Genomic DNA, 60,382 nt, shown 5'->3' on the forward strand with positions numbered 1-60,382 from the left:
TGTATATGGTGCAATTTATTTAATAGTTCTATTTGTTAATGATTTATAGCTTGCCTATTTTTAAAAAAAGATTTGATGTGGTTTATGATGCTGAATCCTATATAAAGCAAGACAAAAAAAATTATAAGGTTGAAAAACCATCAAGAGGAGAGATGCGCATGAGGACAGTTTAGCTTTGGGTTTCTTGGGTAACAAAAGGAAACAAAATGGGCCATTGCTCCTGGAGCCTCACCAGGCCAGAAGGATTTGCAGGTGAGCAAGATAAATGGATGTCAATTCTTCACAAATTAATTTATAGATCAATGACAAAAATCCAACAGGACTGTTTTTAGGGGGAGAAGACAAAAATATTTTCAAGTTCATGTGAAGCAATAGATAAAGGTGAATATAAAATATAAAATAACTTCCAAAAAGCAGTAGTAATGTTGGTGGCATAGAGTGAAGAGTCCTACAAAGTAGAAGATTCTAAAGCAATATTTGAAATAGTGTGGTACTCTTTCAAGATCAGACACATCATTGGACTGGAATAAAGTTAAAAGATGTAGACCCTATTGCATAGAAGAATTTAATATGTGATTTTTCACAAAGTATCACCAAATAATGCAGAAGAGAACAATAATTCAATTAATGGTATTGAAATAGCAATTTGGCAGAAAAATTATTTAGACCTTTATCTCACACATGCATCCCAATACATTTCAAATGGATTCAGTCTTTGTATATAAAACTCAGACCATTTTTTTAAAAGCAGAAGAAAATAAAACAAATATTTATCAAACTTCTGGGGGGCAGTCCAAACTTGGGAGCGATTGAAAGAATCACAAGAGTGAGAGATTTCACTGCGTACAATTTAAAACTTCTTCACATAAAAAAAAAAATATAAGACAAAAGACAAATAGACTGGAAAAACTATATATACAACAAGCAAAAAGGCAGGGGTTAATATTTTTCACCTTTATGTAATAAAATTTAAACAAATTAGCAAGAAGACCACTAAGATTGCTAAGGATAAAAATGAGCAGAGGACATTAATAGGAGAAATTCGTGGGGCGCCTGGGTGGCTCAGTCTGTTAAGCATCTGACTCTTGATTTCAACTCAGATTATGATCTCAAGGTGGTGAGATCAAGCCCCACGTCAGGCTCCCTGTTCCGGGGGACTCTGCTTGGGAATCTCCCTCTCTCTCTCCCACTCCTTCTGCACCTCCCCCGGCTCATGAGCACTCATGATCTCTCTCTCTCAAAATAAATTTTAAAAATCTTTTAAAAAAATAGGAGAAATCACTCAGCCTCAAAAGAAATGAGAATGAAAAGAACAATAAACTTTGTTTTTTTCACTTATTAAGTGAGTAAAACTTTAAGGAAAAAAAGATTACTACCTAGACTTGGGGAAGGGAGAGAGTGCCGTGAAAGGTATGTTCTTATCCCTCTAATGGCGTTAGAAACCAAGAAAACTTGTTTCAAAAACAGTTGGTGATATGTATCAAGAAGCATAAGATCATTTTTTTAATATTGATCCGTAATCCTAAAAAAACTAAGGTGTTTCTGACAAGTAAAAACCTTTTTAGATTAGTTGCACTAAAGAATTCCTCATTTGTCTGCAGCCACGAGTATATACTTTAAAGTGATGTGCAAACTTTTTAGATATCTAGGAAAAAATTCCTGCTGCCAGTACTTCTGTTGCCCACGGCAAGACATCTTTATTCTCCATATGAATGCATTCTCAGAAGTACTGTAAGCCTGATGGGAAGTTAAAGTAACAAGTAAATCTCAGGGTGGCTTAGAGTTCTTTGTTCTCTTATAATGTGACCGGTCTTTCATCTAGCAAATATTTATTGAGCACAATCTGTACACACACCACTAGGAGGGCTACATAAATTAATATGACCCAATCCTTGTCCCCAGGAAGTTTAGAGCCTAGTAGAAGAGTGTATAAGTCATGTTTAGGAGCATCCAAGCAAAATTCCGAAGTAGAAAAGAAGAAATCACTATTAGAAGTACTAAATGTGGGGCACCTGGGTGGCTCAGTCGTTAAGCATCTGCCTTCGGCTCAGGTCATGATCCCAGGGTCCTGGGATCGAGCCCCGCATCAGGCTCCCTGCTCTGCGGGAGGCCTGCTTCTCCCTCTCCCACTCCCCCTGCTGTGTTCCCTCTCTCACTGTGTCTCTCTCTGTCAAATAAATAAAATCTTTATTTGTAAATAAGCATCCTGAGGTGAACATTCTCAGAGGCTCAGATATAGTGAGCAAAGGATGAGCCATTGACAAAACACTCTTGACGGTTCCAACAGAGAAGCAAGAGAGGTGGAAAGATCCAGAGACACACCAAGCTGCTCCTTCCTGGATTTGCTATGGGGTATCTATTCTGGCCTGAACAGAAATGTGCTGCTAACATTTGAATCTACAAGAACCAGGGTCTGCAAATATACATTCAAGGTCTCACCAGCCCTGGTCCAAAGTACAGTGTCTTCTTTCTCTTGTAAATTCTTCTTCATTCCCAATTGAGAAATTTGCTAAACTTCTTCCTTCCGTACAGAACCACATTCTGCCTTTACCTATGTATTTGTGTACACTTTTATGTGTCAGGAGGTATCTAGCATATAGTAAGCACTAAAAAAACAGTTGTGTATGGTTATTCTGGGCAAGCTGCACTGAAGAAGTGGAACTTAAGTTGATTTTTAAGTAAAGAAGGTCATATATAAGCCTATTTTATACAAATTGGTTTTTCCCAATAAGCCTAATACTTCACCTTAGTTTTCATTTCTGATGCTCTTTCTTAGAACCACTGCATACTTGGTACATATTGATTTTATTTTTGCTCCCAGAGACTTAAGCAGTGAATAGAGGTTAATTTGTTATCTGGTCCATTGATTTTTGTCCTAAGAGAATGGGTTTCATTTTCAGCATTTCCATCTATTAATTGCTACTTGTACCATTAGTGGATTCTCCAAGCTGACTTCTGTTGATATCTAATGTATTTTCTGAGTCACGCAATATTCCTGTGGTTATTGTAGTGCTTGGTCATGATGATTTCATTCTTATTTCCAGACTCTCTAGAATGTTGCAGATATGTAGAAGGTCCCCAATAAATAGTAACCTTATTCTTTGTTCAGGCTCTGAGCAAGTTGGGAAATAAAACAATGAGTAAAGATAGAAACCAAAATATTGACCTTATTCATAATAGAAACTCGATGGGAAGGTAACATTTATGGTATCTAGTGGGCCCGCGGCCTGGATTAAATGATTTCAAGCACCAAATTCCAGGCAGAAATGAACCAGAAAAAACCTCCACTTTCACCCACCCCCTGCCTACCCCATAGCTCCTGCACTGCAGTACAGAGTGGAACTTTGCTCTGGGAGGCAAACTCCCTCCCAAGAGGAATGAGGGGGGAATTCTTCCTAAGTTTACCAATCAGGTAAGTTGCTACCTCCCCAGTGTGGAGTGGGGAAAGGGAGAGAGGCTGGGTGTTAAGTGACTGAGTGCCTTTCATGGGAAAGAAACATCAGGAGATGAGAAAAAAGAGGTCCCCACTAAAAAGATGCATATTGAGAAGCAGTAAGAGGGACTAGAAATAAAAATATTTGGCATGAGTCCATATTTTGCCTGTTTTCCAGCCATGGAGACCTGAGTAAATGGCATCTCCCTGAGCCTGTTTTTTCACCTGGAAAATGGAGATAACATCTGTTCTTCTTATCCTTCCAAGTGTTTGTAAGCTGACATAAAGTAATGCAACATAAGAGACTCTCAGCATGACAGTATGATATTAGCAGAGAAAAACGTATACAAACTCCTAACTGAAAAATCACAGGATCAAGAGTTTGATCTCATAGCGGATGGTTTCCTTCTCTCAACTTTTAGGCAACATGCCACTATTTGTAGACTTGTTTCTTAAAATGCTCCCAAATTCCTTCCTCTCCCTCCTTTGTGTTTCTCGTTGTAATTTTAAGGTGACAAGAGATTCCCCCAGGGGCCTCGGGGACGTTTCTAACTTCGGCCCCCCAGCTCACTCCCTGAGCTGTGTTAGGACCCTGCTTTCCCACAGGGTACAGGAGAAAGCTCTGCCCTGGTTCTCTAAATGAAGCAAATGGCTCACTCCTCGGAGGCCTGGTATACCTGATGCTTCACAATAGCTTGACTCTTCGCCATTGATGGTCAGGGACTCCAAGGTGAATCTGCTCCTTCCCCAACGTCACAGGCTCCGGAAGCCTCAGCAGCAACTCTTCAGTTGCCAAGCCAGAAAAATCTGGGCTTCATTCCTGGCTCCTCCAGCACCCTACACTTCCCATGTGAAAATAATCGTTATCCTGTCTTGATAGTCTCTATAAATTAGGTGCCCTTTTAAATGCTTTATGTGTCTTATCTCTTTTAATGCTCAGTATGGTCTCGTGAGGTAGGCCCCAGCTTTTCTCCCCATTTCACAGGTGAGGAAGTTAAGGCCCAGAGGGGTAAAACAACTTATGTAGGTCCCACAGCTAGTAAGTGGTCTTCCTGGCATTAGAACTTCCAAATCCTATTAGTCACCATGTCCTGTATATGCGTTCTCCTGTTTTTCAAAATCTGTTGCCATCTTTTCTATCCTATCACCTTTGTTAAATTGGGGTCTTCATCATCTATTTTCCAGATTGTTGCAGCTTGTAACTGAGATGCCCTTCCCTCTCTCGTTGGCCCCTGCCCACCTCTTCAAATGTATTTCCTCCAACTCTGCTTATCTGTGTCCTCCTCTTGTCCCGAGTGTTTTCAGTTCCCAGAATATAATGTGTTGTTTCAAGTTTGCATGGTTTGCCACTTTTTCCAGTATTTCTACTTGGCAAACACCTGCTCAATCTTCAAGACCCAGTTCATGTGTCTTCTCTTCAAAGGCTTCTCAGCCATCCCAAGCACATTTGACCCATCCCTTCTTTACATTTTATAAGTCTTTGTGTATTTAAATATTTCTTTCCCTTTTTGTCCTCCCAAATCAACATGATCTCCGTGATGACGGTGTCAATTGAGGATAATAGTAATACGGGAAGCTCCAATTTATTAGATGTTTACCATGTTACCAGAGGCACTTTATAATCTTCAACTCTACTCTTTACAACTGCTTTGCATGGTATATACTATGATCCCCATTTTACAGATGCAAAACTAAGACTTACTGGTCTCTGTATAACTACACTTAGTACACTTCTGGGTAGAGGAATTCAATAATTGTTGACTTCAAAATATAAATAAACGACTTCATAATCCTCAATTATTTATCTTTGGAAAAATATTGCACTTAAATACACATAACTCCAACACAGACAGATCTTCAGATTTATATAGAAATGTCCTATAGCTATAATCTGTTCATAAATTTTTTCATTGTGTCCTATTTAACTCTATCCAAACACATTTCATATATTTTTCAGCCTTATCTTTTCTTATACTTTTTGATTTTTAAAAATCAAATTAATTTATTTCCAGTCATAATGGAGAAGTAAGAGCACATGGAATCTCCTTTCCAGCCCAGATACATCAAAATGATATCTTATATATTTTTACATAAAAATACAGTCACGATTAAAAATAAAGTTTCTGTGGAACAGGAACAGAGTCATCCGCAGTAATGAGTGAGAACCGAGGCTACAAACTTACAAATGAATCAGGGATCCAAACCCATGAAAGATAGCCAACAAACCAAATAAATAAGAAAGTGTATACTCAAAGAAATAGATATACAGCAACCCTCAAGGGACTTTTAATTATATTTAAAATCTTGAAAGAGATAAAGGATGGGGGTTATAATCAAGAGCAAAGAACTATGAAAAACCACCAATTAAAAAAATTCTGGAAAATATAAAGGTAGTCATTGACACAAGAAGTAAAATAGTTTACTGGATTCAGTTAAAAAAATCAGTGATTAAAAGTGAGGACATCATTCAAAATACAGCACAGAGAGATGAAGTGACAGGAAATTAAAAGTAAAATAAAGAGACCTGATGCACAAACTGTAAGGCTCTGACATAAGTCTGCTGAATAAAAAGGCCTATCAAAGGTAAATAAAAATGTATATCAAGGCATATCAAGCAGGACAACTTTTTTAAAAACTTCCACTCTTAAATACCATGTAGAAGCATAATTGCAGAACACCAAAAAAGAAAATTCTTAAAAACCACTGTAGAAAAACTACAAAGAATGATAATTGGACCAATATAAAACTTCTAATCAGCAGAAACACGCAAGAATAAATGGAGCTCCGTCTCCAGAGTGCCAAGGAAAAGCAATACTCAATCTAGAATTCTATACCCAACTAAAAAAACATTTAGCTCACTTGAAGTTTGTATCATGTGAAAGTATTCCTCATTCCCAAAAGTAAGTATAATAAAAAAATTTTTAAGAGAAAATGAAATAGATATTTTCAGGCAAAGACTAGTTTATTATTCAAAGATCTTCCTTGACAAAATTTAAAAAAAGAAGAAAAAAATCAACAACAATAAAAAAAAGAAGAAAAATCCCAAGTAATAAATCCACAAGTAAGGTGAGGAATACAACTATTGCCTATAAAATAGAAATAGTTATTGGCAGCAAAAATAGAAGTAATAATTATTTTTTCTTATTTAGAGACAAGATGGAACCTAAAATTCTAGATAATAATGTGAAAAATAACAATGGGTGGGGCTAGGAGGGAAAATAAACATAGCTAATTCCTTGTTTTCTTTGAAAGTTATATTTTGCCCTTGTGTTCAAATGTTTAATGTAACCAGTAAAAGAATAAAACCAGAATGTTCACAAACTGGTATAAACCAGGAGGGGAAAAGAGAGCTGAAGGCAGGAAAGGAGAAAAAGGAAATAGGAGAGAAAGTATGAAAATAGAAACTCAGAGTAAAATAGCAGATATAGTCCAAATATATCAGCAATCACACTAATGTAGATGGATGAAATTCACATCATAAAGAAACTCCTAGATCGACTGGAACAAGAAAAATAGGTTATCTGTGTATGACACAGTTGAGTGGAAACTTTTCATTTCCTCTGAGCTGAGTGTGTGTGTTGTGGGGGGGAGAGAGGATGCTAATTCAGTCTATGGGCTCTTTGTAAAAGATTTTGGTGGCACTTCAAAGTTCTGTGGGCCCAGTAGCACAATTTTAACTTTTGCCTATATTCTTTTACAAGGTGTAATTCAGTTAAATACATGTTTTCATTGAAAGTTCACCTGAAAAGTGCAGAATACCGAACGTGAAGCAGATCAAAGTGAATTTTCAAAAAGGTGATGTCTATGAGAATGATTAAGAGACACCCCCAAATATCAGCTGGTTTATTCACCGTATGAGAAATAGGTCAACAGTTCCACATTATTCTAAATACAGCCATTAAAATTCCAAGGAGGGAAAATTTCACATATTACGTTATTCATTGGATAATTGTAGCCAGACGATCATTCTTCCCTGGAGCCTGTATAAATCAATTGTAACAAACTGTGCAATTACCACCCTTGCAACTGACGGCTTTGTGGCAGATTTAAATTCCATTTTGCAAGTCTGCCAAAAACTCTCCTTTGCCTCCTGAGCTCAAAAGCCAGAAAGCAGCTGAAAAATGGTCACTGCTTTGTTCTTGAATGGAGCTAATTACAGAGATGTCTGCAGAGGGATGGGCGCTCTGCAGTCAGTGTGTAAATAGAGACAATTAGAGCTCATTTCAAGCAGACATCACTTCTAAAAAAAGAAACAGAACTTCAGATTTTAATTACTCTCATAGGAATTGTTACATTACACAGAAACTGACCATTTTTTCCCCCTCACAATTTAGTTCAACTATCATGACAATTCTCTGTCATAAGAATGCTCTAATTTTAACATTTCTACAGATGGGTTGGTAAGAATGTGAGGTTTATTCCTCCCTTCTTTCCTCACTAGATTTATTTTAATCCTACATCACAGTCAGTTTTAAATAATTTGCATAGTATTGAAATATGTATTTCGATCCTACACCTTTTCAGAGTCGTTATTTTTTAATTTTTAAAATTCAACTAATCAACCATTTATTAAACCCTATATGTGTTTTCCAAGCATTGCACTCAATGGAAACATTTGAGTCTGGAAACTCATTTGGAAACATTTTCTGGCTTAATCCTCATATCTACCTTATAAGTGTTATTCTCATTTTATTTTTTTAAAAGATTTTATTTATTTATTTGAGAGAGAAAGAATGAGCACAAGTGGGGGCCAAGGGGGCACAGGAAGAAGCAGACTCCCCGCTGAGCAGGGAGCCGGACGTGGGGCTCGATCCCAGGACCCTGGGATCATGACCTGAGCCAAAGGCAGATGTTTAACTGACTAAGCCACCTAGGTGTCCCATATTCTCATTTTATAATTGAGGAAATTGAGGTGTGGTACGTGAACAAGTTCACACAGCTGGTAATTGGTTGAGCTGTGATTCAAATCTAGCTTCCAGGGTCCTTTCCTGCCAGCAAAATTTAGAAAGCAGTACCAAACAGTGTCTGCCCCCAGGGAACTTGGCTAGTAAGTCTTAAGATAGTATCGGGTGGTTTAGGAACTGCTGTAGGTAATTTTGGCCCTGTGTGTTCGTGTGTGTGTGTCCTTCTGTGTGTGTGTGTCCTCGTGTGTGTGTGTGTGCTTGTGTCGTGTGTGTGTGTCCTTCTGTGTGTGTGTGTGTGCGTGTGTGTCCTGTGTGTGTCCTTCTGTGTGTGTGTGTCCTTCTGTGTGTGTGTGTGTGTCCTGTGTGTGTGTGTCCTTCTGTGTGTGTGTGTGTGTGTCCTTCTGTGTGTGTGTGTGTGTCCTGTGTGTGTGTGTCCTTCTGTGTGTGTGTGTCCTTCTGTGTGTGTGTGTGTGTCCTGTGTGTGTGTGTCCTTCTGTGTGTGTGTGTGTGTCCTTCTGTGTGTGTGTGTGTGTGTGTGTGTGTCCTGTGTGTGTGTGTCCTTCTGTGTCCGTGTCCTTCTGGAGTATGAGGGATTATGGAGGCCAGGACTGGGGGGGATGGTGTTGACAGATGAGGTAGACTGTGCTCTTGGAATTTTTAGGTTGTGGTCCAAGATCAAACGATTGACCTTTCTTTAAGAACTGTTAAGTTTATAGAGAGGACTGCTTTGAGATGCTCATTCTTTTTCTCATTTACTTGTATTCTGTGTCTGTGTTCTAAGCCCCCATGTGCATTATCTCACTGATTTTCTTCTCTCTATCCTAAGAGTATTTATTATCCACATTACACAAGTTAGTGAATCTTTTTTTTAGTGATTCATTATATATCGTTTTAGACTCTGTTTTATTTTATTCGCAGAGTGACCCAACTCTGCTCAGATGGAAAAGCACCTGTCTTCCTCGAATGATTCATTTGGCGGGAACAACAAAACCCTGTGCCAAAAAAACCCCCCCAAAAAACAAAAACAAAACAACAACAAAAATATCATGTGCCAGAATGTTCTCTAACCCACAAAATCCCTCTATCGAAAAGAAAAAATTTATCATTTTATTATTGTTCATTGAAAATTAATCAGTGTTTCTTTTTCTTTTTTATAGCCAGACTCTGTTTAGCCTCACCTCAAATTCTGTGTAGCATGTTGGCTTGAGATTTTAAAATAAAATGGGATACAAGGAGGGGTGGGGAGGTGATAAAGAAAAAAACAGAGGCAGGGCGGTTATATTGACAATTTAATTGTGATCTCAGTCTATCTCTCTCTCTTTTTCTATCTATGTCTTTTTCTGGAAGGACAGGATCGCAGGTCAAGTTCCCCAGGGAAATCGACCCTGAGGTGGAGATTTGATTGCATCATGTTTATCGGGCAGTGCTCTCAGGTCAGCACCTGTAAGGGAAGGAGGCACAATTGGGCAGAAGTAGTAGTTGGACTGTGATGATGTCACAACTGACATCCCAGCTGATCCCACAGGCAGCTCTAGAGTCTGGATGGTCCTTCAGAAGGGTCCCAAATTAAGGAAAGAGGGATGAGCCCTTCTGCACGTGTCAGTCGGTCACTGACTTCAGGCTGCCCCTATAGGTGAAGTGGATCTACGCAAACAAAGGCAGTTGGGAATTGAGGAACTTCAAAACTCAACTGGGAGTCAGATGGTGAACCTGCCAGCACTCTGGGCATCTGGTAGAGTGAGTGCTCCAGTCCCAAAAGGCAGAGGTGAATCTGGGTGTCATTTACCACAGCATCCGCAGAGATTTTGGGGGATTTTCTTAATTATGAAATACTTCAGATATACAAATGGAGAATAATATAACAAACACCTCCATGCCCATAATCCAGTTTTAAAAAAAGAGAACATTACAAATTCAGCTGAATTATACCCAGTGTACTTTTACCCAATCCCATTTCCTTCCCTCCATCAAGAAGTAATCACCATTCTAAGCTTGACGTTTCTCTTTTTCAAGTAAGGTGACCAATTGTCCTGATTTGCCTGGAACTCGGGGCCTGCGGGTAAGGGAGGGTCCCAAAATATGAAACTTTCAGTAATAAAACAGTAAAAGTTGCAGACAAACCAGGATGGTTGGTCCTATTTTCTACTTTTCAGAACTATTTTCTACTTTTTCTACATATGTATCAATTCACAAATCATGTGTTATATTCCATGTTTAAACTTTATGTAAATGGGATCATGTTGCCTTATCACTCTACAACTTGTTTTTTTAAAAGCTAAATATAACATTTGTGAGATTGAGTCATGTGAATAATTATAGCTCAAGTTCATTCATTTTCACAGCTCCAGAAGATTCCACTGCTTGGATATGCCACAATTTATTTCTCCACTCTGCTGTTGATGGGACATTTTGGTTGTTTCTGGCTGTTCCTTTCAAACCATGCTGCAAGTGGCATTACTGTATGATCTTCATGCGCATGTTGTTTTTCCATGTAGGGGTAGAACTGCTAGCCTGTCCTGCAAGCACACCTTCACCTTACTAATAACCAGAAAATTGCTCTCTGAAGTGATTGTACTAATCTTCCTCCCCATTAGCCAAGTCTGAGGGTTGCTATTGCTGCCAGTCTTTACCAAAGTTTGCTATTATCCAATTTTGAAAACACTGAAATCGAAGAGATCTAAGATTTTTGTTTTCTTTTTAAAAAATCTGCATTGTTCCCTACTGATTTTTAGGTACGTTAAAATGTAAATATTCACCAGATTTGTATTCTGTAGGACAATGATTTTGTTACTTTGTACTTGAGGACATACTCTAGGTCCAATTTGAGGTGAGGCTAAACAGAGTCTGGCTATAAAAAAGAATACCTAGAAACCATCACAATGCTTGTCACATAGCAATCACTCAGTGCATACTTGTTGACTTAATGATCAAATTCTATTGAGTGTTCTATTTCTTGATAATGTTATATTTCTTAAATATCTATGGAGAATCTTAGTAGTCATTAATTCACTCAACAAATGTTTATCAACTACCTACCATGTTCCAAGTGTGGGAATATAGTAGTGAATAAAAAAAACAAAAACCCTTGCCCTTGTGAAACCATACTCTAGCGTCATGTACTTCACTCTAAGCTGCAGTAGATGAAGAGACAGCGATCAGTTAGGCACAAAGTGACCCGAGAAGGCTGCACAAGGGAGATGAAGCTCAAGCTAGCCTTGGAGGATGGTGCCCTGAAGATCTCAAGGGAAAATGCCAGGCACTGAGGTGGGGAAGGGAATGGAATGTGGTGTAACATGAAAAGAGGTGAGCGGAGGGATTCAAAGTGGGAACCAACAAAGGCCCTGGAAGGCAATTTTTAAGTTCATATTTCTGGAGTAAAAAACACTGACTCAAAGTTTTGGAGCAAAGAAGCAACATGGCAAAAGATCTGTTCAGGGCAGATAGGTCTGGTTGTTTAGTGTGAAAAGTCTGAAACCTGGGGATTGAATAAGGCTGCTGCAAAAAGCCAGAAACCTGGGAGACTTCTAGACTCTCCACCCCGCCCCCCTACCCACCCCCCCACACACCTGCATCCAGGGAGTAGCCAAGTTCCTTCAATCCTGTCTCTTTAGTAGCTTCTGGAGTCACAATGCTGGTGGATGGTTTCCCTAAAAGGCAAACCCAATCATGTCACTGCTGTTTCACATCTATCAATTGCCCCATACCCCTTACGATAAAATCCAAGCTCTAAAACATGGTCCACAAGGCTCCGTGTGACCTAGCTTTGCGTACCTGTTCCCATGCCCTCAGAGCTCTGTGTTACAAACTCTGAATGATGTTTCACATTTCCATAACTCGGCATCCTGCCACTCTTTGTACTCAAAACATGTTTCCCCGAGTATTTGGAAACTTGTTCTCCCTCCAAGTTCCAGCTGCTGCATTAGTTTCTTAAAGGAGCCTTCTCTGGACACTCATTCCCAATGAACACCTTCATACACTCATCACATTGTGTTTGCAGTTATAAGTTTGTCTTCTCTGCTAAAGAGGGAGCTTTTTGACAGCACAATCGGGGCCAAACCATGGACACAGCCTACGTCCATTAGATGCGAGCTCCACGAAGAGTCCACCCATATCTCTTTTGTTCACCATTATCCAAGGATGAATGCATATAGACAATTAATCAATCTTTGTTGGATTCATGGAAGATAGAGTACTTAATAAACATTGAATGGATGAATGGCAAGTGTTATGTCGTGGGAGGGGAACTGAACTAAATTTTCCAAACACCTAGGGATTCATACTTTTTTATGTATTGCCTGTTGATTAAAAATTGTAAAGCTAGCCATCTGTAGAAACTTAGTTTATATGATAGGATGTCCCCTTGGTGACATGCCTTATGTTGTATGGCTCACAATCAGGCATTTAGGTGGTGCATCTGTGTTGTTGAAGATGGCCATGATAAACTTATTATTAAATAGCAAAAATCTTCAGTTTGTGATTAAAGAAATGGAAATGTCAAGGGGCTTAATAACTAACTCAATCTCACCCCACAAAAACGCACAATCTCCCTCTCCCCAGGAGGCATTTTCCTTTTCAGTCCACACTTTATTTATTCACAGTCCGCCAATATCATTGCAAATGAGCTCAAACCATTTAACTTCAAAGCCAGCCAGAGGCTATGACCTTGAGATTTAAAACCACAAAGGAGTACAAAGTGAACAACCATTTTTATGTACTTTCTGGTTGACCACAGATCTCTTTTCAGACCAAATGTCATTACATGGAGGGCACTCCTGCGACTTCAGAAGAGAGATATTAGAATCACCCAACAAAGGACTCTGGTTGGCATACTGAAAAACCCCAGCACAAGGCCCAGCTCACAGCAGGTCCTCACTTGAATGAACGAGTGCCCATTCCTAATTTCTCTTATAAGTATCAAAGATGGCAACTATACAAAAATTAGGAAAAAAGCAACTCTACTATATTTGTAATTATTTGTATTATTCTTGAAGATTGTTTCACTTTGTACCTTGTTTTTGCTGAAAAGAGTCCAAGCATTTCCTTCCTGTTTCTGACATTTTTATAGCTGTAAATAAATTATCTTAACTCTTTCTTTTCCTTCAGTAACTTCCCTTTTGCTTCCAAACAAAGACCAAATTCTTGAGCCAGGCCTCAAGGCTTTACAGTGGGCATCCCCTTCCCCCACTGTTCCTCTGAAATCACCTTGCATTGCAGCCATACATGTTCTAGAATTTCCCGCCTGTGCCTTGGCTCACACAGATGCTCCAAGTGGAATGGCCTTTCATGCTTGCTGCAGCAGAGGGTAGCAGGATTCAGAGCTTCAGCTATGGTTCAAGACAGGCTCGGGTGCCTGGGTGGCTCAGATGGTTAAGTGTCTGCCTTTGGCTCAGGTCATGATCCCAGGGTTCTGGGATCGAGTCTCACATCGGGCTCCCTGCTCCTTGGGAGCCTGCTTCTCCCTCTGCCTCTCTCTCTCTCTCTCTCTCTGTCTCTCATGAATAAATAAAATCTTTAAAAAAAAAAAAAAAAGACAGGCTCCACCACCTACTGTTGTATGACTTTGAGTGAGTTACTTGTGCTGGTGGTCCACCTGTTTGGTCTTAGACACACCCTTTTCCCTTCCCCTGCTCCCCTCTGAGCCCTACAGGCTGTGTTTCCCGGACTCCAGGGTCAGCCAAACTGAGGTACCAGTGGCCCACCAGTGGACAGGAAAAGGAAGAAGCTGGAATGTTTCTAGTCTCGAGCAGTAGCAGCATCTCCTCCTTGACTCCAGCTACCGCCAGACAGGCCTGCTGTGATTTCCGCTTCCTGGTGGGAAAGAGAGGGAAGCAATCCCAAGGATCTCACTTGAGCCCGGCATTCAGCTATGCCTGAAGCAGTAGGATGTAACCTCCGCAATTCTCATTTATGTGAGCCAATGCATTCTCTTTTAAAACTTAAGCCATTTTGACTTGGGTTTTTTTTTTTCACCATAAGGAGCAAATAGTATTTATTAATTTAACCCCTAAGTAAGAATAACTTCTCACTTATCAAGTACATGAGAGAAAAACTATTCTTAAATCACTAGGATGCAGGGTAGAAAATACTACTTGGTGTAGGAAAGATGTGAGTTCAGAAGTGGGAGAGTGACTTCCATCATGACCTGTGGGGGGGGGGGTGGGGGGATGGAGCCAAGGCATTCAGGTTGAAATGGGAAGCCAAGGAAGGGTTTTGAACAGTGGTATGTCATGATTTAAGCTGAGCTGTAGGCAGATTACTATGGGCACAGTGTGGCCTGCAGAGCCACTGCATTGTACAACTCCAGGGGGTGCCATTTACCTAGAATGGTGTTCCCTGGAGTTGTACCATGTGCAGCCTTGAGCCATGGAGAGAAGCTGCAAATACGGCCAAAGAGCTTCTGTCCTCCAGTAGAGAGGTGCCAGGAACTTGGGCAGTAATAGAAGGCAGGGGATGGATTTTAGACACACTCTAAAATAATTTGAAAGTTTCAACGTGGGGAAAGGAAGAGGTGTCAACAGAAAGAGGGGAGTTGGGAGGAAGAGTAGATTTGGTGGAGACAGAAAGTTCCTTTTCAGACGAGAGATTTTAAGGCGATAATGGGAGGAGGCTGGTGGCTGCTGACAATGGGGCTCGGGGAAATAGGGCTGAGAATACAGATCTGGAAATTATTCACACAGAGATGGTACTGGAAAGCACAGTTCGGAAGAAATTGCCAAGAGAGAACATATGTGTTAGGAGAGGGCCAAGGAATGTTCCTTAGGGAGCAGCTACATGGAAAGGGCAAAGAGGGAACATGAGTCAGAAAACTGGACTGATGAGGGAAGAATCAGAGAATCGTGAGAAAACTCAGAATCATGTCAGGAGGACCAAGGACATGTTTCAGAAAGAAGGGGCTGGCCATTTCCACACCCCCTTTTCCCTCTACAGTAATTGCTGAAGTGTTTGTCAAGGGGCACGTGGGTGGCTCAGTCGGTGAAGCGCCCAACGCTTGATTTGGGCTCAGATCATGATCTCAGGGTTGTAAGATCGAGCCCCATGTCCGGCTACTTGCTGGGCTTGAAGCCTGCTTGAGATTCTTCTTTTCCCTCTCCCTCTGCCCCTCCCCCTTCTCTTCCTCTCTCCCTCTCTAAAAGAAATAATAAAATAAAATTGAAGGGTTTGATGAAGCTTTCATCAGCCTGGGTCTCTGAGCAACTACAGTGAGCAGAGCCCCAGATGACCCAGATGGACATCTAGCTTGAGCGAGAAGTAACCTTTGCTGCTAAAAGCCAAGAAGAGTGTTTTATTGTTTCGGCAGCAAAGCCCAGCTCATCCTGACCAACACACATGGTTGCCACTTGGGGATGAGGGAATGGGTAGAAAAAGCATAATCAGAGATCATAGCATGTTTGCAGGATTAGGGGGGAAACTGGCAAAAGAAACTGAATATGTAAGAGAGGGTAGAGTTGGTTGGTCTTGGCTCTGGGGGAGGGTCAAGGGCTGTGTTACAGCTGTGCACACCAGCATACCACAGTACAGGTTTCCTGGATATGTGGCCAACACACCAGGTCTTCCCAGGACGCCACTGGGTCCCGTGTAGCTATAGGCCAGCAGGGAAGATGCAGCAAAAGCTCAGAAGGTGTTGTTCTGTGATATACAGCAAGAGCAGGTTTCCTCTGTCATCTGCTAGGGCAAGGCACTGAGATGTCCAATCCCAGGAAGCATCTCGAACTCCCTGGACATGAGAGAGGCAGCTGGAAGGTGACCAACCTTCTCCATGCAGCCGCGTGGAGAGCTCATCTCTGTTCCGTGGAGCACTTAAGACTGAGGTGGAGCTTAGTGGAGGGGGTAGGAAGGAATCAAGCACAGGAAATACTCTATAGTATTTCCTATAAATACTATAGAAGAGAAGCAGCCTTGTGTTAAAGAACTGTGTTTCTTGATTTTAAGTAATGGCTTACCCAGAAAAAGCTCAGGTCCCTTTCTGTTTCCAATTCCTTGTTTAGACTTGATTCTTACTGCTCTATTTTCTGAATAACAGTTGATGGTGAATGACCCTTGTTCTTGAGGCTCAGGTACAAATACCAAATTTCCATTTTCTTTTATAGGCTCCCAGGCTGAAGCAATAAGAGAAGACAAGCTGTTCTCATCAAGGTATTTTATCCCATGGGTAAAATAAATCACAAGGAAAGAATTGGGTGAACTATAGTAAAAAAAAAAAAAAAAAAAAAAAAAAAATCCCACTTTTTTTTAAGTCACTTGAATGAAGATTGTCATCTCCTGAAAAGCAGTGGCCAGTCTTGTCACTGTGTCCGCAGCACACAGCTTAGTGTCTGGCACAGAGTCGGCACTCAGAAAAACCGTTTGCTCACTGAACAAATGAACGAATGAGTGTTTTGCTGCATTGTGGTTGCGTAAATTGCTTTGGAAAAAAATCACAATTACAGGTAATACAAGGGATCTGCTGGGCTGGACCCATGCATCTAGGACGATTGAACTATAATTCATAGACCCGAGGGACAATCTCTGCCATTTTGACTTCACTCTGCGGCTCAGAGCTTGGCTTTAATTGTGCAGCTAACAGGCTCGACCAGCAACAAACTCCCTGGCCTGAGTTTCCCCATCTGTTCAGTGTGAGGACTGAAGTAGTTAGCAGCAGGACCCTTGTTAATCTCTGTTACACTCTGACTGTTCTCTCAAATCCCTGAAAATATGCATTTTTAAACAAAAGCCTGTCTAGTAAGTTGGGAAGTTTCTAACATTTTTCTTCTGTGAAACTGTAGCAATCTGTAGTTAATGTAATGAGAGAAATCCATAACTTCAAGGCCCCTTAATACTGCCCTCTTTCCCTCTCCTCTCCCAAAATGAGCAGGTCATGTCTGCAGACTTCTTCAAACTCTACCCTGACATTTTCTCTGGAAGATACTCCTTTCACAGTAGGTGGGTCCACAACATTAAGCCAGAGGTTCCCTTTACACACGCTGATGCTTATTTCCCTCAGTAAAAGGGTATTTCCTTCCTTCTTTCCCTCCTTCCCTCCTTCCCTCCTTCCACAAGCATTTAGGCATTAAATACAGGCACTAAATGCAGGAGATGCAACTATGAACAAGTGAGACATGGAATTCCCATCCTAAGTTTGGTCAGGGATTTAGATAAGTAAGCAGGAGATCGTTGTTTGGTGCAATGTAATGACAGGAAAAATGTGAGTTGGGAAGAAAGTACGCTGGAGGCCTCCAACCCAGGCTTGGAGGGTCTGGGTTTCTGAGTGAGTGATGCTTACCCTGTGCTGTGAAGGTTAACTGTGAGCCAGGTGAGGGGCTGGGTTGAGGGAAGGAGTGGATAGTCAAAGGAATGGCATCTCCCCTCTCTGAAGACACCGAACTATGCTCCCTTCTTCACTTGCTCTGATCTCAAAGGCTGTAATTTTCAGGAGTACTGACTTTTTTTAACCTCTAAGGAGACTTGGGACTTCATGGACTTCAAAAACATTTTTGCTGATGCCTACAGTAAATGGAAACTACTGCATTTTGCTGTTTAAAGGCACTTGCCTTCCAAGGATGTAGAGAAATAGGAGCTCTGGTGTGCCGTTGGTGGGGATGCGAACTGGTGCAGCCACTGTGGAAAACAGTATGGAGGTGCCTCAAAAAATTAAAAATAGAACTATCCTGTGACCCCCTAATCACACTACTATTTACCCAAACGAATTCAAAGGGATACATGTACCCCTACGTTTACTGCAGCATTATTTACAGTAGCCAAATTATGGAGGTAATCCAAGTGTCCATTGATAGACGAATGGATAAAGAAGATGTGATACACACACACACACACACACACACACACACACACACACAGGAATACTACTCAGCCATAAAAAAGAATGAAATCTTGCCATTTGCAGTGATGTGGTTAGATCTAGAGTATAATACTAAGTGAAGTAAGTCAGTTGGAGAAAGACAATACCATATGATTTCACTCATTTGTGGAACATAAAAACAAACAAACAAAGGGGAAAAAAGAGACAAACCAAAAATCAGACTTTTAACTATAAGGAATAAACAGATGGTTACCAGAAGGGAGGTGAGTGGGGGGGTTATGTAAAGGGAACTAAGAGTATACTTATCTCAATGAGCACTGAGTAATGTATAGAATTGTTGAATCACCATATTGCACACCTGAAGCAAATATAACACTTTATGTTAACTATACTGGAATTAAAATAATAAATAAATAAATAAATAAAGGCACTTGCCTTCATTTTACCTCAGTGCTTGGGATTAAAATTTAATATGTCACGTTCCCCTCCTCTTCCACTGAACACCACAGGTTGGCCTGTTCTCCCACACCTCCTTACTGGGTTCCAAAGCACCCACAGGGCAATGAATTATTGGAGAGATCTACATGATGCAACTTTGTATCACATTTGCAGGGCTGTGTGAGAGATCTATTTATTCATTTTGGAAGAAGCATCCGAAACCTGTTCATTCAGAGGACAATCACTTATTTTCAAAAGGTTATTTTTTTTTTTAATGGAAGTTCTAGGGCCATCTACAACTTGGTATTTTTACCAATATCTATTCCCATTGCATTGTCAGGAATTTGATTTTAATTGCTAATTTTAGTATTTTGTAGTATATTTATTTTTCTTTTATTCGTTCACCCAGCAAACACTTGCAGAGCACCTCATCACATTGTTCTACATCCAATGCTTTGAACATAGTTAATAGCTTTATAAATATTAAACTAAAGACATAAAAATATACTAATCTCTAAATCCATTTAAGCTTAGAATACTTAAAGAGTAATCCAAAAACAAATCAAGAAAACTTTTCTCAGAAGAAAAAAAAAAGCAGGATGTTATATTTCGGCAGATTTTTAAAAAGATGCCACTTAAGTCCTACTTTCTTTATCATATTAACATAGAAAACAAATCAAATTTGTAGAGAAGTGTAAATAGGTAAAAATAAATTTATCCTTTAAGTTCAGCTAATCAATCTTAGTAGGTATTTTTATATTTACTTTCAGTTTTCTTGAGCCTTAGTTTCCTCATCTACGAAAAGAGAGTTCACTCGTGAATTTATTAACAAACATATACTGAATGCCTACTATGTGCCAGGCACTGGTTTAGGCTTTGGGAACACAGTGGTAAACAAAACAGACACAATTCCTGTGTGTAGGGTGCTAATAATATCCTCATGAAGATAATAATACTAATATGGGATTGCTCGGAAGATTAGCTATTAATGTAATTAAGCGTTCTGTGAGTTGCAAAGTGCTTTGTAAACCCAAGGCTCCTGAATGTGAGAACTGCTTTATTCTTCGTTCTACCTCCACAACTCGGTAGGTTTCAATAAGTGGTGATCTGAGTAGATACAAGTGCATCAACACTATCACATTTGACCGCTAGAGGTCCTCCACAGTCATACCCAACATTAACCCATTCTATTTATTATATTCATTCATTCCAGTATAATTTACCAAAAGTAATTTAAGAAAGTTGGTCATATTAAATAAAATGTATTATATGAAACCCTAAGGGACTCACCACAAGAGGTTAATTATATTAACCTAGATATCACATCCCATGCAATGAGAATTGTGCTATCCCTGGCTGAACACCAAAAATTAAGAAAATACTCTATATTAATGTTTTATCACAGCAGTCTCGCAAAACAAACCACTTCACCACCATACATACTTTTAAGATAAATCAATGTAGGGAGGCCTGGGTGGCTCAGTCAGTTAAGCATCTGCCTTTGGCTCAGGTCATGATCCCAGGGTCCTGGGATGGAATTCAGAATCTGGCTCCCTGCTTGCTCGGGGAGGAGCCTGCTTCTCCCTCTGCTGCTCCCTCTGCTTGTGCTCTCTCTCTCTCTCTCTGACAAATAAATAAAATCTTTAAAAAAAAGATTAAATCAATGTCTACATCATTTTTAATGGCTATATTCTATTTTATGGTTATACCAATATTACTATGTGCCAAAGTTAACTTATCACTAAATTTTTGCATGTATTATTTCTTCAAGATCAAGTCTTGTGTTTTCCTATAAGAACAAAACAGTAGGAAAACAGCTTAAATTTAATAAAATATTGTCTTTATATTTTCATATTTACTGGCAATTGTTTAATGTTTTCCTAATATTCCCCCAAATTTCATAAACTCATGAATTTAAGTTCAGAACTTTATACACAAATTTTCCCCACAAATATTTAGGAAAATATAATAAGAATTTGGCCTAGGTGGTGTTTTCCTGTTTTCTTTTTTGAAACATCACAGGAAATACATATTGAATACATACTGAACTGCTTTTTATAACTGCTCTGATCATGAATATACAAAAACATGAGTATTTCAAGACTCTTCTCACTCTGAGTGTGAAATCAAGACAGAATTACAGGAACTGGAAATTCCTACTGTCAGGAGACTTCCATGAACACAAGACTGGTGTAGGCTAACAGATAGAGCAACTTAGGGAACAAATACTGCTATTTAATGGCAGAATCTTACAATCTCCTGGGAGCAGTGAAGTGAATTCCACAAGTATGAAAAGGGCAGTTTAAGTAGCAAAGTCAAAACTATTCTCAAATTATGAGTGCTTAATATATGCAATTTCTCACATGAACCGAGGGATCAGAATGCATTCACAACACACAAAAAAAGCACACTGAGAATTTGATGCATATGTTTAAGTTTTAATACTTGAGAAAATAGAAGTCAAAATTTGATACATACACTGCTGCACAAGAAAAGAATATATACAAATTTGGATTCCAATGGAGTCAGTATGTGGACCTGGCTGTACAAATGTAACAAAACAACCTGCTATTGAAGGCTTTTAAAGTAATAGATTTTTAAATCAGGTAGAGATTGCAGAAGGAACAGTAATTGTTTCTCAAAAAATTTCCCTTATCCATTAAGAGCTGTAAACTCCGTGTGGCGAGGAAAGTTAGAGATCACCTAATTGATCAAGATATTTTGAAGACGTAAGACATAAACGCCCGCTGTAAGCCCAAACAATCTAAAAATAACCACCATTTCGTTTTCCTCTGAAGATCAGTTTGATATACCAGTCATGTTCACAAATTTTAGCAAAGAAAAGTAAAAACTCATTCCATTCTTTTTTGAAAATACATGTTATTTTTTCCACCAGGTGCTTTAGTAATTTAAGCTTAATTCATTTTGTTAAATATGAAACATGAAAAATCTTTTAAAACCTTGCACTCTTAGAAGAAATGAAAATGTCTTTCCAACTTCAACAATGTATTTTAAAAATTGTGAAAATGATTAGAAACACCAGCTCTTTAAGAGCATTTCAAAATATATTTGAAGAAAGTATCTTTCGGCTGTTGTTTATTTTTGAAAATCTTTATCTTGAAAGGGTAAGGTTCAAGGGTATCTTGAAAGGGATCATTCAACATCAATACAATTGGGGAAATTCCCTACTGATGAAGAATAGGGTCATTTACAAATTAACTTCCAATTTTCCAAAAAATTCTTGGAATTTGTGCCAGATGCCTATGGGATACTTTTATTCCTGATTACTCTCAGTATAAAAGTTACTGTTTAATACTGTAAAATCTACTTTATTTCATAGGTTGGTTGGAATATCATTGTTTTTTAAGTTCTAGAAGTTACCAATACCGAAGTACTGTCTGATTTTATGTGGGAATAAACTCCTTCTTGAAAGTTAAATTCTTCCCCTTTGAAAGATGCATTAAATATTTCTGATCACTAAAAATGTAAAGCTTCTAACACTTCTTGAACACTGATTTCACTTTCCAAAAATGTAAATATTCTCTCAATGCCCAGAGCAACAGAACTAAACCAAATATTTAGAGACTCTCTCTTTTAAGAAGTATCCATTATTCCAAAAACTAGCCTGCATATATCTCTGATTTTAACTGTATTCCTCAGACAAAAGATCACTTCATTTTATACAAAGTTTTCTTGCTTTATAATCTATAGAATGTTAGTAGTCAGCTTAAGATGCTTATCTTATAATTGCACATTTGTGTAAACCATTATTTTTCTTTAGAAAACATAGTGTAGCTTAAAATGGGGAAACACAAACCTCAATATTGAATATAATAACCTATGATAACTGATAATACTATAAAGTTATTAAACACACCCCTAAAACTTCTAAAAGTACATTAACAATTTTTTAAATAGCCACAATCCCTTAAAAAACAAATTATTTACAAATATCTTAGAGCAAAGGAACCTATGCAGTCATTACATGATGTGGGTATGTTCCTTGGAGAATCTGCCTAGAGAGCAGAAAATGCTGCATATATCCTGTCCACTTGCCATTGAAAAACTGAAAGCAGCATGATTTTATTAAAGAAAATTAATGTAATTAGAAGGATCTAATTAAAACTGGCATTGTGCTATCTAAAGAAAAATAACAATCACATGATAGAATTTTTATATAGCACCAACATAAGATTCTTTAATAACACCTTAATTTTAAGATTGTTAACACATAGTTCTGATGTTAAAACATCATTTTAATGTAAAAATTCATATCTGCACTCAGAGGAAACTATATTAAAAATATTTGTAATATGCAAAAAGTTACTAAATCAGTTTCCCCTTTCACATTGCACAACATCCATCTAAAATATAAGGCGTAGATTCTCATAAATAATATATAAAAAGTCTTGGGGTTTGTTTTTTTTTTTTACTAAATTTCAGTTTATATTTCAATATCTTGTGTTTTTTTTTACCAAAAATATTACAAATATTTTACCAAAAATATAATAAAATATTACCAATGTTAATATAAGCCAGTCAAAAAAATCAGTTCCTTCTGATTTGGAAAGCTTAAAAATTTTAAGTAACAGGATTCTACCAACCCTAGAGTAACATCAAGCTAATCAGCAGCAGCCACTGGTACTTAGTATTGTTCAATCAGGTAATCCTGATCAAAAAATTAAATTAGGTGCCTTTTGTAAGACATGTGTCAAACCGTTGCTATTTTACCAAACTGCAATAACTAATATTAACAGCACCACGGTTGCTATTAGCCAGGATATAACCTCCATATTTAATACATATTCAAAAATACAGCAACTATAGTTGTAACTCTAGTAGTGTTATTTAACTCTACACTTCCCTTAGAGGGCAGACATTAACAAAGACGCTATGTATCAAAAATCATATCAACGTCTATTATTAATAAGAACCTTATGGCAAGTTTACAACTGTCTGCCTCAAAAGGGTACCTTCTGGAAAATTCAGAAATGTGAATTTTGATGCACCCTTTACCCCCATCCCCAACCCCCACCCCCACCTTACTGTGCCTAATGTCTGAGCTATTCAGACAAACACAAACAGGAGAAACTTTCAAGATGCGATGCTAACACATTCACTCTCTTCCTTTCCTTTCCTGTTTTCTTAAAGTGATACATTTGTATTTATTTCCTAGGTTTCTTACTTCCAGTCATAACAAAATAATGGTCATCGTCTTCCTTTTTCTTTGCGGTAGGTTTTTTATCTCCACTAACTGCTTCCTTACCAGATGAGGGTGGTTTCCTGGTTGAAGCTGGGGCTTTGCCACTTTTTGGAGGCCCTTTAGCTGAATACTGGCTCTTAGTGGCAGTCTGTGCTGACTTTGGTACAGGTGGTGTCTTGACAGAGGACTGGGGAAGACTCATGAGGGACAGTGGAGTACGGCCAGGGGACTTCGAGGAGCTGGGTCCCATCTTCTGGGATGGACTTTTATTCTGGGGCTGCTTTTTGGCAACTGAACCCATATTCTTATCTTTTGATTCCTGTGCAACTTCTGTGTGTACAACTGAGGATACGGAGAGTGGCTGGTTCCCATTTAAGGCTGACTTAAGTTTCTGTGCTGGCATTGCCCCGGCTTGGGGGGCTCCATCATGGGGCTGAGATCGTGTTCCTAGACTTGTGGGTATAGTTTTAGAACTGGATTTTGTCATTTTTGCAGGGGAATGGAGAGAGGGGGAAGGTTTAGGCCTTACGTATATATTTGCCTTAGGTGGCTTTGGACGCTTTGATGATGAATTTGAATGTGCCGCGGAGTGAGACTCTGCATTATCCCTGGAATGTACAGGAATGTGTTTCAAATGCTTTGGTTCAGTTTTTCCAGAAGACTTATTTGGCAAAAGTGCAGACTCGGGCACATCTCTGGGCTTCTGGGACGTAACAAGCTTGGCCTGAGGAGTATTGGGTGATGAGATACGTTTTCTCACTGACTGAGATTCACAAGGCACGGTTCTTGCTGAGGCGGGTGAAGAAGTGGTTTTACCTACTGCATTGTTTGAAGGAGCCTGTGGTTTCTTTGCGATGCCTTTTGAAGATTTGAGCTTAAGATGAGAAGACGCTGCTGGAGAATTTGGCAATTTGGAACGGACTGACACGGAGCCCAGATTCCCGCCTTTCAGGGAAGATGCAGGCAGCAACCCACCCGGTGGATGTACCTGCTTTTCTTTGCTTCTTGGAATACCAACTGGCGTGCCAGGTTTTGATTTTTGTTTCTGAAACATGCTAACAGCTGACAAAGGATTCATTTCAGGAGGCTGAGGTGTTCTGGCAGACAAGTCAGGTACGCTTTCATTGGAAACTCCTTTTTGAAAGGCTAGAATTTTTTGTTCTAGTGTAGCAAACTGTAATATTCGACAGGGATCATATTTAAGCAAAAATCCTTGAAGTGTATCCCAGCCTCCACCAACACGGACCATGACATGTTTTCCATGAAGCATCTTTTCCCCCAAAAGAAAGTAAAAAAAAAAGTAAGGTTCACAGTTACAATTCATTAGCAGTCATAATTTGTGATGTATATGACCTATGAAATTCAGAGTATTTGCCAGCAGCTTCACTATAAATTGATAGCCTATTTCTTATATTATTAAAATAATCAATTTAATTCATACTGAATCATGCAACTAAATACAGGTCCTCTAATTTGTAAGAAAAACTTTTGCACATAACTTGCATCCTAAAAATCCAAATTACAAATATACAAAATTGCAAGGGCAATTGTTCAATAAAGAGGAGGAAGAGAGGAAAGAGGGAGGGAGATGAAGAGAAGGAGAAATGAGGACTTACAGAAACTATGTCTCATAATAAAGAAAAAAAAATTATGGAAGGAAGATAAAAACAACTAAAACGTGTACTTTACAATAAATTACTTTCATAAATATTTTAGCAATTTAACCTTTCATAAACCTTGATATAATTTATGATTAATTCTTCTTTGCAGACAAGAAAATTATGGCTCTGCGAGGTTGAGGAAATTGTCTCAAAACACACAGCTTTGGCCTGGCCTCAAACATACCCGGCTGCCCTACCCAAATGGTGCTTTTGTGAAGACAAGATGCATCCTTGGGTGGGCCAGCACAGTCCCAGCTGATTTTCAGGCCCCTATTCATTCAGCAGGCAACTCTGCACCATTGTAGGAGATTGCCCTGCAAATTTTAACTCTAAATCCCATGCTCTGTGCACCATCATTGTAAGAGACTGCCTTAAAAAAAGAAAGCTAATTAAAAAATAGAAAGTCTTGGAAATGTTTCTGTGTGAGTTGGGCGGGGTGTGGGGAGGTAATGATAATATATGAAATTTAAAAATATGGATGGTGAAATATTTTTAAATACTTCTATATTATATTCCTAAACTGGGAATAAAAGAGCTCTTGTATCAGAAGTGGACAGAATACTGAACAGGTGAAACTTCAATCTCTTTACCAAGAAACGGGACAGTTTATCAACTGAATCGCAGATGGGACAAAGGAAGGAAATGAATATGCACATAAGGATACTGGTAAATACACTGATGCTGTGTCAATGAAAAAAGATTTTATACTTAAGAGCCAATCTATACATTATTATAAACTGCAATGTTTCTACCTCCTTTTCTTATCACTGATATTTAATCTTATTACATGTATTGTTTCAGTTTTTTCTTATGATGGGAAATTATTCCTTTTTAGAAAATTTGAAAAGTGGAATAAATTAGCTGAGGTATACAAAGATTTTTTTTCCCGACAATTATATTAAATATCTGAATAGTCTTAGCTATCCTTAGTAGTTTATTGTGTTAAAGGTGTCTACCCAAACTCATTATATACTCATGAAAGCAAGTATTCCATATTTTTCTGTACAGTAAAATTATTTCATTAATAACACTCCCTATTCCAATTTTTTAAAAAGTAAAAGGGAAGCAAAAGGAATTTGGTAAAACAATAAATCCAATTTCAAAATAAGACGGGTATGTAAATAGGATGTAAATGGTGGACTTACTCTTATAAAGAGTATTTTATCCCCAAGTCGGTACCGTCCTTCAGATAAGTACTCAATAGAGAATCGATGGGAACAACTACAAGGAGGGTCCTCAGCAATATGTTTAACCTAAGATTAAAAATAAACAAAATTTAGTGCTTGTGACAAAAAATATTTAACATTAAAATGCAAGGTTATTTGATAGATGGGAAAATCAAATTCAAAGATAAAAATTTAAAGACACTTGAACCATTTATTATCTCTCCTTTACCTGTTGACAAATATTGAGATTAGGATTTTTTTTTTTTAAGTAATCTCTAGACCAAACATGGGCTTGAACTCATGACCCTGACGATCAAGAGTCACATGCTCCACAGACTGAGCCAGCCAGCTCCCTGAAAGATACTGAGATTAGACATTAACTAATCTAATAAAAGCTGACAGTGACAGTCTTTTTTTTTTTTTTCCTTTTTTAAAGTAGGCTCCACACCCAATGTAGGACTCAAACTCAGAACCCTGAGATCAAGAGTTACATGCTCTCCTGACTGAGCCAGCCAGGAGCCCCAGTGATGAAGTCTTGGGTCTCCCTCTCTCCCTCCCTTACCCCACCTCTCTCCCTCTCTCTGCCTAAGTGCAATCAGGGTCCTAATGCATTCACTGACTGCTGGAGGTCTGTGAATGTGTACAACAGTGAAGTCAATTCAAAACACATTCATTAAGTCATAGGAAACACATGAGTTCATTGTTAAGCTTGAATTGTTTTATGCCCTGGATTAATATATCTGTGTCAAGTCAAAGATAGGCCAGTTAGATAAAGCTTAAGTAGATGTTAACTTGTCCCTTAACACTATGCTAAATTAACATTTGGAGGGGGATATCAAGATTGTTCCAAAGTTACTGTTAAAATAACCAGAGGCGTATTTATATCTATTCACCCAAGACTGGGTGAAATTCTAAAGAATTCAATTCAAGAGGCATTTTTCTAAAAGTGCTCACTTTGTTTCAATAGTCTGCTAAGGAGATGAGAATTGGGGAGAGAAATCCCTACTTCTATCCCTCAAGGAGCTTACAGAATTTTTAACTGCAGTAAACATCTAAAAAATTATAAAAATGAATATAAAAAGAAATTCAGCAATTCTATACTTAAAATATGGAAATTATAATAAACTGATTAAAAAATAAAAATATTTGTTGAGATGTTTGATTGAAAAAAAAGTTGCATATCAGTCACCATGGAAAATATTTTGTTTTCCTAAAATGACATTTTTGAGAAAGGCCATGAAATATTTTTCTCAATTATTTGTCACACAGTGTGTATCTACACAAACTCATTTCATTGAACTTGGGTATGATGTTAAACCAAAGTCTCTTCACATATGCCCAATTTAGCTAAGCACTAAGAGAAATGCATGATTGTCTTCATTATCTACCCAAAATGAACAGCTAAAGGTGGATTCACCAGGGCATGATCAGAAGGGTCCAGAATTTATCTCTCTACGTCATTCATTTAACAAAATAATATGATCATAACTAGAACTGATTTTCATAAGCCATTCAATTAAGTTTCTCTTGTTCATAGCCTGGTATATGTGTATGTGTACACACATTCATGCACACACATGGCACCTGTGTAAAATAGCTAAATATAAACTGAATGTGGATAAAGAATTTACAGTCATTAGAACCACTTACACATTAGTTAACCAAAGTAATCTAAAAGGAGGTATTTTTCCGGTCACTACTTTCTATCCCTAAAAGTTTCATAAGCATACAGAATTACAGCTAAATATACACTCTAAATAATGCATCAGATAACTGTTCCTTACTTTAAACACGACTCTAAAATCTCTGTAGATCATGTATATATAGGTGGACACTGAATGTATTCATGTAGCATATGCATATTTAAAGAAATGTGTTCTTTTTTAGTGTTCACAACAAGAATGTAAACATGAAAAGTCACTTGCTTTGTTTAAAATATCCAAATACCACTTACATTCAGCAGTAAAAATTAGCATTAACCCACAATCTAAACAAAGGAGTAGGCCTAAAAGAAATAACAGCTATGGATAAACAGTGTTCTCTTATGGTTTTATCTACTGCATAATTAACATTAAAACAGTAAAGGAAATAGCTAAAGAAATTAAAATCATCTAAAAAGGCACTAACCTACTATCGATTATTTTCATTCTTTTTCTTTTAGTTTGTCTATATATACATACTTTTCACAAAATATTTTTCTTATTGCTACATAGTCTTCTTAATGATCACATATAGTGATTATTCTGTTAAGATAATGAATCCTAATTCACCTAGCCATTGCTCTATTTGAGAGTATTTACATTGCTTCTAATTTTCATCATTATAAATAGCACAATAAATACTTTCATTTGTTCTGTTTTTTAATCCCCCTTCAATTACAATAAAAATGAAAGAGGAACATTTTTGTGGTTCTTGATATCCATTTGTCAACTTGTTTTGCAAAAGTTTACATCATTTTCCATCACAAGTAGCAATCCCTAATTAGACTTTTACCAGAATTTATCAGCACCAGGTTTCATAATTTTAAAAAATTTTTACTAATGAGGCAAATTGTGTATCCTAATTCCTTGATTCTCAGCAAGATTCAACACTGTATTTTCCTCTTGTGTAAACAACAGTCCTTGCCCATTTACTTCTGGAAATGCTTTTCTTATCAAACTGTACATAGTCTTTCCTATTAAATAAAAAATATTTTACCAATGTTTTCTTCTTTATTTAATTATCATTATTTTAGGTTCTATAAGATTTAAAATAGGTTTTATTTTTTAACCTACTGCATTATCACTGTGTCACACACTGACATTGACAGTCGTCATATAAATCAGTAATATAGGTAAAATATATTTTGGCCTGGTAAAGAATATTCAGGCTGACATTTTCTTTTTTTTTATTATTATGTTATGTTAATCACCATACATCATTAGTTTTTGATGTAGTGTTCCATGATTCATTGTTTGCATATAACACCCAGTGCTCCATGCAGAACGTGCCCTCTTTAATATCCATCACCAGGCTAACCCATCCTCCCAACCCCCTCCCCTCTAGAACTCTCAGTTTGTTTTTCAGAGTCCATAATCTCTCATGGTTCGTCTCCCCCTCCAATTTCCCCCCCTTCATTCCTCCCCTCCTGCTATCTTCTTCTTCTTCTTCTTTTTTTTTTTTAACCTATAATGTATTATTTGTTTCAGAGGTACAGGTCTGTGACTCAACAGTTTTACACAATTCACAGCACTCACCATAGCACATACCCTCCCCAATGTCTATCACCCAGCCACCCCATCCCTCCCACCCCCCACCACTCCAGCAACCCTCAGTTTGTTTCCTGAGATTAAGAATTCCTCGTATCAGTGAGGTCATATGATACATGTCTTTCTCTGATTGACTTATTTTGCTCAGCATAACACCCTCCAGTTCCATGCACGTCATTGCAAATGGCAAGATTTCATTCCTTTTGATGGCTGCATAATATTCCATTGTGTATATATACCACATCTTCTTTATCCATTCATCTGTCGATGGACATCTTGGCTCTTCCCACAGTTTGACTATTGTGGACATTGCTGCTCTAAACATCGGGGTGCACATACCCCTTCGGATCCCTACATTTGTATCTTTGGGGTAAATACCCAGTAGCGGTATGTTTATACCACTGGGTCAGGTACGTTTATACCACTGGGTTGTACGGTAGCTCTATTTTCAACTGTTTGAGGAACCCCCATACTGTTTTCCAGAGTGGCTGCACCAGCTTGCATTCCCACCAACAGTGTAGGAGGGTGCCCCTTTCTCCGGATCCCCGTCAGGCTGACATTTTCTTAATCTGTCTTGCAAGGATATCCAAATCTTTTACTATAGACTTTTATTATGTTAAACAAAACAATCAAAGCAACACTTTCTAAATGTTTATCAGTAATGACTTGTTATTTCTTCAATAATTTTGTATTTTAAGCACTTTCATCAAATACAATGGTCTGAAAAAGACCATAATTCTAAGCAACAGTGGAAGCAGAAAGAAATGTTTGCTACTCAGTTCACCTCCATCACTTACTGGACTATAGTCACTCAGAAGACACAGCCCACAGCCGGGGCAACTGCTAGTGACTTCTGCATAATGATAGACAGGTAAAGCTCTAAGACTTCCCCGTTGAGACCCATCATCTAAAAGTCTGCGTACATTCTGTCAGGGGAAGAGTCCCCAAACCCCATCAATCTGCTCTCACAACTTTTCCTCTCCTATATATTCCAAGTATCAGGGTACCATTTACTTAGAAACCTCAAAAATCACCCTAGGTTTTCTCCCTCCCTATCAGAATTAGGATTCTTCAATTCTACCTCCAAAGTATGTCCTGTTATCGTTCCTCTTGCTTCACCTTCACTACTGCTGCCCGAGTTCAGGTTCTCATCATCATAGGCTTGGATTATTACAAAGAAACCAATATAACCTCTACATGACCATGAGAGCAATCCTTATAATTTGCAGATCAGATTATAACTCTACTATGTTTGAAAAAAGAATCAGTGAATTCTCTGGCCTCCAGTACCCTTCATGAGAGATTCCACCCTATTTGCCTCCCCACTTCTCAAATACACATCCATTCCTCATCATACACAAACAACACATCACCTTTAACATATGGTGCCTTTCACCAGGGAGTGGAAGTTAGTACTGGTGTATGTTCTGAATAAGAAACATTCTCTTTTAAACACAGCATCACCTGTAGCAAACTATGAAACTCTGACACATTGCAGTTGAGAGAAAATACAATTACTTACAGCCTCATGCAGCTCTTCATGCTGACAGCACGATTTCGGAATGCTTATGGAATCTTCAGGCCCAGAAGTATTAAGTAAGGTCTCTTCTAGTTCAATTTCTTTCTCAAGTTTTACTAATACTGGTGGCTCAACCCCATATCTGAAAACCAGTTAGGAGATCTCATCATTCAAGAAAAGTCTGACCCATTCACTTCCATGCATATCACAATAGGTTATGTTTTATTTTTAAAGTGAAGTCTATTTGACTCTCTTCCACCAATTGTTTCACTGGAACATCTGGAAATGCTTTTTAATGTCCCACAGACTGTCAAAAATTCAGGATATAATCTTCACATTATAGCATATATTGAGATTACTGGATGCTCCAGTACTCAACCAGGGATCCTGAAAGTTAGCCACCTTTAAAGTCAGCTTGAGAGTAAAGATGGGGCTGAGTCAGGTATGGAGGACACTAAGCCTCAGCCTTCTTATCAGATCCTCTTTGTGTCCAGATGATCTGCCTTGCCTTGAATTGCTAAAAGAGTTTTACACGCTTTTACCATATTCTTAGTCTAAAAAATTTAAGCAACCACTTTTACAGTTTAATACTAAACGACGGCAAGGTATATGGGTGAGCATATGTTGACACATGACACAGCTCATGCAAACAGAACAAAGTTAATAATTAAAAAAAAAGGAATAAAGAAAAGATAGGAAATTCAGTTATTTTATTTTAATCAAGAATTATTTTATTTTAGAAAATCGTGTTCTAAAATAAAGTAGCTCTTAAAAAATTAATGACATTGAAATTCTGAAATAATGTGGAATACACACCTCGACACAATTCGACCAATTTCAAGAAGACAAAGATACACCTGTCTTGGATCTTTGTGCAAAACTGTGAAAAAATAAGACCACATATTTTAAAGGGCAAAATTAAATGGGGAAATACATTTCTGGCATGGAAGAAGTAAAAAAAAAAAATAATGAAGACAGGAGGTTTACTTGTTTGGAGACTTAGAAAAGACATTTTCCTCTACATATTATCATCGTCCATAAATTTTTAAAAAAACTGGCTAGTAAGAAGAGGATGAAAACTTGTACCCTAATTTGTAACACTTTAAGTCTAAAAAACTAATGGCTTAGTAACATTAAATTGTTTATATTTCAGATCTCTCAACAGGAGATATTATTTGAAGAGATATATCACCTCAATTTTATTCTAAACTATCTTTAGCTTAGGATTATGTGTTAATGGCCTTCTCAAACTTTTTCAAAATCAGAAAAGAAGGAGTACTTCCTAACTCATTCTATGAGGTCAATATTACCCTTACACCAAAGCCAGACAAATATATCACAAGAAAACTAAAGACTAATATCCTTTATGGATATAGATGTAAAAATCTTCAATGCCATAATGGCAAATTGAATCCAGCAGCAAGTGAGATGTATCCCAGGAACGCAAGGTTGGTTCAATGTATGAAAATCAATCAATATAATCCACTATATTAATAGAATAAAGGAAAAGAAACACACAATTATCTCAGAAGACACAGAAAAAGCATTTGACAAAATCAAATACCCTTTTCATGATTAAAAAAAAAAAGATTCAACAAACTAGGAATGGAAGGAAACTTTATAAATCTGAAAATGGGTATCTATGAAAAACCCAGAGTTAACATCATTCTTAATGGTAAAAGACTGAGAATCTTCCTCCAAAGACTAGGGAGGAGACAAGGATGTCCACTCTCACCTCTTCTATTCAAAATTGTATGGGAGGTTCTAGACAGGGCATTTAGGCAAGAAAAACAAATAAAAGGCAACCAGATTGGAAAGGAGGAAGGAAAACTATCTCCATTAGGATGACACTGCCCTTTGCATAAAAAACCCCTAAGGAATCTATAAAAAATAGTATAAGAGCAAACTCAGTTTCAGCAAAGTTGCAGGATACAAGATCAATATACAAAAATCATTTCACTTTATACAATCTGAACATGTAATTTAAAAAACAATTCAGTTTACAATGCTTCAAGAAGAATAAAGTACTTAGGAACAAATTTAACCAAAGAATTTTATGACTTGTTTACTGAAAACTACAAAATATTGTTTGAAAGAAATTAAGGAAGATACAAATAAATGGAAAGACATCCTGTGTTCATGGATTGGGAGACATAATATTGTTAAGATGACAAAATTCTTCAAAATGACCTACAGATTCAGTGCAATCCCTATCAAAATTCCAACAGCCTTTTTTACAGAAATGGTTAAGCTGATAAAATTCATATAGAATTGTAAAAAGAATAGCAAAAACAAGAACCAAGTTGGAAGACTTGCACTTCCCAATTTCAAGACTTACAACAAAGCTATAGTAACCAAGACAGTGTGTTAGTGGCACAAGGACAGACAGAGAGACCAGTGGAATGGAACTGAGAGTCCAGAAATAAACCCAGACATTTGTGGTCAGTTGATTTTCAAAAAGGGTGGCAAGACAACTCGGTAAAGAAAACAGCAGTCTTTTCAACAGATGGTGTTAGAACAACTGGATATCTACATGCAAAAGAATGAATTTAGACCCTTACTTCACAACAGATACAAAAAAATAACTCAAAATGGATCAAAGACCTAAACATAAGAGCTAACACTATAAAACTCTTAGAAGGAAAAAGAGGTGAAAATCTGTGTGATCTTGGATTAGGCCATAGTATTTTAAATATGACACCAAAAGCACAAGCAATCAAAGAAAGGATAAACTGAACTTAATCAAAATTAAAAAATTTTCATGCATCAAAGGACACTATCAAGAAAGTGAAAAGACAACCCAAGCCCTGGATGAAAATATCTGCAAATCATATATCTGATAAGGGCCTAATATTCAGAATAAATAAAAAACTCTTACAAGTCAACCAAAAAAAGACAAATGACCCCCAAAAAATGAGTAAAAGATTTGAATACAGATTTCTTCAAAGAAGACACACAAGTGGCCAATAAGCCATGAAAAGATGCTCAACATCATTAGTCATTAAGGAAATGCAAATCAAAACCACAATGAGCCACCACTTCACATATCCACTAGGATAGTCATAAAAAAAACAATAACAAGTGTTGGCGGAGATGTTGCCAGTGGGAATGTAAAATGGTGCAGCCATTGTGAAAGCAGTTTGGTAGTTTCCTAAAGAGATAAATATAGAATTACCATATGATTCAACAATTCCACTTCTAGCTATAACCCTGAGAGAATTAAAAACATATGTTCACTCAGAAACCTGTAAACAAATGTAGACAGCAGCATTACTCATATTGACCAAAAAGAAAAAACAATCAAAATGTCCATCAGATGATAATGTTTTTTAAAAATGTAGTATATCCATACATGGAATCATTCAGCCCCATAAAGGAATGAAGTACTACTGAATGCTATGACATAAAGGAAACATGCTAAATGAAAAAAGCCAGACACAAAAAGCCACATATAGTATGATTCTGTTTATTTAAAGTATCCAGAATATGCAAATCCATAGATGCCTGAAGACGCCAGAAGGACTAATTGTTAATAGCTATGAACTTTCTTTTGTGAATGATGAAAATGTTCTGGAATTAATTAGTGGTGATGGTTGCATAACACAGTGAATATACTAAAAACCACTTAAGTGCACATTTTGAAATGATGAATTTTATGTTACGTGAAGTACATCTCAATTGTTTCTTAAAAATTTTATTTATTTATTTATTTGAGAGCGTGAGAGAGAGTGAGCACACATGCGCAAGCAGGAGAAGGAGCAGAGGGAGAGGAATAAGCAGACTCCACACTGAGCGCAGAGCCTGCTGGGGGCTTGATCCCATGACTCTGAGATCACAACCCAAACCAAAGTCAAGAGTCGGATGCTCAACTGACTGAGCCATCCAGGTGCCCCAAAGTGTATCTCAATTTTTTTAAATGCTATAAATAAAACAAAACCAAATATCCTTAAAATGGTTAAGAAAGGAGATTATGTTCTGTATACTCTAGCACATTAGAAAACTTTAATATTTTTAAAGGAACCCAAATACTAATCTAATCCTTCAAACAAAGATCCTTAATAAAAAACAAAGCCAGACAAACAAAAAACCCTGATCATTAGAATTCAGCCAAAGGCACCAATATGGTAATTGTGGGTCATCTACCTTTCTATTCCTGTCCTTAGAGTTAAAAGCTCTAGGAAACTTCTGAACCCTAACAGAATAATGGTTTGTGTGAGGAATAACATGCACATTGACTCCCCCAGTGGAAATGGCAGTTGATTCATTAATATCATCTATTACATACCCCAAGCACAAAGTATACCTTTCCAGAGCAATAAAAAGGCCTATATTTGACTTTAAAATCCATACCAAGAGGAATTTGTCCTACAATTTTTATTAAACTTGTTTCTCTAAAAGTAGCTTTTAAGCATACTTTAAGCATAGCGTATTTGTTTTTTTTTTTTAATTGCTTTGATTTCCTAGCAAAATGTAAAAATTTAGAGGCTTATCTCTGAAACCTTTAGAAAGTAAAAATATTAGCTCATCAGTTCAATGCCTAGAAATGAATTACTGTTATTGGCAGTGCTTTATTTAGTCCTATGCTCACCTTCAGCACAGTCAGAAGATGGCTTCTACTAACAATGAGAAATATACAATTTTATATCTTTCCAGAAACAATAAACTGGAAACTAGAGAATTCAAAGCATTTCCTCTTTCCTTTGATCTCTACAACCTGCATATGCCATTAATCAACCTCATTGTCAATAACAATCAGCACATCTGGATTAAAGCAGGGTGCAAAATGGGAAGTAAAATAGTAACCCATTACATTTTTTTAATTGTATACTGGATAGGAATATCCAGAGGCATATCAAATGGGTAGCAGTGGTAGCAGCCTACCCTGTGTGCAGGCAACAAGGGTGTGCACAGTCAGAGAATTTTATTTTATTTTGTTCTGTTTTTCAGTTTATTTGCTCAGTTTATGTTTGGCATAGAACTATGAACAGATGGTTACCTAATAACCTGAATCTTTGCTTAAGGCAGTGAACTAGTTATTCCTTTTTTTTTTTTAATTCAGAGAATTTTCAGACTATAATAACACCACCTAAAAATTTGTTTGTTTTTTATTATCACCATGAACCGGCAATGCTAAACAATGTCAGTGACAAAATACTTCTCTCCACCAGGGTACCCTACTACTCCCATGATCTCCGCCCACCCTTGGTATGCTACTGCTTCTATCAAAACATTATAAATTCTATGTGTGTATGTGTATACATATATAAATTCTCTAAGGAAATATATATATAGTAGTCTAAAACTCAGCTAGCTTCCATGTTAGTCACTGCACAGATGCTTCTATTGACTTAAAGTAAATGAGACAATATGTCAATAATTCTTCAGTAGAGCATGACTTTTTAAAATGAATTGTCAAAAAGATGAATCATTTAGACAATCAATTTGGCAGCTGCTGTGTACAAGGTAAATCTAAATATCATGAGTATACCTCATTTGGCCTTCTGTTATTTCTATAATTATCCAGTTAAAAAGAAATTACTAGTAATTTAGACTTTGGTAGAGTAATTCTTGATGAAAACATTAATTAGCAAAGCATTAGTCCAGAACCTTTCCTCGACCAACTCATTTAGGAAGTAAAATATTTCTAGGGCATTCTAAATATATAAGATCTTTAACTATAATAAAAAGCTTAATATATATGGTTTAGAATCTGATTCTCCAATTGTTTTACATATATTTAAAGTATAAATTTTTCTAGGAAAATGAGATACAGCATTTGAGTCATTATTTGGAAAAAAAATTACATGTGAGACATACAAAAATACCCTAATAAACATTAAACACAGTGATAACAACACTTACCTAAACCTTCAGATTCAAAGAGGTAAGTCTCATCAACCCCAATGTGCCTGCACCAGTGAAGGAAGTTTGCAGTATTGTCTCTAGCAAAGAATGAACCTGAGGCAGCATCTTTCTTACAGGGCACTTTTCTCATTGGAAAATTCTGGAAAAGATGAAAGAATAATTTCAAAAACTCATATCAAGGATATTTTCATTAGATATCCATTTTAATATCACTAAATAAATGTTCGGTGTATTGAATATGACTAAAAAGTTCACAACATTAGGAGGAAAAGGTATCTTCAAAAATTATTTTATTTTACTTTAAGTATATTCCAGAAAATGACTCCTAGGAAATCAATCTATTCAAAATTAGCAGTAGGATCAAGCGTCTCTAACCTCTTTCTTCTTAAAATGACACTGGAGTCTTAATTAAAATAAAAAATGACAGTCTAATAATTCCAAAGCATATCTCTAAATGTCTCTCCATACACAGTTCAATACAAACACAAAATTATTGCTATGTTAAAGGTTAATGGACACACTCATTTTTGCTTACTTCCTTATTTGCATTCATAAATATGGTTCTGAGTTTCTTGAGGAGACTGTCAAATAAGGAAGTAGTAGCAATTCTTAATTCAAGTTCTTTGAAAATTAACAGTCTAAGTTTTATAGAATCCTAATTTTTTAACTATCTAGACTAAGAATAGTTAAATAATCCTGCTAAGGCAGAGGGGTTTTAGTTCTCTTTTAAATTTTTACTTGAAAAAGCAATTTATGCATAAGATTTTTTAAAATGCAATTGGCACAATAGGGTGTAAGTCTGTCTCCTACCTCTACCACTCAGTTCCTCTCTCTTCCTAGAGATAACCACTATTACCAGTTCCTTATATACCCTTCCTCTTGTTGTATTTTCCAGAATTAAAATGGCCTTGTGAGTTTTTCTAATTGTCAAGTGAAATTTTCTCACTAAGGGTACACATATCTGTACCTACAGAATGCTACACAAACATGCTAGTCCACAATCTGATCTGTGTATGTGTGCAGACTTAACAACAGGCTGTAGGCATCTTTTGAGGTGAAAAATAACAGATTATTAAAAAAGAGTCATTTCTAATGAATGGATAATGCATTCCACTCAGTTTAGGTGCCATAATTAATTTTTAACAACTTCTTTATTGATGAGCATTTAAATCGTTCTTAACTTTTTCTGCACAATCAAGTTCTTTGAAAATTAATTTGTGAATTTGTAGTTATTTTCTTAAAATAAATCCCTGGGGGGAATTATGTATCAAAAGATGTGCTTTACTTTCAATGTAATATATATCACCCGCTGACTCCCAGAAAGATAGCAATTTATATTTCTACCAACACTATGTGAGTATCCAGATGCCACACTAAGAGACCCCAGATCTCATAGGTGACCCATGTTTGATGAAGAGAGGAAACCTTATCTAGTTCAAATCATGATTTCAGGGTCAACGGAGGAAAACTGCCTAAAAAAATTATTATTCATTCAATCAAATTATAGAATTTACCACCAAGACAAAATATGGGGAATATAAAGATGGTGATGATGATGGTAGTAATAATAGCAGTAAAAATAATATAGGGGTGCCAGGAACCATCACAAGCTCTTTTCTCATTTAACTCTCACAACAAGTAAGAGTATTGTTCTCAAGGAGAGATAACTACTTACTGGATATTTACTTAAACTAGGCACAAACCTAAATACCATCTATACATTACTTCATTTAATTTCATTAAGTCCTTGCAAATAAATCTGACAACATAAATGTTAATTCTCCCATTTTGCAAGATTAGATAAATTATCTAAGGTCTTATACATAGTTAGGTGGAAGTTTGCAACCTTTCAGATATGATAAGGAATGTACATAAACAAATTAATATGTACCAAGGTATAAAATCACCTACTGTCAGAGTGCCTGAGTGGCTCAGTCGGTTAAGTGTCCAATTCTTGGTTTCGGCTCAGGTCATGATCTCACGGTCATGAGATGGAGCCCCACGTCGGGCTCTGCACTCAGTGTTGAGTCAGCTTCAGATTCTCTCTCTCCTTCTGCCCCTCCCCCTGCTCACTCTCTCAAATAAATAAATAAATGAATAAAATCACCTACTGTCAAACATGTTCTTACCCTGGGTTCTTTAGAGTCACAAGCTTTTACCATGTTTTGAAGAACATCAATCAGTTGGCATAATAGTACTCCATTATCAAGTTCTTCCAATAATCTTTCTGCCTTAACTTCAGTACCTAAAAACATATTTCAAAGTTAAGATTCTACTAGAAACGGTAAATTCAAACAATATGGTTAAAATTTAATTAAATGTAATTAGATTATAGCTGAAACATGAGAAAAATATTAGATCAGACTCCAAGTATGCACTCTTAGAAGCTATAGTTAGATAATGCAAAATTAAGACAACCAAAACAAAAATATCTGTGATGTAGAAGAAAAAATAAAATGACACTTTATTTCATTTCCTAAAAACCAGAATGTTTTATATTTCACTATTAACTGTTAAAGTTTTGATTCACTGCACATTACTACTGCTTGCACAAGAAGAAGATTCTCCATAAATAAGATGGACTTTGTTATGATTTTAAAATTAAATAGCTAACAAACACCCAGGGAATACCGACTTTTTGCCTCTAAAATCCTTTCTTTAGAATCATTATTACATAATAAGCTTTTTAAAAATTATCCAAATCATCAAACTGATATGAGAACATTAGAGTGTGCAGTGTTTTTAATTATCTTGGAAAGGCCATAGATGAAATTCTGTATTTAAAAGAGAGCATTTTTCTGGGGAGAAAGTTCAGAGCACTCCTAGTCTCTGAGTAAAGAAAATATGAAGCTAGATATTTTCCAAGCTGACACTTCCTCCTAGGTTTCACATGCCTCTGCCCCTCAATGCCTCAGAAGTAGCAATCATTTTAACTACAATATATATTCCCCTCAGATTCTCATGCCTTATATGAGATGGGGGTGGTGCATTGGTAATAGAGACCCCAAATCAGACCTATACACTTAAAAAGAAAGGTTTTAACATTAACAATGAAAATGTTGATTATTCAAAGATTACTACAGACCTCTTCTGTTAAGCCTCAAACTGCCTTACCATCCAAGCCCTAAGGTTCGGGGCGAATTGGAATACCTCCCCAACTAGAATGTAAGCTTGTGAGAACAAGGATATCAAATATTCCATTCACTAGAGTATCCCCAGCCTCTGGAATGATCGATCACTCCTTGACAAAGAGTAAGATTCTCAATAAATATTTAGTAAGTAAAAAACTACAATTTTGAGTATCTTTTCAAGCCTTACCTAATAAACCAGATAGCCAGATTGACAGATCTTCTTGCATGGGCAACAGGGTGGCTTCATGCCTCACAGCTACCCACTCATCATACTGACAAACATCGGCCAAGCCTGGCCCATGTCTGGGGGTCAGAGGACTCCATGGACGTAGAGGCAGGTCTTCTCCAAACCACACCTAGAGAAAACACCAACCAAGTGGATGCAACCTTTCTAAAAGTTAGTTCAGCCCACACTTACACTCAAATGATGAATGACAGACTATATAATATACACATGTGTAAAACCATAGGAGTTCACAGAAAGTTCATAAACTAGAAGCAAACTATTAATCTAGAAACTCGACACATTTTCAATATTCAATACTGTGGTAAATCAATGAATGGATTCTACTACTATCAAACTACAAGATAAAAGTCAACAAATAATATTTTTCCTTCACTGGTTAGCTAACTAGTTTAAGTTTAATAAGTTACTTGAACCACAGCTTCAGCCTCTCAGCTATAAAATCAGCCAGTGTAACCTGCCTTACAAGATACATCTTTGTAGCATCTAGCATTGGGCCTAGCAACATTTGTTGTATAATGGATAAATGAATGAATAAATGCATAAATGGTATTTTATAACTTCTGATCACAATAACAGTGTCATCTTAAAAAAAAATTCTAAATAATCTGGTATGTCACCTGACTCTTTCATGGCCCACAATCTAAGAATGGTTTTTACATTTTAAAATGGTTGTTATACAAGTACCTACAGAATAGCCTCAATTTTGCCTACTGACTCACAAAGCCAAGAATATTTACTACCTGGCCAATCCCTGGTTAAGAATAAAAACTGACATAAACATACTATCAAACCAATACTTGCAAAATTTTGAAATACAATTAGATATGTTTTAATATAAGATTATTTAGAGAGAAGACTTTCATTTCTCAATTCAGCAAGGGGTATTCAAGCTCAAGGGAAATGATGAGGGATTCTCACTGGAGGGAAGCTTGAAATAGAGGGTCAGAGCTGGAGTGAGATGAGAGAGTGTCCACACATGGGGACAGTATCAAACCCTGAGTAGGACGAGGAAGGTGCCCCCAGGGGAATATGGGGGAACATCCCAGTGCAGGGTGTCAGAGCCCAAGTGAGCTGAGAAAGCCATCAACTCAGGGAGGGAATGGCAGCAACAATGCAAGATTGTTATATTCACACGGATTTATCAAATGGAAGCCAGGTTTCTCACTGCCAAAGAAGAGAGGTGCAACTCTTCTATGGAGTGAGAGAAAACTAGAATGAATCCTATGGTGACTGGAATATCTTTTACCAGAAAGCAAAGAAGGGCTCAAAGAATGATAGGGACAAACCAAAAGGACATAGAAGTCAGCATGAAGGGACTTCTACTGGCTAAATCAAGAGCAACTTGAGGATCAAACAATAATATAAATGGATTATAACACACTGAATAAAATAGAAAACTATTAGTTCATATAGATATAAATATATGAATAAACTGGGACTTTGATGAGGAATGAGATTTTAATATAGTTTCAAAGTACTTCCCCACAAAATACTTATTACAAAGAGAAGAAAGAGTAAGTTTACAGTAGAGAAACCCGACAGACAGCAACTTAATCAAGTGACAGAGGTAAACACCATCAATAATGGGACAAATCAAAATCATATTCCACCTGAAAGGATGCAATGAGAAAACACAGTATCCCTCTGTGATATTCCTGCCAAAGATGCATAAACTGAATCTAATCATGAGAATACAACAGGCAAATCCAAACTGAGGGACATCCTACAAAATAACTGGTCTATAAAATTCAAAAATGTTAAGGTCATTAAAGAAAGCAAAGATACTGTTCTAGACAGATTAAGGGACATGACAACTAAATGTGGCATGTAATTCTGAACTGGACATTATGGGAACAACTGAAAATACTTGAATGTGCTCTGAGTATTAGGTGGCAGTACTGTACCCATGTTAATATCCTGGTTCTAATTATTTCATTGCAGTTGTGCAGGACGATGTCCTTATTTGTGAGAAATACATACTAAAGTATTCAGAGGTAATGAGGCATTAGACTGGCAACTTATTCTCAAATGGTTCAGCAAACAAATATCTCTTTTCTACACTTAACAGCTACTTTGCAGGTTTGTGATTACTTTAAAGGTTTTTTAATTTTTTTTAAAAAAAGAGGTATGAGTATAGGTAATACCAAGTGAATCTATTCCCTTCTTGATTTTTAAATGTAGATCATTTTCCCTCTAAAATATATTCAACTTATTGAGGTGTATTTAAGGCAAGTCTTACTACATGAAATCAAAATCCAAAACACCATTGTTAATCCAGACAAACTCTGGAGAAAAAAAAAAAAAGAAAAGAAAGAAAGAGCTGCTTCCAAGTTCCTATGATGAGAAATAAACAGATTAAAAAAATCCCAAAGGCAAAGAAAGAACATGAATACATACCACAAGAGGCAAGCAGGAGTAGTGAAACTCAATAAAAATACCCAAAGATTAAAAAATAAATAACTTATTTGAGGACCATTATTTCAGGAACTAAGGATAGAGATTAGGGAATGAACTCCTAAATATATAAAGATCTTATAAAGTTTTAGGAAAAAGACAAGATGTCTTTTTTACTTATTTCTCTGAATTCTCAATATTATTTCAAAGGGAGTATAGCAAAGACTTACTATCTAAATCTTCCTTTCATAAGCATGTCTTATTCCTGTTTGTAACCCCAGAACTCGGTATAAGACATAGCACATGGTATTCAGTTAAGTATTTGTTGAATAATTGAGGACATTAGCAAATGACCTTTGCACCATCAAAATCAAGATGCATCTTGCAGTCAAAGGTATTTTATAGCCAATAGAATATTATTTGTCTTTTAACCATTTGGCTGAGTTGAAAAAAGGCACAGCAGTAGCAGATGTTTGTCAAGGAAAGATGTGATATAGTTAGAAGGGTGGTTTTGGAAAAAAATCATGCGTGAAAATGGAGAAGCTAACATTAACAGAAGCCATTCCAATTTCTTGTCACGTTAGGGAAAAGAGTACTTGGATTCTCCTACTCTTGCCAACAAAACCTGGGCTATAATAACCTGGGCTAGTCAATAGCATATTAATGTTGTTAAAAGTTAGATATTAATAGCAAAAACTGCATATATAAAAGTTGTTCTCAAACATGTGAAAGCTGTCATTTGCAAAGATTCTTAATCCACAAGCAGTCTATAGATGAACTTGAGTACGTACATAAACTTAACTTACAATTAGGCAAAATTTTATGCCTATATACAAATGGGCTTTTTCTTAGTTCATAGCTTTTTGTCAGATTCCCAAAGGGGACTATGTATGACCCAAAAGAGATCAGGAACTATTGTTCATTGATTTTTAGACTGTATGTTTATTTACTAATCAGAATGAAAGATACAAAAAAAAAAAAAAGAGGGGCAAGGAAGATCTCAATGTATTAAATTAATAAGAAATCAACTGATATTGGATGTCTATTGGATGTCTCCTCTCTACAAGGCACTTATGAAAAACTACATAATTGTCTAATATAATCAGCAGAGAAAGAGGTAAAAATCCTACAAAGTTTCACACTCATCAGGGAGAGAAGCAAAAACGTCCATGACCAGATGTCAAGAGTACTCTTGGAGAAGAATTAAAAAAGGTGGATCTGTAGACTCTAGATCAGAGAAGGTTTCATGGAACTATAAAACAAAACTATGAAGAAAGTCACCAAGTTAAAATATTAATGGCATTAGGGCAGAATGAGAAAAACACGGTCAATGCAGCAATTTAAAAGGCACCCTATAAAGAATCAAGAAAATATAATTAACATGAAACTGATGACATTTCTGAGACTTAGATAAAAAGAGGACAAATAGAAATAATCAGATAAAAAATGGTTTTGAGTAATAAAGGAGTTTTGAGCATACTCATTGTGGATTTGAGAGGACCCAAAGAGCAAGAACAAGACCTTCTGGGAGACTGCCATGGGCTCCCAAGTCCCAAAAGGAAAAGAGCATAATAGAACTCTTTATTAATAGAGTACAGGATATAGCTGCATAGCACACATAGGAGGGAGTATAAGCAGGATCATATTCAGAATTGTTGTTAACATTTGATAAATAAATTATCTTTAGTCTTCACTCACTGTCATCTTGATAAGCCTTCTTTCAAAAGAAACAAAGAAAGGAAGGAAGGAAGGAAGACTTTCATGACACAGGTATAATCTCCAGTTTCATAATGTGGAGAGTTTTGTTATATCAATGATACAACCAAACTTCTGAAGTGTCTACTATGCAACATACATTCTAGTAGGGACTTTGCTCATGTTCTCTCACTGATTCCATTGATTTCCTCAACAATGACCTCACCTTGGAGGTGAGGAAGCAGAGGTAAAATAAATTGCCAGAATCTCACAATCGGAGTGGCAGAACTAGAACCAGAACTGATTGATTCTAAAGGTCTCACTTGGCAAGGCAAATTATATTATCAACTGCTTGTATCTTTATAGGTAGAATATCAATGTGATTTTTATCTTTAAGATTCAAGCATACTCTAGTTATATCAAAAGAAAACTTTTGAAAGAATATAAGAATAATATAGCAAATACCAATTCTGGAAATCATTCAAATGTAAAATTATTCTGGTTTGTCTATCTCCATCTTGCCTCCCCTCACCAAAAAACAAACAACAACAACAAAAAAAAACACTTTAAATTTTAAGTTTTAATGCCTGGTCATTTATAGGCATTACTGGGCACAGGCATAATTATCTAAAATAAATAATTTATAATTGTTTTCATTGAGAGCTCTTTTAATTACAAATACATACTAAATTGTAAGGAGAGGAAAACTATAAAATGTTCCAATTCTCTTCCCAGGGTAGTAAAAGTAAGATGGACTCACCAATTCTAAGGAATTTTTGACTCATAAATAATTTGTATAAATGAAAGCTTAAAATTAAAATCTTTTCAGGACTAGAAAGTTAAAATATAGTAATTCCGGTTATTAAAATTTGATGCTTAAAAGAACTAGTACAGTAAAAACATTTTGGGATAATTTTAGTATTCTACTAATTATTATAATTTTATATAATCTCACATAATTATTATCTCATAATTTAGATACATATTTTTCCAAGAAAAATACTTACTTGAATTGCAGGTTGCATGGTCATCTATATTGAAATGAAATTGCTTTTCTGAAAATAGAACAAAACATTAATATGCAAATAATGGTAGTGTTCCTACTCCCTAAGCCCCCAAATTACAAGGAATCTGCTTTAGTCTCCTATTTGACTGAAAACCTAAAACTTTTTCTTCTATTTGGAATAGTGTGACTGTAGGAGAATTCAATAATCACTCCTAGCTTCTCACTTATGAAAGTACTCCTCATTTGAAAGAGGAAAACCTGAAACACATTTAATATGTAGTTTCTGGCACAAATATCAAGGTAATTCTTGAAGCATCTGGCTAGAAAAATAAAACTGACAATAAAACTTAGCACATATAAAAGTCTCCCCAAATTTTCCCCTGTAAACATACTATAAACTATAATGCAAACACCAACAGCACAACAACTGAAGTCAATCATCTCTCATCTGATTTTTACAAAGAGATCATATAAGTTCATCTGGACTAAGCTAAGCTTAGCCATTAGCTTCTTCTGCCAGACAACAAGGTAATAAAGACAGACATCAACTTTATAAAACAATACTCAGTGCCCTCCATAATAATTTTTCATAAGCTATTTTCTCCATAAGGTACTACAGACAAAAAAAATGAAACAGCAATTTTAACTCCAAAGTACTATTTTTGAAATCTATAGAAAAAAATACAATTTTAATTAATTAGATTAATACAATCATTTAATGTATTTTTAGATGGGAAAAAAGGTGAAGAGTTTAAAACCACTCAGAATAATAGAGACTATATAAAACCTAGGATTTTTGATTGCTTATAGCAGCATAATACACTAGTCTATTTTTTATTATAAACCACCATTAAAACATTATAAGAAAAAAATAAAAATGGTCTATAAATGCTGTCAATTTCCAAGGAAAAGTTACTTTCTCCTCTAAGTTATACCAACATACCTCAGGCACAGTACCAACTACACACACCACTTTCCTTTCAGGAACATTTCCTCTGGTACCAAAGTTGAACTTGAGCTAAATCTAACTGAAAAGTCTAATATTACATCACGTTTTCTTTGCGGGAAGGCAAAGGACAGCAGAATGTCCTTTTTGATGTCATTTTTCCTTCTCTCTACCATAGCAAAAGGCCAAAGTACAATTGAGCATTACTAATGAGCTTGTTATGCTTCCCACGAGCTAATTCAGTGGGGAATACATTTTCCTTTAGCATAAATAATCCTTTGTCCTCAACAAAGATCCACAGTAAGAAGCTTCCGAGACCATTTTTTAAAAATGCAGCAAAGAAGCTGCTCCCATTAAAATAAGGAGTCCCACATAATCAGACAAGAGCTTTAACAGTTGGAACTGCCAACCCAAAACAAAAGAAGGCCTAAATTATAAGGCATGTGCAAAATAAGAACAGTGACACATTCACAAAGAAGCTATCATAAGAATGTTTAATAGTTGCACTTTTTATGGAAAATGCAACAAAATTGGTTTTATGAAAGAAATGAAGAATTTGTGCACAACCTTCAGTCACTTGAACTTTAGCAGAAGAGTCTTTTATATACATATTTTTCAAAGCATTCTTCTTGTGTAATGCAAAGAACTACTTTTAAGATGACAAAAATATAACCATCTGAATTACCTTTAAAAAGAAATTTTCTAATGAAATCATACTCAGATAAGCTATAATGTATCTTCATATATGAAAAACTATCACATATGCAAATATATGCTTTTATTGGGAAATTTCTATAAACTGATGAGATTGTATCAGTGAATCAATTAATTAATGAGTACTCATCGTGTCCCATAGAGCCAGTTATTGATATTTTCTAGTCATTTACTATTCTTTTTCTAAACCATTTTTGTGTTCTCGGGCATTTAATTCCAAGAGTAGCATCTATTCTATAGTTACCCCAAGTCTGCATCACAACCACAATTCTTGCCTCTCACTCATTTTGTTACTACCTATTTCCCTAAAAGTCTCAGTTTCTATTTTTCTCACATAAACCAATTATGCTGAATCAGCAACACTTCATTTTTGGAGGTGCATCTTAATCAGCAAATCATTGCCTTTACTTTGTTTTGCTTTTGTCTCTCTTTTGGGAGGAGCATATTTCAATTCTTTGCCAACTTGAGGAAGTCTTTTCCCTTAGATTTGGGCAAAAAGACCTATCATGTGACTAAACTATACTGTAACCCTGCTGGGAATCATTCACAAGACCAGGAGTTTATACGGAGATCTTAAAGGAAGAGTACTAAGCTTTTAAAATCTGAGGAAAACAGAAACACAGAAGGCACTCACTCATCCACCTGAAACTGAACAGGATTTGGACCTAACCCACTCATCCTAGAAAAGATTCAGTCATGAGATCTTCAAGATCATTTATGGTTAGCCTCTTCATACCAATTTGACTTCAGATCATAATGCAGGAAAATGCCAACCTGTTGAACGGATCCTTTTTCCCATAGCTGTAGGTTTTGAAACTGAGTACATTTTTATCCCCCACCCACATTAAAAGATATTATGGGAGAGCATAAGGTGGCATAGAGCATTCCTAGTACAAATCAGGGGGGAGTTTGGAAAAGAATGGCAAAAAGGCCAAGAAACACGGTAAGTTTTTTCAGATAAATAATGACATTAACTGCCACCATACCACATTTAGCACTCAGACACCAGATTATTGCCAAAATACATAAACTGCAGGGATACGATACATGCCAAAATTGGGATAGTGAACAATGCTTATTGCTGAGGAGAGGGAGGAAGATGAGACTGGGAAGGAATGCACAGAAGGCTTTCAACTGTACTGATAAGATTTTATTTCAAGATAAATGGTGAGAACACAGGTGTTATTATACTAGTCTGTACGCCTTTCTGTATGTCAAAAACCATTTCATCATTTTTTAATGCTTCATTTATTAAAACAACTGAAGAAGATATCCTCTCTGATTTGTTCGGGGTGGGGGCGGTACTTTCTTAACTTTAAAATTTTCGGTTAAATATTTCCTAATTGCCTAATAGGGAAAATGGAAATGCTATAGCTATACCGAAGATATTTCATTTTTTAAATGTGTACTAAAATGTGTACTTTAAAAGGTACCAGCTATGGTAGTAGAAAGTAGCAGACACATCTGGTTTGAATTCCAGGTCTAGCATATTAGCTATATGACCTTGGGGTGCTTAACTTTTCTGATTCTCAGTGTTCTCATCTGTAAAATGAGATACCACCACCTCCTTCATGTGGTATTATAAAGATTATATGAGATGATACCCATGAAGTACCTGACATATAACTACCACTTAAATGAGTTGGTATGATTAATACTATGATGAGACATAATTATAGTTCATTTAATATAACTTATCAAATTAAAAAGTGATAAAGCTAATAATACCCAGAAATCATTAAACATAATATGGGAAGCTTCTTTTACTAACAGACAAATAAATATAGTTATAAGTGAAAGCAAAAGCTTTCAAATAGCCATGTCATCATGGGAAGGATACTCAGATAGGAATTTGTGACTCACAGTTCTCTTTGCTAGAATACAAGTCTTCAGGAACTTATCTAACATTGGCCCTTTGCTCCATTCAGCCTGTCTCCTTGTTGTCCTCCTTCAGTTTTGTTCATTTCTGTGGCTACATCATTGTTCAGGCTGTATGCTTTTCCATGGGGTGTACACTCATTCATTGATTCAACAAGCATTTACTCTTCCTCTTTAATGAACTAGCACCACAGCCAAGAGACACAGTAGTGAACGTAAAGGACGTGTGACTGCCCTTATGGAACTAATACACCAGTCGGGAAAATTTTAAAAAGCAGCCACACAAATGAATACACAGTGTTAAATCATGATAATTTTACTTTGAAGGAAAGAACAGGGAAGGAAACAGCAGGGGCCTATTTTAGACTTAGACTGAATGATTAGAAATGGTTTTACTAAAGGGAAAACATGAATTTAAAGAATGGTAGGAATTAGGGAATGAGAGGAAGAGTTCTAAGTACAGAGAATAATTTCTGCGAAGACTCTGAGGAATGTGGCACATTCCTAGAACTGAAAGAAGCAGGTATGGCTGCAGCTTGGACAATGTGTGGCTTAGGAGGGGACTGAAAAATTAGGCAGCAGCCCCATCACACTAGGCCTGCTGAGGAAATTACGTTTTATTCTAGGTGCAGTGAGAAGCCATGGGAGAACTTTAACCAAGGGAGAGACAATGTAATTCTGAGTTTCAAAAGAGCTCTTTGAGGGGGAGAGAGGAACACGACAGTGAAATAGTGATGGGTTTAACAGAGAAAGGGGGAAGGAAACAGAAAGGGGAGTGGATAGAGATGTGGGTAAAAAAACCAGGGGAAACAATGAAAGAAGGAGACACAGAGAGGGTAGAAACAGTGAGACCATATAGGAAATGGGAGCACACAGGAAAAGAGGTGGAAAGGAGCCTGGCAGAGGAAGAGTTAGGAAATCTGCAGGACTGCAGTAGCTCGGTGACAAACGATGGTGACTGAGCTAGAACACAGACAATGTCTCCACTCGAGAGAAGGGGATGGAGTTTATATCCACTGCAGTCAGAACCAAGACCTGATAATGGTTAGAGAGGAGCGGTGAAAGGGAGGGATGTAAGGGCAGAGTAAAATGTCAAGTATGACTCCCAGGTTTCTGGCTTAAGCAGTTGAGTAAATACATAGTGGGAGCCTTTACTGAGCTGAGGATGATACAAGTATGAACAAATCAAGGCAGGGAACACAGTACTGATAGGTCAAAAGTGCTGTGTTTTGGTCATGTTTAATTTGGGAAACCTTTAAAGACATCCAAGTGGAAGTGTCTGTCTGGCAGTAGGTAATAACAATCTAGAGCTGAGAAGAAAGTTCAAGAGGAGGTAGAAATTGTCAGCAAATACTTGGAAGGTAAAGCCATTGAGAAGAATGAGATCATCTGAGAAAGAAATGGAGAGAGCAGTGATAAGGGCCTAAGAACAAGTCCTGAGAAAATCTAAAATTTAGACATGAGAGAAGGAGTTAGCACAGGAGATAGAGAAAGAATAGTTGAAAAGATTCTTCATTATCTCAACTAACCCAGGCTTATAATTTGTTTGATGTACCTCCTCCCAGTAGCCCTTCCTGACTGGCCTGAATTACTTCTGATTCTATCTTTAGCTCTTAAATTCACATAGTGATTTCCCCAATCACTTGCCTTTACACTGTTTCATACCATTTTCTGTTATTTCTGTACATTGCTTTGCCAACTATATTTTAAGTTCCTGGACTGCTGCTGGAAGCAGTATTAAAAGAAGTATTCAAACCTAAAGTTTAGGAAACACTTTTGGTAGGAGAAATACCAAAATCTCTAGGGAAAACTGGGTTGTCTACCTTCTTCACAGTGTTTCTGCTGTGGAATAAAATGTGACAGGAGCTTGGAAGCAGCTATATAGTAGACAAGTATCTACTGCGAGACATTTTTTTGGTATTCTTTATTATTTTTATTTATTATGTGACATGAATTGATAAATGATTTTGCCTCTCACCCAGCATGTCCAAGGTGGAATATGTACAGTGGTTACTGTACTGTGTGGTACCTTTACCAGCAGGTCAAGTGAGATGCCTGATAACCAAAGGAATCACAAAGAAAAAAAATAACTAAGAATGGTGTATAGGTGGAGGGTCCAAGTGAAAAGGACAGAATAGCTTTGCCAAGGGGCATGGATTCTGGACACAATGTGCTACTCAGGAATTTGTGTGCCTCAGTGGACAAGTACGTTTTTATCACATCTTAAATAAACTCTATTTGTGGTAGACAGAATAATGGTTCCCCAAAATATTTACATCCTAATCCCCAGGACCTGTGAATATGCTACCTTTGTGGGCAAAATGGGCATTTCAGACTGAGTAAATTAAAGACTCAATGGGATGAGAGATTATCTTGGTAGGTCAAATGAATTCACAAGAGTCTCTATAAGAGGGATGCAGAGGCCAAAATCCCTGATGAACATAGATGCAAAAATCCTCAACAAAATATCAGCAAACTGAATTCAACAATACATTAAAGGGATCATATACCATGATCAAGTGGGATTTACTTCAGAAATGCAAGGATGGTTCAACACCCACAAATCAATCAACATGGTATACCATGTTAACAAAATAAAAATCATATGATCATCTCAATAGATATAGAAATAGCATTTAACAAAATTCAACATCAATTTATGAGACAAATTCTCAACAGAGTGGGTATAGAGGGAACAGAACTCGACATAATAAAGGCCATATATGACAAGCCCACAGCTAACATCATATGGTCAAAAGCTGAATATCTTTCCTCTAAGATCAAGAACAAGACATGGATGCCTACTCTCACTTTTATGCAACATAGTATTTGGCAGTCATAGCCAAAACAATTAGACAAGAAAAAGAAAAGTATCCAAATTGGAAAGGAAGAAGTAAAACTGACACTATTTGCATATTACATGATATTATATATAAAACACCCTAAAGACCACCAAAAAACTCTTAGAACTAATAAATGAATTCAGTAAAGTTGCAGGATTTAAAAATCAATACATAGAAATCTGTTGTTTCTAGACACTAAAAACAAATTATCAGAAAGAGAAATTAAGAAAATAATCCCATTTAGAGTTGCATCAAAAAGAATAAAACACCTGGGAATAAATTTAATCAAGGAGGTAAAAGACCTATACTAACTGAAAATTATAAGACATTGATGAAAGAAGTTGAAGAAGATGCAAATATATGAAAAGATATTCCAAGTTCTTAAACTGGAAGAATCAATATTGTTAAAAGTATCCATATTACTCAAAGCCATCTACAGATTCAAAGCCATCCCTCTCAAGAGTCCAATGGCATTTTTCACAGAAACAGAACAGAACAATCCTAAAATTTATATGTAACCATAAAACCCCAAATAACCAAAGCAATCTTAAGGAAGAAGAACAAATCTAGAGGCATCACTCTCCCTGTTTTCAAACTATATTATAAAACTGTAATAATCAAAACAGTATGGGGTAGCTACACTTGTGGTGAACATAGCATAACGTATAGACTTGTGGAAACACTATGTTGTACACCTGAAACTAATGTAACATTGTGTATTACATATACTTCCATAAAAACAAAACAAAACAAAACAGGGGTGCCTGGGTGGCTCAGTCTGTTAAGTGCCTGCCTTCGGCTCAGGTCATGATCCTGGGATCCTGGGATGGAGCCCCATGTCAGGCTCCCTGCTCAGAAGGGAGTCTGCTTCTCCCTCTCCCTCTGCCCCACCCCCTCACTCATGCTCTCTCACTCTCTCTCTCCCTCTCTCTCTCTCAAAAAATAAATAAATAAAATCTTTAAAAACACACAGTATGGTACTGGCATGAAAACAGATACATAAATCAATGGAGCAAATTAGAGAACCCAGAAATAAACCCACACATTTATGGTGAATTTATAACAAAGGAGCCTAAAATATATTAGAGTGAATGGACAGTCCCTTCAATAAACGGTGTTGGGAAAACTGGACAACCACATGCAAAAGAATGAAACTGGACCACTATCTTATACCCTACACAAAAATTAACTCAAATGGATTAAAGACTTGAATTTGACTGTAAGACCTGAAACCATAAAACTCCTAGAAGAAAACATAAGTGGTAAGCTCCTTAACATCAGTCTTGGAGATGACTTTTGGATCTGACTCCCAAGGCAAAGGCAACAAAAGCCAAAATAAATAAGTGAGACTATACAAACTAAAAAGCTGATGCACAGCAAAGTAAACCATCAACAAAATGAAAAGGCAACCTACAGAATGGGAGAAAATATTTGCATATCATATACCTGATAAGGTGTTAATATCCAACTCAACTCAATAGCAAAACAAACAATCTGATTAAAAAATGAACAGAGGACCTGAATAGATATTTGTCAAAAGAAGACATACGGATGGCCAACAGACACATGAAAAGACCCTCAAAATCACTAATCATCAAGGCAATGCAAATCAAAACCACAATGAGATATCACCTTACACCGGTCAGAATGACTATTATCAAAAAGACAAGAAATAGGGGCGCCTGGGTGGCTCAGTTGTTAAGCATCTGCCTTCGGCTCAGGTCATGATACCAGGGTCCTGGGATCAAGACCCGCATCGGGCTCCCTGCTGGGAAGGAAGCCTGCTTCCCCCTCTCCCACTCCCCCTGCTTGTATTCCCTCTCTTGCTATGTCTCTGTCAAATAAATAAATAAAATCTTTAAAAGATAAAAAGACAAGAAATAGCAAGTATTGGTGAGGATGTAGAGAAAAGAGAAACCTCATGCACTATTGATGGGAATGTAAATTGGTGCAGCTACCATGAAAAAACAGTATGGAGGTTCCTCAAAAAATGAAAAACAGAACTACCATACGATCCAGCAATTCTACTTCTGGGTATTTATTCAAAAAAAAAATAAAAACACTAATTTGAAAAGCTATATGCATCCCCATGTTCACTACAGCATTGTTTACAATAACCAAGATACAGAAACAGCCTAAGTGTCCACTGATGGATGAATGGGTAAAGATGAATACAATAGAATATTACTCAGCCATAAAAAAGAATGAAATCTTGCCATTTGTGACAACAAAGACAGACCTTAAGGGCATTATGCTAAGTGAAGTAAGTCAGACAGGGAAAGACAAATACTGTATGATCTCAATTATGTGGAATCTAAACAAACCAACCAACCCAGCTGATAGATTAAAGAGAAGAGATTGGCAGCTGCCAGAGGTGGGAACTAGGGGGTGGGCAAAATGGGTGAAGGGGTTCAAAGGGTACAAACCTACAGTTTATGAGTCATGGGGATGTCGTGTATAGTATGGTGACTATAGTTAATAATACTGTATTGCACATTTGAAAGCTGCTAAGAGAATAGATCTTCAAGGTCCTCATCACAAGAAAAAAATTATAACTCTGTATGGGGATGGATGCTAGCTAGATTTATTATGGTGATCATTTTACAATATATACAAATATCAAATCATGTACGTTGTACATCTGAAACTAATATAATGTGATATGTTAATTGTATCTCAATAAAAACAAATACATTTTTTAAAAAGAGGGATGCAGAAAAGTCAGAGAATGATGTGAGAAGCAGAGAAACAGATCTGAGTTGTGTCACTGCCAGCCTTGAAGGTGGAGGAAGGAGCCCAAAGGAACACAGGTCCTTCAAAGCTGGAAAAGGGAAAGAAATGGACTTCCTTTGGAGCCTCCAGAAAGAAGGAAGCCCTGATAATATCTTTTTTTTTTTTAGCTCATTTTAGATTTGTGACCTCCCAAACCATAAGATAATAAATCTGTGTTGTTTTCAACCACTAAGTTTGTGGCAATTTGTTACAGCAGTAATAAGAAAGTAATACACAGGAAGCTGTGCCCAGAGGGTCAAGACATTTGGCCCCGAGAAAGTGATATGCATCCAGAACATGACTGGAAGATAGAGTGAGTCCAATATAGTGAAGCAACAAGAAAAATGGCACCAGTTTATATAGTATGCTAAAACATAAATAAACCCAAACAAAAAATGCAAAATTTATAGGTAAAACCCATTGTGCTATGTGTTCTCCATCATCAAATGGCCCTGCCTTTGTATAACTGAGATCATTTATTCATTTAAATATTTACAAAGGCTTCCTGTGTTTACTATTTCAGGGAATAGCACCAACATTCACCAAGTTAAATAGGTCATCCTTGATTCCTTCCTCTCCCATGCCTCTACCGCCTCCTTGCATCCCTCTGTCAAAACAGTGACATCTTGTTGCTTCTACCTCTAAATTTTCTCTTCAATATCTATGGCCACCCCTCTAGTTCAAACCACCATCACCCCTCACTCTAGGTTTACTGAAACAGCTTCCAACCAGTCACCTTTTCTCCAGCTTTGCAAGCCTCCAGCCTGCTCTTCATGTGCTGCAGCCAGATGAGCCTTCACAAACCCTCACCTGAGGACACCTTTCTCCTTCCCTACTTAAAACCCTTAATGACCCTCCAATTCCTTCAGGATAAAGACCCAACTCCTCAACAAAGCTAACAAAGCCTGATAGATCCCCTCTAGCCTCTTTTGATCCTCACACTCCAGCCATACTGAACTTCTTTTAGACCCTTCGAGCATGCTCTCTCATCTCTGGGACTTTGCACCTGATGATCTATCTACATGCAACAATCTTCCGCCTCCTTTCTTCCAGACTCATTCCTACCTATCTTCAGATTCAATTCCTCTAAAAAACACTTCCCAAACTCCCTCCCTAATTTAGGTTACATAGCAATATATGCTTTTATTTTATTCTACACTTTCTAAAATAAGAACCTTCTGGAGGTAACATTCTCCATTTCTTCTACTGGGTAGAAATTAGTGCTAAAATTAGTACCAGAATTACTCCTAAATACAATAAATGTTGCATTTATCACTAAAGGGAATATGACACAATAATGAAGTAAATCTGTGGTATACTCATTTAAGGAAAAAGCAGCTTCCAAAGCAGATAAAGATTTTCAAGAGAAAGAAATAAGATTCTTACAGCTTCATAAAAACATCACGTTATTTGCAAAATTATAAAGACTATTCATTTGTTGGGAGTCTTTGCTTTTCTATTTGAAATTTTCCTCCTGCAATGTTTTGTAGAGATTCAACCTGAATAACTTAATTTCATGTTCAATAGAACAATTCGTTTATCATAAAATTTTTAAAGAACTTAAAATCAGTTTACCTTTATATATGATAAACTAAAAGACTCTATGGAAAACATACCCATACACAAACACTAATATAAAGAAATGTAAAAACAACGTAAAGCATCTATTAACAGGAAACTGCTCAAATAAGTTGTCATACATTCAGTGGATTCATTCAGCGACTTGAAAAAATAAGAGCTATATCTACCGATATGAAAAGATGTTATGTGACCAAAATCAATCTGCAGAACAGTATGTATAATTATGTTACTGGGATCACAATGTTTTCTAAATTGGGGGAGGGAGGGTACAAAAAAAATTTCTGAACGCAAACAAGTTTTTCAACAGCCAATTTTATTTTTAGAATCCAAAATAGTAACAAGTCATCTATCAAAAGAAAAGTCATTATGTTTGAAACTATATAGAGTGAGCTCTTCAAACATAGTTAATTGTACACTGTTACAGAAAAGTATATGTTGTGTGATAATATGCAGAAATCTCTGTCAGCACTTCAGCAATATCTATCATATGACTGATGGTCATAGTACTATAAATTCCTAAGATGCTTTCAACATCAAAGACGAAATTAACGTTTAGTGCATATGCTACATTTTATTACATCCTAGTTCTTTGGAAATTCGTAATTTATTGATAAAATAAATGGCAACTTTCTGTTAAAACAACCTACTATGCAACAATGTAATAACACGAGAAAATGTTTTGTGTTTTTAGAAGGAGAAACACTAAAGAAATACAAATGCAATGACTGCCTTATCTTGCCTCCTGAGGCATTTCTTTATGGCCTTTAAATTTCAATTAAAAATTGTGAAACTGGAAGTGAGATAAACTTACTGACAGACTCAAGTTTCCTATTTTCTCAAATTCTATGTATATCACATGGTTCATTAGGTATGTAAAGGTGTATCTGATATCAAAGTATAGAAAGCAATAGGTAATAAGAAGAAAGTAAAACACATGAACACAGACATGTTACTGAAAGTAAACTATAACAATACATATTAACCTTAATCCCTTACTTTCCTCCTCAACAGTTGGCTTGAGAAAAATTATTGAAATAACTGAACTTTCTTAACTCCAAACTTGAGATTTACAGGGGGAAAAAATAATAGAAGAGTGCTGCATAGTAAAAATATAGTGAATACACCAAAGCTAAATGGGAAAATACAAATTAGGAAACATTACTTCTGAACTGGTCAATTCTCCAAACACCATTAGACTCATTTAGTTTTTAGTAATAGCATGTATGTTGCTGACATTCTTCTCTTATCACACACTTTGATCTACCATCACAAATTATTTCTTACTATTTTTTTATTAATGAAGTATTCAAAAATAAAACTATATCCATGGCAGAAATGAATCTGGGCCATACAAACAACTCTGCGCGGAGAAGTTACGTAATGCCAGGAATATAAATGAAGGGCAGTGTGACACACAAAAAAAGGGGGTGGACTGAATTCCGAGTAGACTTAGTAGGTTATTTGCTTTTTCTGAGCTTCAGTTTCCACACCAACTACATTACAGGATTACTAAGAGGTTTAACATTAATGTAACTAAAGCACCTAAAACACGTACCTGCAATGTCTAGGTAATAATGTGTTTGATAAATAGCAACAGTTACTATTTTTAGTGCTTACAGGTATTAAATTGATCAATAAATTAAGAACTCATCACTGCCTCTGGCACTACCTTTACCTCCTGTGCCTCTCAGGCCGTTGAGTGTAGCTTGAAACTTTTAATCTAAATTAAACAGCATAGAAATAATAACAGCTATATGTCAGGCACTGTACTAAACTATTTACATGGATTATTTCATTTAATCCTCACGGCAATCCTCCCATTGATAAGGTAGGAACTATTATTAACCTTCTTTTACAGATTAGGAAATTTAGGCTTACAAAGATTAAATAACTTGCCTAAGGTCATACCCATGGTAAAGCCTGATTTCAGAGCCTGCATATTTAGCAATTTTGCCATGCTAAAAAGAAATATTACTTTTAATTCAATAACGTCAAAATAGCAGACACCTACTATCCAAAGCTGTTAATGAATTTTTGAAACACATAAATCAGACAACTTGTATCAGAATCTATGCTAGAAGATTCTCACCAGTTTCCACTTTTTCATTCAAATCCAACCCAATCTCCTCCCAAAGAAAACCTGAGGTGACTAGAATTCCAATTCCTAATAATTTAAGTGCCAAGAAAGGTGATCTTATAGCAGTTCACCAACTGCTTATCTTTCTGATAAAGTAGTTATTAGCGCTCTTCACACGAGCAAAACAAAACCCAAAGTGACTTGGACTGGGCCTGCAAAAAAAACATCTCTTAAGAACTGGATCAGCAACTCCGCCATGCATACCACAAAGCACTCTTAAATCCATAAAATTCAATTTGAAAAGATTAGTTAGGAACCAGGAGTGACTGCGTGAGGAAGGACACCTTCCAAAAGTTTCCCCAGATTTCCAAGGCAATCTACAAGCCTTCCCTTTCTTTTTCAATACACCCCCAAGGCAGCCCTCCAAACTAAGGGGAGCAGCTGGGAAAGCAGAGCCCTGCCTGGACTGGAGAGAACAAACAAGGAAGAGTCTGTAAACTTCGCCAGAGGGCAAAATGACCGTCTGTGTTGTTCTCTTTCCAAGGTCAGTGACTTCATTAATTCTTCCAAAGGATGGTGTTGAGTAATCAAGTGACCCTCTATGTGCTCGGCGCTTGGGGATAAGGGTGCCCCTGGAGACCTTCAACTAGCTTCAGGCTCTGATCTTCCTCTCGTTTGTAAAGCAGACCAGTAACGGCTCGACACCTCTTCCCCAAGCTACTAGGTCGCACCTGCCGTCCCCCGCCCCTGCACACCTGTTGCCCCTCGCACCGCACCAAGGTGGGCTGGAGAGGGCAGGCAAAACTTCACCTTGCCAGCCCCAGGGACCAATCAGAGGACGCGGCTCACGCGGCGAGCCAATCGCAGAGCGTCTTGGATCCCGCAGCTCGGAGACCCAACCAAACCAGCGCTTCGACTCGGCGGAGCTCCGGGGGTCCTCGAGCCCGCAGACTGAGGCGCGGCAGCCCCAAGAAGGCGAGGAAAGGCTCGCAAGGAAAATAGAAGGCAAACAGGGAAGTACTCACCCGCCCTGGCGCGGGATGGTCACTTCTCCCTTCAGGGTGACATCTCGGTTCAATCTGTGCGAAGCTGGCACGCCCCTGACCAACTGCCGCCGCCTCCGCCTGGGTCTCAGAGCTCGCCGCGGTTCGCCGCCTGTTTCGAAAGGACCAATCAGCAGGCGGAGGGAGGGCGTGGCTGGAGGCCCCGCCCCAGGCCGCCGGGAGCACGCGACCCGCGCGCGCGTCTCAGTCAGCCGGGTGCGCCCCGCCTTCCACCGCTTGGAGTCTCCCAAGTCTGGTGCCCAAGCCCGCTTTTAACGGAAAAGCGAAGTGGCTTGGTCACGGAGCAGGTCCCCCCCAACTGGCCCCTCGGCAACCTCAACAGCCCCGATATTTGTCCCGATAGGCAGAAGAGGTGAATCAACGTCGCCTGTGAGCATCCTGGAGAGTTGCAGGGTGGAGTTCAAGGCTGTTGCCCTGAGTCTTACCCAGATCTGTTAAGAGCCCCTCCCAACCGTAAACCACTGGAGATCTGGCTGTACTGCGGGCGCCACGGTTTCCGGAGACAAACTGTCACCCAGTAGGAATGGGAGTCCTACGGAGAAACCTTCCCGACAAAGGTCCCTCTTCCTGTGAGGGTTGGTGTTGAAAGATGGAGAGTATCCTGTAGCTGCGGGCCACAACTGGAAGCAAACAGAGGATGTTGGCTGTTACTTCAGGAAACACACGAGAAGGGGTTGGGGGGGTGGTAAAAAATTAACCTCATCACAATGAGGGACGCTTACTAGCTCGGAGGGTTGAAATAGAGCAGAGACTGGACTTCAAGGTAGCAATAAATAGGTCTCTTATAACTGTAACTGCAAT

At 37.2% G+C, this 60,382-nt stretch overlaps 1 protein-coding gene across 3 annotated transcripts; it reads right to left on the minus strand.

The window, feature by feature from the left end:
• Nucleotides 1-21,000: 21,000 nt before the first annotated feature.
• On the minus strand, nt 21,001-59,732 carry GAS2L3 (growth arrest specific 2 like 3). 3 transcript variants are annotated; one of them, XM_027591722.2, is made up of 9 exons: nt 59,543-59,651; nt 45,708-45,755; nt 40,552-40,720; nt 39,363-39,478; nt 37,231-37,372; nt 32,185-32,248; nt 31,372-31,510; nt 26,581-26,688; nt 21,001-25,044 (listed from the first exon to the last, which is right to left on the minus strand). In XM_027591722.2, the coding sequence occupies exons 2-9, from the start codon at nt 45,729-45,731 to the stop codon at nt 23,737-23,739; spliced, it is 2,070 nt and encodes a 689-aa protein (XP_027447523.2). In that variant the 5' UTR covers nt 45,732-45,755; nt 59,543-59,651; the 3' UTR covers nt 21,001-23,736. The 3 variants fall into 3 exon arrangements, with proteins under 3 accessions (XP_027447523.2, XP_027447525.2, XP_027447524.2); XM_027591724.2 differs by lacking the exon at nt 45,708-45,755 and having other exon boundaries at nt 59,543-59,732; XM_027591723.2 differs by lacking the exon at nt 40,552-40,720 and having other exon boundaries at nt 59,543-59,609.
• Nucleotides 59,733-60,382: the final 650 nt, after the last annotated feature.

Source organism: Zalophus californianus, chromosome 9, assembly GCF_009762305.2.
Source record: "Zalophus californianus isolate mZalCal1 chromosome 9, mZalCal1.pri.v2, whole genome shotgun sequence".
In the NCBI taxonomy this organism is placed as follows: domain Eukaryota; kingdom Metazoa; phylum Chordata; class Mammalia; order Carnivora; family Otariidae; genus Zalophus; species Zalophus californianus.

Bases quoted from the DNA above. Each gene is read 5' to 3' on its own strand.
- GAS2L3 (XM_027591722.2), bottom strand. From the start codon at position 45,731: ATGACCATGCAACCTGCAATTCAA. The intron at 40,721-45,707 runs GTAAGTATTTTT...TGTTTTCTCTAG, and splicing joins CCATGCAACCTGCAATTCAA to GTGTGGTTTGGAGAAGACCT. The intron at 39,479-40,551 runs GTAAGGCTTGAA...ATATGTTTTTAG, and splicing joins CTGGCTATCTGGTTTATTAG to GTACTGAAGTTAAGGCAGAA.